At 49.0% G+C, this 60,948-nt stretch overlaps 10 protein-coding genes across 11 annotated transcripts in view; 5 read left to right on the forward strand and 5 right to left on the reverse strand.

Moving 5' to 3' along the window:
- Positions 1 to 334, forward strand: part of LOC134563307 (keratin-associated protein 21-1-like) — a 1,108-nt gene extending 774 nt beyond the window's left edge. Inside the window, exon 1 of the mRNA XM_063421178.1 lies at positions 1 to 334. This exon is cut by the window's left edge and continues 774 nt beyond it. The gene's annotated coding sequence lies outside the window, so the exon portion shown is untranslated.
- Positions 335 to 16,326: 15,992 nt separating this feature from the next.
- On the reverse strand, positions 16,327 to 18,928 carry LOC134563306 (claw keratin-like). The gene is made up of 2 exons (XM_063421177.1): positions 18,794 to 18,928; positions 16,327 to 17,113 (listed from the first exon to the last, which is right to left on the reverse strand). The coding sequence occupies exon 2, from the start codon at positions 17,092 to 17,094 to the stop codon at positions 16,726 to 16,728; it is 369 nt and encodes a 122-aa protein (XP_063277247.1). The 5' UTR covers positions 17,095 to 17,113; positions 18,794 to 18,928; the 3' UTR covers positions 16,327 to 16,725.
- On the forward strand, positions 18,866 to 19,687 carry LOC134563318 (claw keratin-like). Its single transcript, XM_063421186.1, has one exon. It carries the CDS (start codon positions 18,921 to 18,923, stop codon positions 19,263 to 19,265), a length of 345 nt encoding a protein of 114 aa, XP_063277256.1. The 5' UTR covers positions 18,866 to 18,920; the 3' UTR covers positions 19,266 to 19,687.
- Positions 19,688 to 21,268: 1,581 nt separating this feature from the next.
- Positions 21,269 to 21,745, reverse strand: LOC134563284 (claw keratin-like). The gene is made up of 2 exons (XM_063421155.1): positions 21,418 to 21,745; positions 21,269 to 21,369 (listed from the first exon to the last, which is right to left on the reverse strand). Exons 1-2 carry the CDS (start codon positions 21,743 to 21,745, stop codon positions 21,269 to 21,271), a joined length of 429 nt encoding a protein of 142 aa, XP_063277225.1.
- A 2,347-nt stretch (positions 21,746 to 24,092) lies between these two features.
- LOC134563282 (claw keratin-like) lies at positions 24,093 to 24,578 on the forward strand. Of its 2 annotated transcripts, none has more exons than XM_063421152.1 (2): positions 24,093 to 24,429; positions 24,478 to 24,578. In XM_063421152.1, the coding sequence occupies exons 1-2, from the start codon at positions 24,093 to 24,095 to the stop codon at positions 24,576 to 24,578; spliced, it is 438 nt and encodes a 145-aa protein (XP_063277222.1). The 2 variants fall into 2 exon arrangements, with proteins under 2 accessions (XP_063277222.1, XP_063277223.1); XM_063421153.1 differs by having other exon boundaries at positions 24,093 to 24,420.
- Positions 24,579 to 25,939: 1,361 nt separating this feature from the next.
- LOC134563321 (claw keratin-like) lies at positions 25,940 to 27,875 on the reverse strand. Its single transcript, XM_063421190.1, has one exon. It carries the CDS (start codon positions 26,913 to 26,915, stop codon positions 26,580 to 26,582), a length of 336 nt encoding a protein of 111 aa, XP_063277260.1. The 5' UTR covers positions 26,916 to 27,875; the 3' UTR covers positions 25,940 to 26,579.
- A 1,016-nt stretch (positions 27,876 to 28,891) lies between these two features.
- Positions 28,892 to 29,782, forward strand: LOC134563311 (claw keratin-like). The gene has a single exon (XM_063421181.1). It carries the CDS (start codon positions 29,055 to 29,057, stop codon positions 29,412 to 29,414), a length of 360 nt encoding a protein of 119 aa, XP_063277251.1. The 5' UTR covers positions 28,892 to 29,054; the 3' UTR covers positions 29,415 to 29,782.
- A 13,964-nt stretch (positions 29,783 to 43,746) lies between these two features.
- LOC134563330 (feather beta keratin-like) lies at positions 43,747 to 46,104 on the reverse strand. Its single transcript, XM_063421198.1, has 2 exons — positions 45,361 to 46,104; positions 43,747 to 45,248 (listed from the first exon to the last, which is right to left on the reverse strand). Exons 1-2 carry the CDS (start codon positions 45,614 to 45,616, stop codon positions 45,214 to 45,216), a joined length of 291 nt encoding a protein of 96 aa, XP_063277268.1. The 5' UTR covers positions 45,617 to 46,104; the 3' UTR covers positions 43,747 to 45,213.
- An 11,015-nt stretch (positions 46,105 to 57,119) lies between these two features.
- On the forward strand, positions 57,120 to 58,068 carry LOC134563323 (feather beta keratin-like). The gene is made up of 2 exons (XM_063421192.1): positions 57,120 to 57,334; positions 57,608 to 58,068. The coding sequence occupies exon 2, from the start codon at positions 57,628 to 57,630 to the stop codon at positions 57,931 to 57,933; it is 306 nt and encodes a 101-aa protein (XP_063277262.1). The 5' UTR covers positions 57,120 to 57,334; positions 57,608 to 57,627; the 3' UTR covers positions 57,934 to 58,068.
- Positions 58,069 to 59,745: 1,677 nt separating this feature from the next.
- LOC134563327 (feather keratin 1) lies at positions 59,746 to 60,220 on the reverse strand. The gene has a single exon (XM_063421196.1). It carries the CDS (start codon positions 60,181 to 60,183, stop codon positions 59,878 to 59,880), a length of 306 nt encoding a protein of 101 aa, XP_063277266.1. The 5' UTR covers positions 60,184 to 60,220; the 3' UTR covers positions 59,746 to 59,877.
- Between the last annotated feature and the right edge of the window lie 728 nt (positions 60,221 to 60,948).

Here is a 60,948-nt window from a genome sequence, read left to right on the forward strand (position 1 = left end):
CGTTCCTATTAAAGTTTATTTTTTCCTGCATCAATTCAGCGTTTCTGGGTTTGTTTGTTAAATTTCTCAGATAGTTTCGAATCTTTGGTGTCCAACATCCTGGGGAAGCCTCAACATCCTGTTTGCTCTATTTTGCGCTAAATTTAAATTAAAATTAATGCCAGAAATCAGGTGGAGATCCCACAAATACGAAATCTATCCCAGCAAAAGGATTGGGAGACAAAATCACGAAATTTCCTCCTGGTCAGGTCGTGGAAGGGGCTGCCCAGGGAGAATGAGGACATTTCTATTTTATTTTATTTTATTTTATTTTATTTTATTTTATTTTATTTTATTTTATTTTATTTTATTTTATTTATTTTATTTTACTTTATTTTACTTTATTTTATTTTATTTTACTTTATTTTATTTTATTTTATTTTATTTTATTTTACTTTACTTTATTTTATTTTATTTTATTTTATTTTATTTTATTTTATTTTATTTCATTTTATTTTATTTTACTTTATTTTATTTTTTTGGCACTATTTGCCATTTTTTCCCCCCACTTTTTTCCACCCCACTTTCTGGCTTTTAGTCTTTGGATTTAGTGCATTATTGTAACTGCACCTGTAAAAATGGAATTTATTCAGCTGAAATGAATTTTCTTCTGTGCTGTGTGGAAGATCAAGGGGGTGGTTTGAGTTTTCCAGGCCCACATCCACACAAGCAGAGCCACCACTTCCTCCTTGACACCTCTTCCCGATTTCAATACAGTTTTTTGGGATTTTTTCTTAAGTTTTAACATCTGGACATCAAATGTATCTGTTAAATTGGAGAGTGACAGAACACTGAGACTCTGAGTTCAGTTTCCAAGAATTGGACAATCTTCTGCTCAGCTGAACATTTTTCTATATTCTTTATAGAGGTCTGGGACTAAATGTTTTCTGTTTTGAAGCATCCTTATAAAAATTATTCCAGCCCTGATGTGATGAAGTTTTAGTTCTACCCCAGCCCAAAGCAGCACATTTAACCTTAAATCTGGCAATAGCTTCAAATAAAAAGTGGAAAGGGAGAAGTTTTGGTTTTTCTTGAATTTCTGGGGGGTGGAAGGGAAGAAAAGAGTAAATCCACAGGGAGCAGCTGCTCAGAATGTGGAAGGGAGTGAAGAGCTTTGAATCACGGAATTCCAGGATCACTGAGGTCAGAAAAACCCCCCAAGATCATCAATCCCAAGCTGTGCCTGATCCCCACTTGGAAATTCAGAATGGGATTCCTTGGACACCTCCAGGGATGGGGATCCAACCCTCCCGGAGCCCCTTCCGAGGCCTTTTCCCTTTTCCAGGAGGGATTTTCCTGAATTTCCCACCCTGAGCCTCCCCTGGCCCAGCTCGAGGCTGTTCCCTCCTGTTCCGGCCCCGTTCCCTGGGATCAGATCCCAAATTTCCCTTGGAGGATCCCAAATCCTGCCTGGATCCCCCTTTTCTCCAGGCTGAGCTCCTTTCCCAGCTCCCTCAGGATTCTCCATTCCCTTTTCCAGCCCCATTCCCATCCCTGGACATTCTCCCACCCCTTGCCACGAGGGTCCCAGAGCTGGACGGGGATTCCAGGACAGAAAATCCCTGAATTCTCCCGGAACACCCACACAAACCAAGGCCAGGGGCAAGAAAACAACTGGATCTCCAGACTTTTGGTTGTTTTTTTTTCAAATGCAGAAAGTATTTAATAGAACAAGAAAAAGAGCTGGCACAGACACAGAAAGATGATAGTTTTGGGATGCTGGAGGCTCCGGGAGATGAGTCACGGCTCTCTAGAACATTCCTTTTTGCTGAAGCCCTGCTGTTCGTCCTTCAGGTCCTCGTAAATGCAGATCAAAGGCGAGACAGCTCCCTCACCCAGGGCTGCAGCGCTCATTGGAAATGCAGATGACGCCAAATCTCATTTCACAGAGGTCCTCCAGCCCCACGGCAGCACCTCTGAAGAAGTTTCACATGAACTGCTGAGGGAGCTGAGGGAAGGTTTAAACGCAGAGCATCAGGAGAGCCAAGAAAAGCAGGAAGAAGGAGACAGAGAGAACAACAAAAACAGAAATTCCGAGAGGTTTTTGGAGCTCAGCAAAGCCCCCTTCGACTCGGGGGTGCAAACATCGACTCAGCCGTTCGTCTTCCGTGGTTGTGGGTCCGTCCGTGGGGATTTCAGCAGCAGGAGTAGCAGCAGGAGTAGGAGCGGGGGTAGCAGCAGGAGTAAGAGCAGGGGTAGCAGCAGGAGTAGGAGCAGTACGAGGGGTAGTAGCGGCGCGTGGTGCAGCTCCTGGAGGTGCAGCAGCTGTTGTAGGAGCGGCGGCAGCAGCTCAGCGTGCGGGACACGCAGGGGCTGCAGCTGTAGGTGCAGCTGCGGTAGCAGGGGGAGCAGCACAGGGTGTAGCAGCGCGGGGAGTAGCAGCAGGACATCTTGGGGGGGTTACGAGGGGGTGGACGACAACCTGGAATGAAAAGGGGGTGGGGGGAAAAAAAAAAAGGGGGGGTTGTAGGAGCAGGGTGGCGGTGCTTGCTTTGTGTCGTAGATTCCCAGAATTCCAGAATTCCAGGATTCCAGAACCCCAGAACCCCCAGAATCCCAGGATTCCAGAATCTCAGAATCCCAGAATTCCAGAACCCTAGAATCACAGGATCCCAGAACCCCAAACTCCCAGAATTCCAGAATCCCAGAACCCCAGAATCCCAGGATCCCAGAACCCCAGAATTCCAGGATCCCAGAATCCCAAAACCACAGAATTGCAGAATCCCAGGATCCCAGGATTCCAGAATGTCACAACCCCAGAATCCCAGAACTCCAGAGCCCCAGGATTCCAGAACCCCAGGATCCCAGGATCCAGAATTTCAGAACCCCAGGATTCCAGAACTCCAGGATCCCAGGATCCAGGATTTCAGAACCCCAGGATCCCAGGATCCAGGATTTCAGAACCCCAGGATCCCAGGATCCCTGAGGTTGGAAACGACCTCCAAGACCAAATCCCACCCAATCCCCACCTTGTCACCCAGCCCAGAGCACTGCGTGCCACATCCTTGGGATGGGGACTCCAAACCTCCCTTCCAAATCCCAAAAACCCTTTCCAAGACAAAAAAAAACCCTTTCCAAGACAAAAAACAAAACAAAACAAAACCCAAAAAACCCCCACAAAAAACCCCAAACCTTTCCAAGACAAAAAAAAACCCCAAAAAACCAAAAAAACAAACAAAAAAACCCAACAAAAAACAACAACAACAACAACAACAAAACCCCCCCCCCAAAAAAAACCCAAAAAAAAACCCCAAAAAACCCCACACCAAACCAAACCAAAAACAAAAACAAAAAAACCTTTCCAAGAAAAAAAACCCTTCCCAACGAGGGGATCTGTGGGTGTTCGGTGTCCAGGCTCCCAGCACGGCACTGGGGTGCCCCAAAGTCTGACTGGGATCCCTCGCAGAGCTCTCGGGAGCTCTCAGAAATTCTCAGAACAACTCCAGGAGCTCACTAATCTCCAGCCTCCCTGTCTGCCTTTAACCTCGCCACAAAACCCATTCCTCCTCCTGGCTAACACCGGCTTTGTTAGTGCCGGTTCTAGCAAGGACGCTCTGCTGGACAGCCGAGGTTTAAACCCTGCAGCTCCGAGCTGGGACTCCAGAGGGACAAAAAAAAAATCCTCCACAATTCCTGGGACTTTTCCGTATTCCTCGTTGCAACATCCCGCCACAAAAATCCATTTTCTCCTTGCACAACCGGGCCTGAAAACTCCAGGTGTCACCACAGGGAAAAATAAAAAAACCCAGGAGTTCTGACTCGGCTTCCCATCTTTCCTGGGAAGCATCCAGAGGAAAAACAGCCGCCAGCAAAGGATTTTCCCCGAGTTCCAGATTCAGGGATTCAAGGATTTTCCATCAGAACGGGATCTGGACTCACCGAGGTCAGTGGGAAGAGCGAAGCAGGAGCAGCCGTGTGAGGAGCACCGGGGCTGGGAGCATTTTTATATTCCCGTTGTGGAAGTGGGAGCAGCTCCCCCCTCACCACGAGGTTCCCTTAGTCACGGAACGAATTTGGGAAATACATCAGCAGCACAATTGCTGTAATTGTTCTCCTCCGCATTTAGGACGGGTTTGGAATTCCTGGGGTTGTGATTACAGCCCGCGAGGTTCTTTCATCTCCAGAATTTTTAGGACAAGAGGGGATTTCTTGGAAAGCACCCGGAGGCTACCAAGAACAGCTCCAGCCACAATTCCAGGCCAGTTGAGAATCCAGGGATTGGTTCTGAGCCTCGTGGGCCCCCAGGGGAGGAGGACATTGCGCATTTTGGGGTGACGCAAAAACACCCGAGGAGAGGAGCAGGATCACCCCGAGCGCTCCGGGATTTCCGTCACAATTAATGACAGATTCCATCGATTCTTTCAGGCTCCTCTCCCACCTATAATTTGTCCCGGGAGAGGGACACGGGATCAATTAAAGCAGCATCTGAGAAATGTGGTTAATTCTGATGGTGCAGGGGAGGTGTTTATTTTTTCTTTTTTTAATTTTTTCCGGATGAAATGGTTGGAAAAACTCGCTCGAGTCGATGTCTTGTGATATCACTCATGGTTTTGATATTTATGGGGGTTTTATATGGGATTTGTGGGCACGGGCTCATCCCAGACCCCCTCCTGGAGCATCCATGGGGTGAGGGAGGGAATTCTCCCCCTCTGCTTGCTCTGGTGATTCCCACCGGGAATGCTGAGCCCGGTTCTGGTGCCCCAAACAGAAAAAGGACCTGGAATTGTTGGGGTGAGTCCAGAGTAGGCCATGAATTTCATAAAGGAACTGGATCCCATCCCCTGTGGAGCCAGGCTGGGAATGTTTTGACTCCCAGGATCTGCAGGGGCTCCAGAAAAGCTGGAGAGGGAATTTTGGGGATTTTCCTCAGGAACTGCAGGGACAGAGCACAGGGAGTGGGGTCAGGGGGGCAGAGCGGGAATTTTTGTGGGATTTTGGGCAGGAGTTGATCCCTGTGAGGGTGGGGATGGCCTGGCTCAGGTTTTTCCAGGGATTTTCCATCCCTGGGAGTGTCCAAGGCCGGGCTGGGACAGTGGGAGGGGTCCCTGCCCACGGCCGGGGTGGGATCTGGAGATCTTTAAGGTCCTTCCAACCCACCCCATTCCACGGTTCCACATCCACAACAACGAACCAAGGATCTTCTCTTTTTGTCTTAAAAAAATCCAAAAAAACCCTTTTGGGGTCCTCCTCAGCTCTGGTGATGAAATCCAGGTCTCCTAAATTCATAGGAGTTACAATTAAATTATATATAATTATATATATAATTTATATATATAATTTATATATATATATATAATTGTATAATTGTAATATATATAAAATACAAAATACAAAATACAAAATACAAAATGTAAAATATAAAATATAAAATATAAAATATAAAATATAAAATATAAAATGTATAATATATTATATTCAGTATTTAATAATCAATATTTAAATATATATAATTATATGTACAGTAATATATATCATTATATATATAAAATATATATATAAAATAATTATTTTCCTGTGAAGCCCGTGCCTGGGGTGGGCTGGGGAGCACCAAGGGCCGGACATTCCCCTCGGGCAGGATTTTCCCGAGCCAGGGCAGCAGGAATCGCCCCCCGGGCTGCTGTGGTGGCGTTTCCCACCCCGACTTCACTGTCCCCCCGCTCCGGGGAACATCAGGAATTTATTTATTTTAATTTTTTCTTATTTATTTTTATTTATTTTAAATTAAGAACAAAACCTCCCTTGGCAGCGGGGCTCGGCTGCGATACGTGAGAAACCTTTTTAAACCTTTTTAAACCTTTTTAAACCTTTTAAAACATTTTTAAACCTTTTTAAACCTTTTTAAACCTTTTTAAACCTTTTTGAACAATCCAGACATTGCCAAAGGAGCTCGTAATTACCGCCTGATACCGCAAATTCTGGCGAGGCTCAGCACTTCCCCAGCGCCTGTCATTATCCTCATTTAATATGCAAATGAGGCTGCGGGGGAAGGTCATTCATGCACCGAGGTATTTGCTGAATTCTGAAAAAGCCTCTCGGTTTGTGCTGGGGAGGCTGAAAATTTGCATTAGTAAGGTTTGACGCAAAATAATTTTGTGATTTGAACTCCTATCAATTCCCCTTGTCCCTTCTAAAATCTGGATTTCTGCTCTAAAACCTCTAAAAAGGTTTTTAAACCTTTTAAACCTCTAAAAAGGTTTTTAGGACAAAATAATTGTGGAGTTTTTTTGTGTCGCCAGGTAGAGCTGAAAACAGATAATTGATCCCTAATGGAGAGGAAACTAATTATTTAAATTGAAGTTGTGACACGGGCAAATAAATTTAATTTTTTTTGCTGTTTACCTTGGTCAGATCATTTCTGAGTGGCCAAAACACCTCCTGAAAGGCCAGAAATTGTCCTGGGAAGGTCAGAAAATGCAGGAAAACTTCCAAAGCTCCTTTAATAATCAAAATTAATGCAAAATTTGGGTGTCCCAGACCCTGAAAATCCAAAACTGAGCTAAAGAAACGAGAATTTGCTTCTGTGCCTGAAAACGCAGGGAGGGACTCAAGAGAGGGTTTGGTCATTAGGTGAAAATCTAATTTATAGAAGGTCTTGTTAATTGGAGAAAGATGAAAATCCTCGGGAATAATAAATTGAGGCGTTTAATGAAAGGTTGTGAGTCACGGGGTGGGTTAAAACCTGCTCACCCCAGGAAACTTCTGGGCTTTTTATTTTTCTTTTCTTTTCTTTTCTTTCTATTCTATATAAAATTAAATCTGAACATTGTGAAAAAAATCCGTTCTGAAGATACAAATCAATTCCGATTTCTTTCAGACTCTGAAATAAGAAAGTTTCTTATCTAGGCCATCAACCCTTAACCGCCTTTAAATTTGAAACCAAATTAATTCCCAAGAGAATCCAAAATTTCAGGTGGGATTTTGGTCCCTCCTGAGCTGAATCAGTGCGTCCTCAGCCCTCAAATTCTGCTAAAAACTGAAGATATGAGACCCTAGAGCCTCTTTTTATGTGGGTTTTTTTTTTTGTGTGTGTGTGTCAAGGAAAAAATTATATATAAATAATAAATAATAAATAATAAATAATAAATAATAAATAATAAATAATAAATAATAAATAATAAATAATAAATAATATATAATAAATAATAAATAATAAATAATAAATAATATATAATATATAATATATAATATATAATATATATTATATAATATATAATATATAATATGTAATGTATAATGTATAATATATAATGTATAATATATAATGTATAATATATAATGTATAATATATAATATTGTATGCTATATGTTATATATTATATATTATATGTTTTATGTTTTATGTTTTATAATATTATATATAAAGTGTATAATCATATATTTAATAATTATTAAATATAATATATTTAATAATTGTTAAATATAATATTAAAAATAACATTAAAAACACGAGCGAAGGCAGCGGAGTGATGCAAGATCTTTTAATGAGAGCAAGAGGAAGTTCCAGCTTGGAGTAGCGCAGACATACACCGAGGAGTAGCTACACCTCGCAGCAGAGGTTCGGGGAGCAGAGCCGCTGTTGGGGAGGAGCCGCAGCCACGCCGGGCTCCCGCCCCTCCTACTCCGCACTTACACCTCGGAGCACACAACACCCCCATCCCCAAACACTGAGAAAGAACAGCAAAAAACACCAAAAAAAGGCGAATGAATCAGAATAACAGCGGGCATGGAAGAGATCCCGAACCCTCAGGATCCGCCACGGAGTAAAATCCACCCGGGAGGCTCCAGCGCGGATTTTGGGGCTTTTCCCCCCGCGCTGGCTCAGCACTGGTAGCAGGGGTAGCAGCTGCCGTAGGAGCATCTCTGGAAGTAGCGGGCCGGGAAGGGCGAGCAGTAGCGGGGGCTGAAGGAGGGGCAGCAGTCGCGGTAGCCCCAGAGGCGCCCGGAGTAGCCCTGGTAGCCGCAGGGGCTGCCGCAGTCCCAGGCGCGGGAGGCGAAGGCGCTGCCCAAGGCGCAGGGGGAGCCGCAGGGATCCTCGCACTGCCGCTGGTAGCAGAAAGTCATCGTGGGGCTGCCGGGGACGCGGGGCTGCGGGAGCGAGAGGAAAAGGCGTGAGGGGCGTGCGGACAGCGAGGAAAGCGCGAGGAAAGTGCGAGAAAAGCCCGAGAAAAGCGCGAGGAAAGAGTGAGGAAAGCGCGAGTAAAGGGCAAGGAAAGCATGAGGAAAGCGTGAGGAAAGCGCGAGGAAAGTGCGAGTAAAGGGTGAAGAAAGCACGAGGAAAGCGCAAGAAAAGCGCGAGTAAAGGGCAAGGAAAGCGCGAGGAAAATGCAAGGAAAGCGCGAGGAAAGGGCGAGGAAAGCGCGAGGAAAGGGCAAGGAAAGCGCAAGAAAAGCGCGAGGAAAGCGCGAGGAAAGCCTGAGTAAAGTGCGAGTAAAGGGCAAGGAAAACCTGAGAAAAGCGCGAGTAAAGCGCGAGTAAAGGGCAAGGAAAGCGCGAGAAAAGCGCGAGGAAAGCCTGAGGAAAGCCTGAGTAAAGCGCGAGTTAAGGGCAAGGAAAACCCGAGAAAAGCGCGAGTAAAGCGCGAGTAAAGGGCGAGGAAACCGCAAGGAAAACACGAGTAAAGGGCGAGTAAAGGGCAAGGAAAGCGTGAGGAAAGCATGAGGAAAGCGCGAGGAAAGCATGAGGAAAGCGCGAGGAAAGTGCGAGTAAAGGGCAAGGAAAGGGTGAGGAAAGCGCGAGGAAAGCGCGAGGAAAGCGAGAGTAAAGCGCGAGTAAAGCCCGAGGAAAGCGCGAGTAAAGGCTGCGGGCCAGGGAGGGAGGGCGAACGCACAGCCCGGGGCCCTCCCGCAGCCCTCCAGCCCCGCTTTGGGGCTGATTCCTCCCCCTGATGCTCCTTCCTGAGCTTCCCCGCACGGTCCCGCTGGAAAACGGGGCTGGGAACCTCGAGCCTGAGTCCAAGCAGGGCCGGGAAATGCTCAGAGCTGCGCGGGGGGAAAAAACCAAAAAAAAACCCCAAAAAACCCCAAAATTCCCCAAAAACCCCCAAAATACCCCCCAAAAAATACCCCAAAAATACCCCCAAAAAACCTGGAGGGAAAAGGGGATCCGTGCAGGGCCGGGGCTGTTTCAAAGGCTCAAATATTAAAAGCCCAGCGAGGAAAGATTGTTTAGAGCGGGGATAACTCCTAAGGCACCGCCTCAACTCCCTTTGGCTGCGGCGTTTGTGGATTAGCGGGAAAAGAAAAAGAGAAAGGAAAATAAAATGGAAAATAAAAGGGAAATGAGAATGAGAATGAGAATGAGAATGAGAATGAGAATGAGAATGAGAATGAGAATGAGAATGAGAATGAGAATAAGAATAAGAATAAGAATAAGAATAAGAATAAGAATAAGAATAAGAATAAGAATAAGGACAAGAACAAGAATTACAAAATTTTAAAAAATAAAAATAAAAATAAAAATAAAAATAAAAATTAAAAAATTAAAAAATTAAAAAATAAAAACAAAAATAAAAATAAAAATAAAAATAAAAATAAAAATAAAAATAAAAATAAAAATAAAAATAAAAATTGAATTTCCCCGGTCTGCCCCGCTTACCGTGGTCTGCAGTGAGAAGGAGGAGCAGGGATTGTTCTCTCCGCAGGATTTGCGGGGTTTTTATGCAGCTCCCGGGCCCGGCCCAGCCCCAATTTCCAGCCCCTTGTCCTGCCCTCATCGATGTCGCGGTGTCCCCAAGCTCCCGGTGAGGTGTCCGGCCCCGCCCGGTCCCTTTGATCCCGGAACCTCCCGGGGCAATCAAACCGCGCTATCGCCGCGCTGAGTCCGCGCTTTGGAGCGCGGCATCAGCAAAGTCCGGCGGAATTCCAGACCCGGCAGCTCCGGGAGAGCTTCCTTGTGCTTTTTTTATTTTATTTTATTTTATTTTATTTTATTTTATTTTATTTTATTTTATTTTATTTTATTTTATTTTATTTTATTTTATTTTATTTTATTTTATTTTATTTTATTTTATTCTATTCTATTCTATTTCATTTCATTTCATTTCATTTCATATTTTATTTTATTTTTTTATTATTTTATTTCATTTCATTTCATTTCATTTCATTTTATTTCATTTCATTTCATTTCATTTCATTTCATTTCATTTCATTTCATATTTTATTCATTTTATTTTATTTTATTTTCCCTTGGAACACTCACGGAAGGGACGCTCGACCTCTGTTTTTTGTGAATTTCGTAACCCCAAAGGACGCTGCCCATCCCTCCCAACATTTCCTGGGGCTTTATTGAATTATTATTTACTGAATTATTGATTCAGCCCCAAAATTGGCCTGCAAAGCATCGAAAAGGAATGGGATTTATTTTTAGAGGGGGGACAAATAAAACCCTCCCGGAGCCGCAATTCCGAGTGAATGACACAGGAAACAGGAGGGGATTACATAAGAGCGGGGTGAAGCAACCCGGAGTTAATATTGAAATAATAAATCTCTTTGTGCCCGAAAATATTTAATAATATTTATAATAATAATAATAATAATATTTAATGAAGGCTTTGATACTCCAAAGGCAGAGAAAGGCCCAGAATTGCTGCCTGTCATTATCCACCCTGGGATGGAGTAAACAGCAAACCAGGGCTGGGAGGTGAAGGTCAGGGGGAAGCCCCATTATTCACCTTCATTAGCGCGAATTAAACACCTCAAGAACATGAGGAAGAATTTGCATTAAACCGTGGTTAGGGTTTGGGGGATTTCTGGGGAAAATTGAAATTATTACAGAGGTAAATCTTTAATTTTGGGGGTTTTTTTGGTGGGCTTTTGTCGTTTTTTAAAAATTCTTTTTATTTTATTTTATTTTATTTTATTTTATTTTATTTTATTTTATTTTATTTTATTTTATTTTATTTTATTTTATTTTATTTTATTTTATTTTATTTTATTTTATTTTATTTTTAATCTTTCTCCTTCTCAGGAACCCCCGAGCCAATCGTTTTCTGATCTTTTTGGAAACAAACACCTCTTTTTTTTTAGGAGCCAGCGAAATTTGCCTGGCTCGGGCTGGCTCTGCAGGAAATTGAGTTTGTGAGCGAATTTCATAGAACACGCCTGGAGATTTCAAAATAAACCCAGAGGTTTCAAATATCGTTATTTCTGCTTGAAATAATTTGGATTTTGGGGGGGTTTTACCTGCTCTAAGGTTCGTTTAAGTCATCGATGTCTGGTTTTATTCAAATGTATTTCCAGTCTTGCATGGAAAAGGATCCACATTTCTTTCTACAGCTGAGGAATTTGGGTCGAATTATTTAATAATATTTTTTAAATATAAACAAAAATAATATAAATATTCTGGCCTAAAAACGCGATTTCCAAATAAACCCAAACATAAAATTATTTCAATATTTTCAATAAATTCTTGAAAAATAATTGAAATTCTTCCTCCCTCAGACAGACCCAGCGTCATCGCAGCTTCCACAAATTGCCCCATTCACCCCGAATTTGGGATTGCGCGCATCCCTTAACCCCGCTCCCCATCCCTTCCTTTTCCTGCTCCAGCTCCAATTTCGCCACCCGAATTCCGCAGATCGTAATTGAACCGTGGGACATGAAAGGGGAGAGAGGAGCGAACTCATCTTTTTGGCAGCCGGGAGCTGAGTAAGGAGCCCGGGACGAGGAAAAACAACCGCATCAGCTGCGGGGATGACGCGCGGGGATGTGATGAGAAGGAGTTTAATTAATTCACCCGGGCAGATAAATGTATAAAAGGGAGCGGAACCCCAGCTCTGCACTCAGCTTCAGCCTCGGATCCTGCTCAGCGTGGTAAGCCGGGCTTAAGGCGGGCTTTGCTGCCGGGCTTTGCCGCAGCGGGGTGGAAATTAAATTTCCGAATTTAATTTTATTTATTCCGTTCAGGCAATTCCATTCCGGGTTGTGTTCTAGAAGCGATTTGCGGGTTTTGTTAAAAATGGGGAATTAAGAGGCTGCTAAATGCAGGAGTTTGGTTTATCTAGAAATGGTTTATTGAGGATATTATGGGTTATTTCGGGGGTTATTTATTATTAATCGGGGAGATTTAGGTGGGACCTTTCCCCAGAGGCTCTAAAGTTGGGTTCATCCTTCTCTCCTCTCCCTGGTTTCCATCCTCTCACGGGCTTTTCCCAAAAGCACCAAATTCCTGAAGGATCTGCGGGCCGGACCCGATCCCCCCTCCCAAAATAAAATTTCTATTTCTATTTCTATTTCTATTTCTATTTCTATTTCTATTTCTATTTCTATTTCTATTTCTATTTCTATTTCTATTTCTATTTCTATTTCTATTTCTATTTCTATTTCTATTTCTATTTCTATTTCTATTTCTATTTCTATTTCTATTTCTATTTCTATTTCTATTTCTATTTCTATTTCTATTCCTATTTCTATTTCTATTTCTATTCCTATTTCTATTCCTCTTTATTCTCATTCTCATTCTCATTCTCATTCTCATTTCCCTTTTATTTTCCATTTTATTTTCCATTTTATTTTCCTTTCTCTTTTTCTTTTCCCCACTAATCCACAAACGCCGCAGCCAAAGGGAGTTGAGGCGGTGCCTTAGGAGTTATCCCCGCTCTAAACAATCTTTCCTCGCTGGGCTTTTAATATTTGAGCCTTTGAAACAGCCCCGGCCCTGCACGGATCCCCTTTTCCCTCCAGGTTTTTTGGGGGTATTTTTTGGGGGGTATTTTGGGGGTTTTTGGGGAATTTGGGGGTTTTTTGGGTTTTTTTTTTGTTTTTTCCCCCAGCGCAGCTCTGAGGATTTCCCGGCCCTGCTTGGACTCAGGCTCGCGGTTCCCAGCCCCGTTTTCCAGCGGGGCCGTGCGGGGAAGCTCAGGAAGGAGCATCGGGGGAGGAATCGGCCCCAAAGCGGGGCTGGAGGGCTGCGGGAGGGCCCCGGGCTGTGCGTTCGCCCTCCCTCCCTGGCCCGCAGCCTTTACTCGCCCTTTCCTCGTGCTTTACTCTCGCTTTCCCTGCCCTTTACTAGCGATTTACTTGCGCTTTCGTTGTGCTTTCTTCACCCTTTACTCGCACTTTCCTCGCGCTTTCCTCGTGCTTTACTCGCGCTTTTCTCGCGCTTTTCTCGGGCTTTCCTTGCGCTTTTCTCGGCCTTTCCTCACCCTTTCCTCGCCCTTTACTTGCCCTTTCCTCGCGCTTTTCTCGGGCTTTCCTCGCGCTTTCCTCGGGCTTTCCTCACGCTTTCCTTGCCCTTTACTCGCGTTTTACTCGCGCTTTCCTCTTGCTTTCTTCACCCTTTCCTCGCACTTTCCTCGCACTTTCCTCGTGCTTTCCTCGCGCTTTCCTTGCACTTTACTCGCGCTTTCCTTGCGCTTTTCTCGTGCTTTCCTCACGCTTTCCTTGCCCTTTACTCGCGCTTTCCTTGGGCTTTCCTCACGCTTTCCTTGCACTTTACTCGCGCTTTCCTCGCGCTTTCCTCACGCTTTCCTTGCCCTTTACTCGCGCTTTCCTTGCGCTTTCCTTGCGCTTTTCTCGTGCTTTCCTCACTCTTTCCTTGCCCTTTACTCGCGATTTACTTGCGCTTTCCTCGTGCTTTCTTCACTCTTTCCTCACGCTTTCCTCGCGCTTTTCTTGCGCTTTCCTCGCGCTTTCCTTGCACTTTCCTCGCACTTTCCTCGCACTTTACTCGCGCTTTCCTCGCGCTTTCCTCGCTGTCCGCACGCCCCTCACGCCTTTTCCTCTCGCTCCCGCAGCCCCGCGTCCCCGCCAGCCCCACGATGACTTTCTGCTACCAGCGGCAGTGCGAGGATCCCTGCGGCTCCCCCTGCGCCTTGGGCAGCGCCTTCGCCTCCCGCGCCTGGGACTGCGGCAGCCCCTGCGGCTACCAGGGCTACTCCGGGCGCCTCTGGGGCTACCGCGACTGCTGCCCCTCCTTCAGCCCCCGCTACTGCTCGCCCTTCCCGGCCCGCTACTTCCAGAGATGCTCCTACGGCAGCTGCTACCCCTGCTACCAGTGCTGAGCCAGCGCGGGGGGAAAAGCCCCAAAATCCGCGCTGGAGCCTCCCGGGTGGATTTTACTCCGTGGCGGATCCTGAGGGTTCGGGATCTCTTCCATGCCCGCTGTTATTCTGATTAATTCGCCTTTTTTTGGTGTTTTTTGCTGTTCTTTCTCAGTGTTTGGGGATGGGGGTGTTGTGTGCTCCGAGGTGTAAGTGCGGAGTAGGAGGGGCGGGAGCCCGGCGTGGCTGCGGCTCCTCCCCACCAGCGGCTCTGCTCCCCGAACCTCTGCTGCGAGGTGTAGCTACTCCTGGGTGTATGTCTGCGCTACTCCAAGCTGGAACTTCCTCTTGCTCTCATTAAAAGATCTTGCATCACTCCGCTGCCTTCGCTCGTGTTTTTAATGTTATTTTTAATATTATATCAAAACTGCTGCTGCCCCTGCTGAGCCTGCGGGGAATTGATGACGGAATTCCCGACGGGAATTCCCGACTCGGGGTTCCTGTGAAGCTTCCCCCAAAACGCTCTGGTTTCCTTTATTTTATTTTATTTTATTTTATTTTATTTTATTTTATTTTATTTTATTTTATTTTATTTTATTTTATTTTATTTTATTTTATTTTATTTTATTTTATTTTATTTTATTTTATTTTATTTTATTTTATTTTATTTTTCCCCATCTTCCCAGACTCGAGCAGAAAATGTCACTTTCCCGAGCAGAAAAATTTCACTTTCCAGGGCAGAAAATTTCACTTTCCCGAGCAGAAAATGTAATTTTCCCTTCACTCCGGGCTCCGTTGGAAGGGTGAAATTCCCAGGGTGCAAAAATACGAGCCCAAAATTCATCGAAAACCTTTCCCAGTAAAACTGGGAGTTGCATTTCCAGCAAATCTCAGGCTGGAGCTTTCCCAAGACTTTTGATCAATTTTGGATGAATTTATCCATTCAGAAGCACAGCTCAAGCTTCAATCTGGTCTCTAAATTTAGCTGCAACTGGTCATAATTTCAATATTTTCTCTAATCAGTAAAATCTGGGAAGTCCTAGACAAATTCCCAAATAAAAACCGGAAAGATGCACAAGTAAAACCACGTGAAAATAAAATAAATTCTGTTGTCTCAGCCCCACAGGCTGATTTAATTACCAGCAGTCCAGTTAAATAAAGAGTTAAAATTCACGGAATTTTAATTTAATTTAATATTTCGTTCACTCCGAGGAGTCTAAAAATAAAACCAGAGATAAATCCAGATTTGGGGGATGAGGAGACGAGGCAGTTCTGAATGAAAACATTGAAAGGCTCAAATAAATAAAATAAATTCTGACTAAAGCAAAGACCGGACTGCCTCGACTCCTGCCTTTGAAGTGACTCTTTTTTTCAATAATGAAGCAGCTGAAAAGAGAATTAAACTTTAAATAGATTAATAACAGCCTATAAATGCATAAAACAGTTATGGGCGTCTGAGAGGTGCTTTGAACTGCTAAAATTATCCACTGTGGGAAAAAAAAGTGAAGGCATTGTGACTTTTTGCTGAAGGAATAAAGGAATTAATTTATGTTTTTCTCTTCATTTCTGTCCTTTGGAATAGGGATAATGAATAATTTCCATCCTTTGTGTGGTACAATTAGAACGGGCCCTGCTCATTCGTGGGGCGCTCAATAAATGTTGATTTTTGAGCTTCGTCTGGGGAAGAATTTGTGCCCGGGAAAAGTGGTTAGGAGTGGAAGGGGCTGCCCAGAGGAGGTTTGGAGTTCCCCACCCCTGGAATTGTCCAGGGAACAGCTGGAGAGGGCACTCAGAGGTCTGAAAATTGAATTATGATCTCGGAGGTCTTTCCCACTTGAACATGTCCCAGCCCAACACGGGAAATCAGAGCAGCAAATCAATAAAACCAACCAAAATCCAGGTTATTGTCCCATCCCTAGAATTGTCCAGGGAAAAGCTGGACAGGGCACTCAGAGCTCTGAAAATTGAATTATGATCTCGGAGGTCTTTCCCACCTGAACATATCCCAGCCCACGGGGAAATTTCCCACGGGAAATCAGAGCAGCCAACCCACAAAACCCAACCAAAATCCAAGTTATTGTCCCATCCCTGGAGGTCCCCAAGGCCAGGCTGGACAGGGTTTGGAGCACTCTGGGACAGTGGAAATGTCCCTGATAATGGCAGAGGGGGACAGGATGAGGTTTGAGGTCCCTTCCAACCCAAACCACCCCGTGACTGACCCCACGATGGGACATTTCACACCATCCCTCCCTCAGAGCCCGATTTCCAGCCAGGATGAAGAAACCCATGACAACAGAAATCCTTTATGCAATGCAGATCCTTTATTTAAGGATGGGAAAGGCCACAGGCAGCGGCAGCGAGACACAAACCAGCACAGCAGCACCGCGCTGCGAACGCGGAGACCCCGAGGCAGCACCGGGGCTGCAGCGCGGAGCTCCCCCCGCGCCAGGGCGGCCTGGGGGGCTCGGGGGTGGGCACAGCCTCGGCCGAGCCGGCAGCGAGGAGAGGGGGCAGCTCTGGGGGCAGCGCCGGGAGCCCCCGAGGCTCTGCAGGGTCACCCTGGCAGGCGACAGCGACCCCGCAGATCCCGGGGCTGCCGGGCCAGCCCCGAGCAGCGGCGGCAGCTCCGGCCCGGCCCGGGTGGACAGCGGGGGCCGGGGGTGCGTCCCGCGGGCACGGGCAGCACCGAGCTGCGGGGGATCGGGGCCTTAGCAGGGCCCGCAGAAACCCCCGAGGGAGCGGGAACCGCGGCCGCAGCTGCCCCCAGAGCCCCCAAAGCCACCAAAGCCTCCAAAGCCCCCATAACCCCCGGAGCCGCCGGAGCCCCCAGAACCCCCGCGGCCCCCAAAGGAGCCCCCGGAGCCGGCTCCGACGTAGGGAGCTCCGGCCGAGCCCACGGCGCTGTGCTGCGGGAAGGAGCTGAGGATGGGCCCGGGGAAGGTGACCACCGAGGCCGGAGGCTGGATGACCACCGTGGAGTCGGGGCACTGGCGCACGCAGGGCTGGTTGCAGGTGTCAGCCAGAGGGGCCGGGGTGGCCACGCCGCAGCTGGGCACGCACAGGCTGGAGCAGGACATCCTTGACGGGCAGGGAGAGCTGCAAGGCAAGGCACAGCCACGGTTCATGTCGGGAACTCATCCCCAGTCCCTCCCGGCTCTGTCCCGCCTGCACCCCGCGGGCCGGGACGCGCTCTGGATCACCCCAGGCACTCCCAGCAAATCCCTGAAATGGTTCCTTGCATCCCCCGCTGCCCTCACCGTGTCCGGCTCCGGCCTGCCCGTGGCAATGAAGGAAAACTCCCACCCCCGCATGCCCAGGCTCCCCGAGGAGCTGAGGCCGGGGCTGGAACCCCGAGCACCCCAACTCTGCCCTGCCAGAGCTGTCGGGGCGCGGGGACAAAGATTCCCCGGGAAATCCAGAGCCGGAGAGGCCCCGGGAGAGGCGCAGGGGAGGAAGGAGGGACGGAGGGAGGACTCGCACTCACCGGAGCGATCAATGAGCAGAGAAGAGCGGAGGGAGCTGGATGCAGCCCTGTGGAGCCCTCGCACCTTTTATACATCCCCAAGAGCCCGGGGCACGGGCCGGGACGTGGGGGCAACCCGCCAGTAATTAGCAATTCCAGCTGACAAGTTCAATGACACAGCTAATGATGGGGGACACTTCTTGGTCATTCCTTCCCTTTTTGGAGATATTGGTGAGGAAAGGTGCCCGGCACCCATGGGAGGCGAGGGGAGGGCGGGCCGTGGGCCATCATTACATGACAGCCACGCTGCTGCTGCAGCCCAATAAACCCTGAGCCGGCCCTAATCCCTCACGCTCCTCACACACAACGCCGAGCATCCTTTGGCACCGGCCTGTGCCCAGCCCCGCCGCGCTCAGCCCCGGCCCGGCCGTGCCCGTGAGGCGGCAGTGCCCGCCCGGGGCTGTCCTGGCTCTGGGGGGCTCGGCCAGCACCCCCTGGGCCACCCTCGGGGCCAGCCGGGCACTCCCGGGGGGCTCGGGCAGGACCAGCTCCCACAGACGGGGCTGCAGGAGCCGCTGCTGCCCCTGTGTTCCTCCCGTACTGTCCCCTCTGTCACCGCTGTCCCACCGCCCGTGCTGTCCCCTCTGTCACCGCTGTCCCACCGCTCTCCCCCTTCCCTGCCGCTCCGGGCCTTGCCCACCGCTGCCACCTGCGCTCTCTGCCCTCGGCGTGGCCATCGAGGGACACTGGCACATGGAAATCCCAATTTTCCATCAGCGGGGGCAACTCAGAGACGTGTCTGGGCACCCCAGAACTTTGGGATGAACAACTTGTGCTGGCACTGCGAGTCGGTGGCACTCGGGAGACACCCCGAGAGCGGCTGCTCCTTGTGCCCAAGCTGTTTGCCAGCCCGTAAAAGGCAGCTAATGACAGGGGTGACGGCTGGGGCAGCGCTCAAGATGCCTGCGATTGTTCTGGGTAAGCAAAGCGAGGGATTAGGGCCAGATCAGGCTTTATTGGGGCTCTGAGTGCGGCTGCAGCACCGTGTCTGTCACGTAATGATGGCCACGGCCGGCCCTGTCAGCGCCTCTCTCGTGTCCACTCATCCCCAGCCCGCTGTCCACAATGGGGGGATGACAGAATTTTCCTGCGTCCCTTCGCTTCACGAGGCTTGGCAGCGCGGGGAGTTCCTCATTACTGGGGGGTCTGTCCGCACCCCCTGGACAATGCCCCGGGCTCTCGGGGCTGTATAAAAGAGCCGAGCTCCTCCACAGAGCTCCATCCACACTCCTGCACTTGACTCCTCTCCTCACCAGGGTAAGCGCAGCTCTCCGAGGCCTCTCGGGGATCCCTCCGTGCCTCTCTGCACACAACTCCCGGCTCACAGCTCTGCGTCTTCTTCCCCGCGGTGTTTTGCAGAAGCCTTGAACAGTCCGAACGATGTCCTGCTGTGTCCCCAGCTGCGGCGTGGCCACCCCGGCCCCTCTGGCTGACACCTGCAACGAGCCCTGCGTGCGCCAGTGCCCCGACTCCACGGTGGTCATCCAGCCTCCGGCCTCGGTGGTCACCTTCCCCGGGCCCATCCTCAGCTCCTTCCCGCAGCAGAGCGCCGTGGGCTCGGCCGGAGCTCCCTACGTCGGCGGCGGCTTCGGGGGCTCCGCCGGGAGCCGTGGGGGCTCCGGGGGCTTTGGGGGCTCCGGCGGCTCCGGGGGCTTTGGGGGCATGGGTGGTTATGGAGGTTTTGGGGGCAGCTGCGGCGGCTCCCGAAGCTGCGGGCCCTGCTAAGGCCCGGCCCGAGCGCGGCCCCGGCCCCGGCGGAGCTCCAGGAGCGGCCCCGGCGCATCCCCGCCCGCCGCGGCCCGGGCCCCGCAGGGAGCCCTCGGCGGGGGCCCCGCGCTGCTGCCCCGCGCCCGCTGCCCTCGCACGCCAATAAAAGCTGCCTCGCCTTGCAATGTTCTCCCGCCTCTCGTTCTCTCTTTGCTCCGCGCCCGCCGCCCCGGGCCCGGCGCCGCTCCCGCCGCGCCTCCGGGCGGTCCCGCCCGCTGCGGGCGCGGCACAAGCGCCGCCACTGCCGGGGCTCCTCCTGCCCGCGCTGGGCCAGCGCAGCTCGCCCCGAGCCAGGCCCTGCTCCGCTCCTCGGCCCGGCCTCTGCCCCTGTCCCTGCCCGCCTCTGCCCGCCCCGGGTCCAGCTCTGCAGCCCCGGCACCGCCCCGGGCTCGCTGCCGCCTCCCTTCCCGCTCCGGGCATTCCCCGGGCACTGCCGCAGCCCCGGGGCCCGGAGGATTGGGGGGAGCCGCTGCAGCCCCCCCCGGCCCCGGCCCCGCTGCCGCCTCTCGGCGCTCCCGGCCCCGCAGGGAGAGCGAGAGCAGCCCCAGCCCGCGCCGCTGCTGCGCCTCCATCCCCGCACACCTTCCTGCCCCCGGACACCGCCGCCCGCTCCCGCTTCTCCTGGGGGTCCCGCGGGTCCCCGGAGCGCTGCTGGCCCCGCCTGCTCCCGCTGCGCCTGCACAGGCCCTTCCTGGGGTCCCCAGTGTCACCCACCCCTCGCCGGGGACACGGCTCTGCCCGGGAGCAGCAGCGGGACAACTCCCCACAGCCCTGCTGGCCCTCGGCTGCCCCTGCTCACACCCAATTACAACCGCAAAATTAAATTATTATTTAATTTATTCTGAACACTGCATGCACGCAATTACATCCCCAAAATTAAAATATTGTTTAATTTATTCTGAATACTGCATGCATAGGAAATAGCGCGATCACATGGATAGAGTAAGAAATTATATTCTCTAAAACTGGTCTAGGTGAACTTACAAAATAAACCAGGGAAATCCCAAACCCAGGAAGGCTTTGGTGTTATTTTTTTCTGGGAAGGAATTTCCACACATATCAATAAGGAAAGGAAGGGACCTCGGCGGGGAGGGAACTCCAAGCTCCTGTCCCGAGAGCTTTGTGCTCCGTGGGGCTGAACCCTGCGGTCACTCCCTGGCGTGGAGAGGACACGGGACAGGATCTGCTCGGGTCTATCCCTCCCTTCCCAGCTGCCGCCGCCTCAGCCTGGACAGACCGACAGACAGACAGACAGAGAGCCTGGGACATGCAGAGCTCATCCCCGCATTTCAGGGACCTTCCAAGGGCACCAAGCCCGGCCCGAGAGGCGCTGTCAGCTTTGCTGCTTTGGCTGAGAGTTCCTGCCGCAGCCTCGGGGCGCTTCCCCACCGGCAGCGCGGGCTTTGGGAAGGGCCGCGTTTGCTGCAGCCCGGAGAACACGGGGACCTGGGGGGGCTGTGACCCCCGGGGGCTGCCACAGCCTCGGCTGGAACATCCCGAGCCGAGGGTGCCCAGGCCCCGCTCGGGGGCACTGCCCGGGGGGCTTCCAACAGCCCCGCACACCCCCGGGAGATTGGGGGCAGCGGCAGGAAGGGAGGATGAAGCAAAACCAGGAGTCGAGATTGCGATGCAAGACAGCTTTTATTGCAGGGGCAGGGCAGGAGGGGCTCGGCACAGCAGCAGCGGGGCAGTGGCCAAGGGCTGGCCGTGTCCCGGCCCCGGGCCGAGCCGGGACAGCGGGAGCGGCAGCCCCGGCCCGGGCTCGGCGCTCGGGGCACGCCGAGCCCCGCGGGGCTGCTCAGGCGGGGCAGGGACGAGGCACAGGAGCTTCCCAAGCTGGCACCGGGCTCCCGAGGAGCGCAGCCCGGCGGGGCCCAAGGGGGTTTCTTGCACGGAGCGTCGGGTCGGGGGATGCCGGGCTTTCTCCTGGAGCTCTCCTCGCTCGGAGGCCGCGCTCGGCCTTAGCAGGGCCCGCAGTTGCCATTGACGTAGCGGTGGCCGCTGCTCCAGCCGCCCCAGCCGCAGCCCCCAAGGCCCCCATAGCCCCCATAGCCCCCATAACCTCCACAACCCCAACCCCCGTAGCCCCCACGGCTTCCGTAACCCCAACCCCCGTAGCCCCCACGACCTCCATATCCCCAACCTCCGTAACCTCCATAACCTCCATAAACTCCAGAGCCCCAGCCCCCGTAGCCCCCACGGCTGCCAAAGGCGCCCCCGGAGCCGGCTCCGACGTAGGGAGCTCCGGCCGAGCCCACGGCGCTCTGCTGCGGGAAGGAGCTGAGGATGGGCCCGGGGAAGGTGACCACCGAGGCCGGAGGCTGGATGACCACCGTGGAGTCGGGGCACTGGCGCACGCAGGGCTCGTTGCAGGTGTCAGCCAGAGGGGCCGGGGTGGCCACGCCGCAGCTGGGCACGCACAGGCTGGAGCAGGACATCCTTGCACGGGTAGGGAGAGCTGCAAGGCAAGGCACAGCCACGGTTCATGCCGGGAACTCATCCCCAATCCCTCCTGGCTCTGTCCTGCGTGGAGCCCGTGTGCCAGGACGTGCTCTGGATCCTCTCAGGCATTCTGAGCTCGGCCCCATTCCCTTGAAATGCCTGCCCAGGTCCCTGCTGCCCTCAGCATCCCTGGGTCTTGCCTGACTATTCGAATTAACAAAACTTTGACATCCAAAGCACACGGACAATCCTCAAGCTTCCAAAGCCCTCGAAATCGGAAGCAGTAGGACAATCCTCAAGCTTCCAAAGCGCTCAGTCCCTCAGTACAACACCAACCACCCGAACTCTGCCCTAGGAGAGCAAGAGGAACCCACAGAGCCAAAGGTTCCTCGAGAAAGCCCCGGACAAAGATTCCTTCCAAAGCAGGAGAGAGGAGAGGAGGCTTGGACTTACCAAGTTGATAAGGCGAGTCAAGCGGTGGAAGGTGGATAGAGCTCTGCGAAACCTTTGGGCCTTTTATACATCTCTGAAAGGGCCTGGGGCATTAGGAAAGGGGAGCGGTGGCAAAAAAACAGGTAATTAGGAATTCAAGCTGACAAGCTTCATCAGAGAGATAATGATGCAACACAATTATACACCCCAACATCAGGGAGATATTGGTGAGGAAACGTGCCCTGCACACATGGGAGGCGAGGCGGGGGCCGGCCGTGGGCCATCATTACATGACAGCCACGCTGCTGCTGCAGAGCAGCTCCCGGCCCCAATAAACCCTGAGCCGGCCCTAATCCCTCACGCTGCTCACACACGACGCCGAGCATCCTTTGGCACCCGCCTGTGCCCAGCCCCGCCGCGCTCAGCCCCGGCCCGGCCGTGCCCGTGAGCCGGCAGTGCCCGCCCGGGGCTGTCCTGGCTCTGGGGGGCTCGGCCAGCACCCCCTGGGCCACCCTCGGGGCCAGCTGGGCACTCCCGGGGGGCTCGGGAAGGACCCAGCTCCCACAGACGGGGCTGCGGGAGCCGCGGGGAGCCGGTCCCGCTGCTGCCCTTCTGCTCCTCCCGTGCTGTCCCCTCTGTCACCGCTGTCCCACCGCTCTACCCCTTCCCTGCCGCTCCGGGCCTTGCTCGGCACTGGCATCTGCCCCCTCTGCCCTCGGCGTGGCCATCGAGGGACACTGGGACATGGAAATCACAGAATCACAAAACCACAGAATCACCGAATCCCAGAATCCCAGAATCCCAAAATCTCAGAATCCCAGAACCATAGAATCACAGAATCACAGAATCACAGAATCACAGAATCACAGAATCACAGAATCACAGAATCCCAAAATCTCAGAATCCCAGAACCACAGAATCACAGAATCCCAGAATCTCAGAGTCCCAGAATCTCAGAATCACAGAACGACTGGGTTGGAAGAGACCTTCAAGATCATCGAGTCCAACCCAACCCTGACACCTCAACCAAACCATGGCCCCGAGTGCCACATCCAGTCTTTGCTTAAACACATCCAGGGATGGCGACTCCACCACCTCCCTGGGCAGATCACTCCAGGACTTTATTATTCTCTCTGTGAAAATCTTTTTTCTGATATCCAACTTATATTTCCCTTGACACCGCTTGGGACTGTGTTCTCTCATTCTGTTGTAGCCTGGATCCCAAAGACCTCCAGAACCTGAGCGGGGACAACTCACAGAGGTTTTAGGGCACCCCAAACCCTTGGGATGAACATTTTTTGCTGGCACTGCGAGTCGGTGGCACTCGGGAGACACCCCGAGAGCGGCTGCTCCTTGTGCCCAAGCTGTTTGCCAGCCCGTAAAAGGGAGCTAATGACAGGGGTGACGGCTGGGGCAGCGCTCAAGATGCCTGCGATTGTTCTGGGTAAGCAAAGCGAGGGATTAGGGCCAGATCAGGCTTTATTGGGGCTCTGAGTGCGGCTGCGGCACCGTGTCTGTCATGTAATGATGGGCCACGAGTGTCCCTCCCATCACTTCCTTCACATCCAGGACACGTTTTCACACCTGTGTCCCCAATGAGGGGATGCCATGGAATTATCTTGCGACATTATCTCTGTGATGAAGCTTGTCAGCGTGAATTGCTAATTATTTAGGATTTTGTTTTTTCGCCACCACCCCCTTTCCTGCAGCCCCGAGGCTCTCCGGGCTGTATAAAAGAGCCGAGCTCCTCCACAGAACTCCATCCACACATCTCCACTCGACTCCTCTCATCACCAGGGTAAGAACAGCTCTTCAAAACCTCTCGGGGATCTCTCTCTTTCCATGCAATCCCTTCCTCACGGCTTGACTTCTTCCCGGGGCTGTTTTCCAGCACTCTCTGACTCTGCAAGGATGTCCTGCTCCAGCCTGTGCGTGCCCAGCTGCGGCGTGGCCACCCCGGCCCCTCTGGCTGACACCTGCAACGAGCCCTGCGTGCGCCAGTGCCCCGACTCCACGGTGGTCATCCAGCCTCCGGCCTCGGTGGTCACCTTCCCCGGGCCCATCCTCAGCTCCTTCCCGCAGCAGAGCGCCGTGGGCTCGGCCGGAGCTCCCTACGTCGGCGCCGGCTCCGGGGGCGCCTTTGGCAGCCGTGGGGGCTACGGGGGCTGGGGCTCTGGAAGTTATGGAGGTTATGGAGGTTATGGAGGTTACGGAGGTTGGGGCTATGGAGGATATGGAGGTTATGGGGGTTGGGGCTACGGAAGCCGTGGGGGCTACGGGGGTTGGGGTTGTGGAGGTTATGGGGGCTATGGGGGCTATGGGGGCCTTGGGGGCTGCGGCTGGGGCGGCTGGAGCAGCGGCCACCGCTACCTCAATGGCAACTGCGGGCCCTGCTAAGGCCGAGCGCGGCCTCCGAGCGAGGAGAGCTCCAGGAGAAAGCCCGGCATCCCCCGACCCGACGCTCCGTGCAAGAAACCCCCTTGGGCCCCGCCGGGCTGCGCTCCTCGGGAGCCCGGTGCCAGCTTGGGAAGCTCCTGTGCCTCGTCCCTGCCCCGCCTGAGCAGCCCCGCGGGGCTCGGCGTGCCCCGAGCGCCGAGCCCGGGCCGGGGCTGCCGCTCCCGCTGTCCCGGCTCGGCCCGGGGCCGGGACACGGCCAGCCCTTGGCCACGGCGCCGCTGCTGCTGTGCCGAGCCCCTCCTGCCCTGCCCCTGCAATAAAAGCTGTCTTGCATCGCAATCTCGACTCCTGGTTTTGCTTCATCCTCCCTTCCTGCCGCTGCCCCCAATCTCCCGGGGGTGTGCGGGGCTGTTGGAAGCCCCCCGGGCAGTGCCCCCGGGCGGGGCCTGGGCACGCTCGGCTCAGGATGTTCCAGCCGAGGCTGTGGCAGCCCCCGGGGGTCACAGCCCCCCCGGCTCCCCGTGTTCTCCGGGCTGCAGCAAACGCGGCCCTTCCCAAAGCCCGCGCTGCCGGTGGGGAAGCGCCCCGAGGATCCTGCAGGAACTCTCAGCCAAAGCAGCAAAGCTGACAGCGCCTCTCGGGCCGGGCTTGGTGCCCTTGGAAGGTCCCTGAAATGCGGGGATGAGCTCTGCATGTCCCAGGCTCTCTGTCTGTCAGTCTGTCTGTCCAGGCTGAGGCGGCGGCAGCAGGGAAGGGAGGGATAGACCCGAGCAGATCCTGTCCCGTGTCCTCTCCACGCCAGGGAGTGACCGCAGGGTTCAGCCCCACGGAGCACAAAGCTCTCGGGACAGGAGCTTGGAGTTCCCGCCCCGCCGAGGTCCCTTCCTTTCCTTATTGATATGTGTGGAAATTCCTTCCCAGATAAAAAAACACCAAAACCTTCCTGGGTTTGGGGATTTCCCTGGTTTATTTTGTAAGTTCACCTAAATCAGTTTTATACAATATAATTTCCTACTCTATCCATGTGATCGCAGTAGTTCCAATGCATGCAGTATTCAGAATAAATTAAATAATATTTAAATATTGGGGATGTAATTGCGTGCATGCCGTATTCAGAATACATTAAATAATAATTTAATTTTGCGGTTGCAATTGGGTGTGAGCAGGGGCAGCCGAGGGCCAGCAGGGCTGTGGGGAGTTGTCCCGCTGCTGCTCCCGGGCAGAGCCGTGTCCCCGGCGAGGGGTGGGTGACACTGGGGACCCCAGGAAGGGCCTGTGCAGGCGCAGCGAGAGCAGGCGGGGCCAGCAGCGCTCCGGGGACCCGCGGGGACCCCCAGGAGAAGCGGGAGCGGGCGGCGGTGTCCGGGGGCAGGAAGGTGTGCGGGGATGGAGGCGCAGCAGCGGCCGCGGGCTGGGGCTGCTCTCGCTCTCCCTGCGGGGCCGGGAGGGCCGAGAGGCGGCAGCGGGGCCGGGTCCGGGGGGGCTGCAGCGGCTCCCCCCAATCCTCCGGGCCCCGGGGCTGCGGCAGCGCCCGGGGAATGCCCGGAGCGGGAAGGGAGGCGGCAGCGGGCCCGGGGCGGTGCCGGGGCTGCAGAGCGGGAGCCCGGGGCGGGCAGAGGCGGGCAGGGACAGGGGCAGAGGCCGGGCCGAGGAGCGGAGCAGGGCCCGGCTCGGGGGGAGCTGCGCTGGCCCAGCGCGGGCAGGAAGAGCCCCGGCAGTGGCGGCGCTTGTGCCGCGCCCGCAGCGAGCGGGGCCGCCCGGAGGCGCGGCGGGAGCGGCGCCGGGCCCGGGGCGGCGGGCGCGGAGCAAAGAGAGAACGAGAGGCGGGTGAACATTGCAAGGCGAGGCAGCTTTTATTGGCGTGCGAGGGCAGCGGGCGCGGGGCAGCAGCGCGGGGCCCCCGGCGAGGGCTCCCCGCGGGGCCCGGGCCGCAGCGGGCGGGGATGCGCCGGGGCCGCTCCTGGAGCTCCGCCGGGGCCGGGGCCGCGCTCGGGCCGGGCCTTAGCAGGGCCCGCAGCTTCGGGAGCCGCCGCAGCTGCCCCCAAAACCTCCGAAGCCCCCCATGCCCCCAAAGCCCCCGGAGCCCCCAGAACCCCCGGAGCCCCCACGGCTCCCGGCGGAGCCCCCGAAGCCTCCCCCGACGTAGGGAGCTCCCGCCGAGCCCACGGCGCTCTGCTGCGGGAAGGAGCTGAGGATGGGCCCGGGGAAGGTGACCACCGAGGCCGGAGGCTGGATGACCACCGTGGAGTCGGGGCACTGGCGCACGCAGGGCTCGTTGCAGGTGTCAGCCAGAGGGGCCGGGGTGGCCACGCCGCAGCTGGGGACACAGCAGGACATCGTTCGGACTGTTCAAGGCTTCTGCAAAACACGGCGGGGAAGAAGAGGCAGAGCTGTGAGCCGGGAGTTGTGTGCAGAGAGGAACGGAGGGATCCCCGAGAGGCCTCAGAGAGCTGCGCTTACCCTGGTGAGGAGAGGAGTCAAGTGCAGGAGTGTGGATGGAGCTCTGTGGAGGAGCTCGGCTCTTTTATACAGCCCCGAGAGCCCGGGGCATTGTCCAGGGGCTGCGGACAGACCCCCCAGTAATGAGGAACTCCCCGCGCTGCCAAGCCTCGTGAAGCGAAGGGACGCAGGAAAATTCTGTCATCCCCCCATTGTGGACAGCGGGCTGGGGATGAGTGGACACGAGAGAGGCGCTGACAGGGCCGGCCGTGGCCATCATTACGTGACAGACACGGTGCTGCAGCCGCACTCAGAGCCCCAATAAAGCCTGATCTGGCCCTAATCCCTCGCTTTGCTTACCCAGAACAATCGCAGGCATGGTGAGCGCTGCCCCAGCCGTCACCCCTGTCATTAGCTGCCTTTTACGGGCTGGCAAACAGCTTGGGCACAAGGAGCAGCCGCTCTCGGGGTGTCTCCCGAGTGCCACCGACTCGCAATGCCAGCAAAAGTTGTTCATCCCAAGGTTTTGGGGTGCCCAGACACGTCTGTGAGTTGTCCCTGCTCAGGTTGTGGAGGCCTTTGGGATCCAGGCTACAACAGAACGAGTGGACACAGTCTCGAGTGGTGTCAAGGGAAATATAAGTTGGATATCAGAAAAAAGATTTTCACAGAGAGAATAATAAAGTCCTGGAGTGATCTGCCCAGGGAGGTGGTGGAGTCGCCATCCCTGGATGTGTTTAAACAAAGACTGGATGTGGCACTCGGTGCCATGGTTTAGTTGAGGTGTCAGGGCTGGGTTGGACTCGATGATCGTGAAGGTCTCTTCCAACCCAGTCGTTCTGTGATTCTGTGATTCTGTGATTCTGTGATTCTGGGATTCTGGGATTCTGTGATTTCCATGTCTCAGTTTCCCTTGAGGGCCACGCCGAGGGCAGAGGGGGCAGATGGCAGCGGTGGGCAAGGCCCGGAGCCGCAGGGAAGGGGGAGAGCGGTGGGACAGCGGTGACAGAGGGGACAGCACGGGCGGTGGGACAGCGGTGACAGAGGGGACAGCACGGGAGGAGCAGAAGGGCAGCAGCGGCTCCTGCAGCCCCGTCTGTGGGAGCTGGGTCCTGCCCGAGCCCTCCGGGAGTGCCCGACTGGCCCCGAGGGTGGCCCAGGGGGTGCTGGCCGAGCCCCCCAGAGCCAGGACAGCCCCGGGCGGGCACTGCCGGCTCACGGGCTCGGCCGGGCCGGGGCTGAGCGCGGCGGGGCTGGGCACAGGCGGGTGCCAAAGGATGCTCGGCGTTGTGTGTGAGCAGCGTGAGGGATTAGGGCCGGCTCAGGGTTTATTGGGCTGCAGCAGCAGCGTGGCTGTCATGTAATGATGGCCCACGGCCCGCCCTCCCCTCGCCTCCCATGGGTGCCGGGCACCTTTCCTCACCAATATCTCCAAAAAGCGAAGGAATGACCAAGAAGTGTCCCCCATCATTAGCTGTGTCATTGAACTTGTCAGCTGGAATTGCTAATTACTGGCGGTTGCCCCCACGCCCCGGCCCGTGCCCCGGGCTCTTGGGGATGTATAAAAGGTGCGAGGGCTCCACAGGGCTGCATCCAGCTCCCTCCGCTCCTCTCTGCTCATTGATCGCTCCGGTGAGTCCGAGTCCTCCCTCCGTCCCTCCTTCCTCCCCTGCGCCTCTCCCGGGGCCTCTCCGGCTCTGGATTTCCCGGGGAATCTTTGTCCCCGCGCCCCGGCAGCTCTGGCAGGGCAGAGTTGGGGTGCTCGGGGTTCCAGCCCCGGCCTCAGCTCCTCGGGGAGCCTGGGCATGCGGGGGTGGGAGTTTTCCTTCCTTGCCACGGGCAGGCGAGCCGGGCACGGTGAGGGCAGCGGGGGATGCAAGGAACCATTTCAGGGATTTGCTGGGAGTGCCTGGGGTGATCCAGAGCGCGTCCCGGCCCGCGGGGTGCAGGCGGGACAGAGCCAGGAGGGATTGGGGATGAGTTCCCGGCGTGAACCGTGGCTGTGCCTTGCCTTGCAGCTCTCCCTGCCCGTCAAGGATGTCCTGCTCCAGCCTATGCGTGCCCAGCTGCGGCGTGGCCACCCCGGCCCCTCTGGCTGACACCTGCAACGAGCCCTGTGTGCGCCAGTGCCCCGACTCCACGGTGGTCATCCAGCCTCCGGCCTCGGTGGTCACCTTCCCCGGGCCCATCCTCAGCTCCTTCCCGCAGCAGAGCGCCGTGGGCTCGGCCGGAGCTCCCTACGTCTCCTCCGGCTCCGGGGGCTCCTTTGGGGGCCGCGGGGGCTCCGGCGGCTCCGGGGGTTATGGGGGCTTTGGTGGCTTTGGTGGCTTTGGGGGCTCTGGGGGCAGCTGCGGCCGCGGTTCCCGCTCCCTCGGGGGTTTCTGCGGGCCCTGCTAAGGCCCCGATCCCCCGCAGCTCGGTGCTGCCCGTGCCCGCGGGCCGCACCCCCGGCCCCCGCTGTCCGCCCGGGCCGGGCCGGAGCTGCCGCCGCTGCTCGGGGCTGGCCCGGCAGCCCCGGGAGCTGCGGGGTCGCTGTCGCCTGCCAGGGTGACCCTGCAGAGCCTCGGGGGCTCCCGGCGCTGCCCCCAGAGCTGCCCCCTCTCCTCGCTGCCGGCTCGGCCGAGGCTGTGCCCACCCCCGAGCCCCCCAGGCCGCCCTGGCGCGGGGGGAGCTCCGCGCTGCAGCCCCGGTGCTGCCTCGGGGTCTCCGCGTTCGCAGCGCGGTGCTGCTGTACTGGTTTGTGTCTCGCTGCCGCTGCCTGTGGCCTTTCCCATCCTTAAATAAAGGATCTGCATTGCATAAAGGATTTCTGTTGTCATGGGGTTTCTTCATCCTGGCTGGAAATCGGGCTCTGAGTGAGGGATGGTGTGAAATGTCCCATCGTGGGGTCAGTCACGGGATGGTTTGGGTTGGAAGGGACCTCAAACCTCATCCTGTCCCCCCCTGCCATTATCAGGGACATTTCCACTGTCCCAGAGTGCTCCAAACCCTGTCCAGCCTGGCCTTGGGCACTGCCAGGGATGGGGCAGCCATGGAATATCCCCTGCCAGGGCCTCTCCACACTCACAGGGAAGAATTTATCCCCAAAATCCCACCTAAACCCCCTCCCTGTCAGTCTGAACCCGCTCTCCCTCATCCTGTCCCTGCATCCCTTGGGAATTGTCTCTCCCCGTGTTCCTCGTGGCCCCTTCAGCTCCTGCAAGGCCACTCTGAGCTCACCCCGGAGCTTCTCCAGGCTGAACAATCCCAGCTCTCCCAGCCTTTCCTCCCAGCAGAGCTGCTCCATCCCTGGGACGATCCTGGAGCCTCCTCCGGGCTCTCTGCAGGAGCTCCAGGCGCTCCCTGAGCTGGGAATTCCAGAGCTGGGCCCAGGTGGGGTCTCACAGGTAGAATCCCCCCTCCCCTGCTGCCCACGGCGCTTTTTATGCAGCTCAGGAGAAAGGGAGGGCTTGGATTTGAAGGGAGTTTGTGCCCTGATCCAGGGATGAGGCACAGCTTGCTCTGACTGTCAGATTTATGTAAAATATATATTCATATTATTATTATTATATTGATTATATTATATATTTTCAATACTATATTCAAGGAAATGGAAGCCCCCTAGGCTGGGACATGTGGGAACCACTCAGTTCCTTTCTATGCTTGGAAAATCTTTTTTTTTTTCTCCTTCCCCTGCAGCAAATACAAGGAAATTTGTTGGGGCAACAAGCAAAAACAGAAACCTAAACCGAAATCCTTTATCCCTCGCAGAAGAAATTAGTTCAGGACTCCCCCAAATCCTTCCCCCAGGGCTGCTTCAGCTGCTCCTGCCCAGTCTGGATCCATCCCAGGGATCTCCCCGATCCCAGAGCTGCTCTTGGGCCAGGTTTGCCTTCGTGAGGTTGGAATCCTTTCGCTCCAACCCCTCTGGCAGCTCCGGATTTTTCCCAAAAAAGGTTTTTGAGCTTTCAGGTGGATTCCTGTACCCGCACATCCTCGCCTGGCTTTGGGCTGGGGAAAAAAGGGACGGAAATTTGCTGTGCCCTGAGTAAAACAAGGGCTGAGCTCCACCTGAGCCCTTCCAGGACTGCCGGGGGTTGGGTCCTGGGGAGCATCAAATGTTCAGCACACGTGTGATGTGTAAAAATAAAAATATTCCTGGGGTTTTGGGATGTTTGAACTCCGAGAAAAAGCCTGGAATACTGATAAATGAGGATGAACAACGGTGTAGGTTCAATAAAAAATAGAATATGAGGGAAGTTATCATAGAATTCGGGAATTTGTTATCATAGAATGAGGGAAGTTATTATCATAGAATTAGAGAATTTATTATCATAGAATGAGGGAATTTATTATCATAGAATGAGGGAATTTATTATCATAGAATTATGAAATATTCTTAGCTGGAAGGGACCCACAAGAATCATCTAAATCCAAACTCTGGCCCTGCAGAGACTTCCAAAAATCCCAAAATGTCCCTGAGGGAGTTTTCCAAACTCTCCTGGAGCTGTGGCAGCCTCGGTGCCCTGGGGAGCCTCAGCAGTGCCAGCACCCTCTGAGGAAAGAATTTCCCTGATATCCCACCCAAACCTCCCTCTTTTTAATTTTTAATTTTTTAAAATGTGATTAAGGAAAACAGAAAAGGTATTTTGGTACAGAAAATTTATTTGGAAAGAGAAGCTTTCCTACGGTCGTGGAACAAAACTGTACAGGACAAAAAGAGCATCAGTTCCAGGGGTTCAGCGAGGCTCCAGGAGATGCCGCCTGTGAAAATTGGGAATTTCCCTTTCTGGCAGGTTTGTCCTGTGCAATTCTGAGCGTTTTTAAATCTCCTGTCTAAGCTCAGTGCCAGAAAAAAAAATTTAAAAAAAAAATCTGGTTTTTTACAGTAAAAAATTTGGATTAGCCAAAGCACAGCGGAAGGAAAGAACTGCGCTGGAAAGGTGCGGGAGAACAGCTCCAAATTGAGGGAGAAAAAGGAATAATTGCAAAATGAGCCGGCTTCAACCGAGGCTGAGCTTGTGCAGCTCTCAGAACAGCTCCAAACTGAGGGAAAAAAAGGACTAATTGTAAAATGAGCCTGTTTCAGCAGGGCTGAGCTTCTGCAGCTCTCAGAACAGCTCTAAACTAAGGGAAAAAAGAAGAATAATTGTAAAATGAGCCTGCCCATCCCGGGGCTGAGCTTGTGCAGCTCTCAGAACAGCTCCAAACTGAGGGAAAAAAAAAAGAATAATTGCAAAATGAGCCTGCCCATCCCGGGACTGAGCTTCTGCAGCGCTCAGAACAGCTCTAAACTAAGGAAAAAAAAAAGAATAATTGCAAAATGAGCCTGTTTCACCAGGGCTGAGCTTCTGCAGCTCTCAGAACAGCTCTAAATCAAGGGGAAAAAAAGGAATAATTGCAAAATAAGGCTGTCCATCCCGGGGCTGAGCTTCTGCAGCTCTCAGAACAGCTCTAAACTAAGGAAAAAAAAAAAGAATAATTGCAAAATGAGCCTGTTTCACGAGGGCTGAGCTTCTGCAGCTCTCAGAACAGCTCCAAACTGAGGGAAAAAAAAAGAATAATTGCAAAATGAGCCTGCTTTAACCTGGGCTGAGCCCCCAGGAGGAGCCGGAGCAGGCCCAAAACTCCAACCGGGATCGAAGCTGGAATTTCCCCTCGTTCCCCCCTCCCCTCTCAGGGGTCTCAGTGCGTCCAGCGCTTCCCGGAGCGGTAGGAACTGCAGGGATGAGTCCATTGCGAGGAGTAGGTGTAGGAATATTTGGGGGCGCAGGGCCGGGCCAGCAGCGGCGCGGGCGCTTTGTCCCCATCCGGCCTGGAGGTGACATCGGCTGGCAGCGGGGCTGGAGGCTCGTCCGGGATCACCTCCGAGGAGCCCACCACGGTTTGCTGCGGGTACGTGGTGAGGATGGGCCCCGGGAAGGTGACGACCACGGGAGGGGGGTAGATGATGACCCGAGAGTCGCCGCAGGCCACCACGCAGGGCTCGTTGGTGCTGCTGGCCACAGGTTGGGGACATTTGGGCTCGCAGGGGGTGGCGCAGGTCAGTTGGGTGGAGGTCATGGCTGGGGGAGAGGCTGTGAGGTGTTGGAGGGGTTAATAAAAGGAACAAAACGAAATAAAGCGTGACTAAAAATGAACAAACCCCCTGAAAAAAAACCCAAAAAAATTGCCCAAATCCTCCCCAAAACCCCACAGAAAAACCCCCAAAATCCCACAAAAAAACCCTCAAACCCCCACAAAAAACCCCAAAAAATAATAATAAAAAACCCCACACAAACAAACAAAAAAAACCCCACCCACAAAAAAAAAACCCCAAAAAACCAAAAAAAACCACCCCCAAAACAAAAAACCCCAAACAAACAAAAACCCAACATCCAAAACCCCCCAAACCAAAAAACAAACAAACAAAACCCCACAAATCCCCACAAAAAAACCTCACAAAACTCAACAAAAAACCCCACAAAGCTCCAAATCCTAAACCAGCAACTCCTCCCAGCTCTCGATTATTCACCTACAGACAGAAACTGGGATCAAGACTAAACCTGAGCCCTGATCGAGACTAAACCTGGGGATAATTTAGATAAAAACAAGAATTCCTCTCTTGGCCATGGACATTTCATTTTAAGATCTTTTTTGGGGTTAATTTAGATAAAAATAAGAATTCCTCTCTTGGCTATGGACATTTCATTTTAAGATCTTTTTTGGGGATAATTTAGATAAAAATAAGAATTCCTCTCTTGGCTATGGGCATTTCATTTTAGGATCTTTTTTGGGACAATTTAGATAAAAACAAGAATTCCTCTCTTGGCTATGGACATTTCATTTTAAGATCTTTTTGGGATAATTTAGATAAAAACAAGAATCGCTCTCTTATCTATGGACATTTCATTTTAGGATCTTTTTTGGGGGGGATAATTTAGATAAAGACAAGGATTGACCTCTCCATTATCGACATTTGGCTTTAAGCGATCCTCTGGGATAATTTGCATCCATTTTTATCTCCCCCCTCTCACTTCCCCGCCCGGATTTGTTTGGAATTCCTGCCTCAAACTTTCACATTTTTCTCCTCCTCTTTTCCCTCAGTGCCGCCTCCAAACCCTGGCCCTGCCCAAACCCTCCCGGCCCTTTGGAGGAATTCCCGGAATTCCCGAGGCGAGCTGGAACTCGTTCCTGCAGCGCCTCTGTTCCTCCAGCAAGGGGAAAAAATCCCAAAAAATCTGAATTTCCACGTATTTCAGTGCGGAATAATCGGCTTAGCACCCTGCTTAAGTTTTGGATTATTTTCCTTGCGGATTCTTGTTGTTTACAGGCGGGAAAATATTCTTCTAAAACACGGGGAAAAAACCCAAAAACCGAAAAACAAAACAAAACAAAAAAAACATCCCCCCGCCAAAAAAACCCCAAAAAACCCAACAAAAAACCCAAAAACCCCCCAAAAACCAAAAGACAAAAAACCAAAAACCAACCAAACAAAAACCCCCCAAAAAACTCCAAACAAACAAAAAAAAACCCAACACCAAAAAAACCCAAACCCAAAATGCTGAGAATAAGTGGGAATGTTAAATGCTCGTTTAATAAGAGAAACGTATAATTAAAATATTTATATTATTTATATATATGGAAATATTTTTATAGTGATATAGTCAACGCAAATAAGAAAATTACATTTTCACCTAAGGGGAAATTTAATCAAGAATGTTTATTTCTTCAGGTTAAATCCTCACATAAAAGCCCGGTGTAGCATCAGAATATTTTTTTAAGCTTGGAAATCAAATTTTTCCTTCTGATAATTAAAAAAAAATTAAAAAAGAAAAAAAAAGAGAAAAAAAAATCCATGCAGGGTATTTTCCTCCAAATTCCCTCAAGTCAGAACGCAGCACTGACCTAGAGAAATGCTGAATTTAATCTCTGTAAAAGCGTTTTAGAATTTTAGATCGGTTTTAAGCGCTAGAAATGAAAGTTATTGGCACAGTTACTTTAATTATCCGTAATTATTGCAGCTCTAATTAAATTCAGGATGGGCTGATCCAGAGCTGCTTCCAAGCAGGATTTTCCATGAATTTTCCCACCCCAACCTCCTCCCTGATCAAGTTAAATCCGCTCCACAAACTTCCCCAAATATATATATATATAATTTTTTTTTAAATAAAGAGACTGAAATCCTTAATTCTCCCATAAATTCTCAAAAACCCTGGAAAAGAGGGTGATGATGTTTTGATTTTTTTGCATCTTTTGCCTGGCCTGGAAAGCCCCAGCAGCAAAAGAGCTCCTAAATCTTAAACTCGGAATATTCAGGCAGGGTTTAGGGGCGGTTTTAAGGAGAAATCCAAGCCAAAAAACCACCAAAAAAACACCAAAAAACCAAACAAAAAAAGGGAAAAAAGGGGAAAAAAAGGGGAAAAAAAAGAAAAAAATAGAGAAGGAAACTCGAGGTTTTTTAGAGAAATCAAAATTTACTCAGAGAGGCGGAGAGAGGAGTCAGGAGAGGCAGTGAGGAGAAAAGCCCGGAAGCAAAAGCGCTCCTAAATCCTAAACTCGGAATATTCAGGCAGGGTTTAGCAGCGATTTTAAGGAGAAATCCAAGCCAAAAAAACCACCAAAAAACCAAAAAAACCCCAAAAAACAAAACAAAAAAAGGGAAAAAAGGGGAAAAAAAGGGGAAAAAAGGGGGAAAAAAGGGGGAAAAAAGGGGAAAAAAGGGGGAAAAAAAGGGGAAAAAAAGGGGAAAAAAAGGGGAAAAAAAGGGAAAAAAAGGGGAAAAAAAAGGGGAAAAAAAGGGGGAAAAAAAATAAAAAAGAAGAAGGAAACTCGAGGTTTTTTAGTGATCAAAACTTACTCAGAGAGGCGGAGAGAGGAGTCAGGAGAGGCAGTGAGAAGAAAAGCCCGGAAAGCCCCAGCAGCAAAAACGCTCCTAAATCCTAAACTCGGAATATTCAGGCAGGGTTCAGCGGCGATTTTAAGGAGAAATCCAAGCTTAAAAAAAACACCAAAAAACCAAAAAAACCCTGCAAAAAACAAAACAAAAAAGGGGAAAAAAAAGGGAAAAAAAAAGGGGAAAAAAAGGGGAAAAAAAAGGGGAAAAAGGAAAAAAAAGAAATAAAAAAGGGAAGAAAAAAAAAGGAAAAAAAAGAAAAAAAAAAGAGAAAAAAAAGAAAAAAGAAGAAGGAAACTCGAGGTTTTTTAGTGATCAAAACTTACTCAGAGAGGCGGAGAGAGGAGTCAGGAGAGGCAGTGAGAAGAAAAGCCCGGAAGCAAAAGCGCTCCTAAATCCTAAACTCGGAATATTCAGGCAGGGTTCAGCAGCGATTTTAAGGAGAAATCCAAGCCAAAAAAAACCACCAAAAAACCAAAAAAACCCTGCAAAAAACAAAACAAAAAAAGGGGGAAAAAAGGGGGAAAAGGGGAAAAAAAAGAAATAAAAAAGGGAAGAAAAAAAAAGGAAAAAAAAGAAAAAAAAAGAGAAAAAAAAGAAAAAAGAAGAAGGAAACTCGAGGTTTTTTAGTGATCAAAACTTACTCAGAGAGGCGGAGAGAGGAGTCAGGAGAGGCAGTGAGAAGAAAAGCCCGGAAAGCCCCAGCAGCAAAAACGCTCCTAAATCCTAAACTCGGAATATTCAGGCAGGGTTTAGCAGCGATTTTAAGGAGAAATCCAAGCCAAAAAAACCACCAAAAAACCAAAAAAACCCTGCAAAAAACAAAACAAAAAAAGGGAAAAAAAGGGGGAAAAAAAGGGAAAAAAAGGAAAAAAAAGAAATAAAAAAAGGGAAGAAAAAAAAGGAAAAAAAAAGAAAAAAAATATAAAAAAAATAAAAAAGAAGAAGGAAACTCGAGGTTTTTTAGTGATCAAAACTTACTCAGAGAGGCGGAGAGAGGAGTCAGGAGAGGCAGTGAGGAGAGCCCGGCGTGAGAGGAGTTTTTATATCCTCCCCTGGCTGCCCGCGGGCAGTTGAATAATTACATTTGTGCAAAGCGTTTTAATTACTCCGAGCGCTCCCGGAGCCCGGGAATTGTTTTGCTCTCGAAATTATGATTTAATTTATGATTATCTCAAAGCCGCGTTGGGCAATAAACCCCCCAAAAATGCAGATGCGAACCCGCCAGGTCTTTTCATCTCGGGGTTTTCCTGCTTTTTTCTCCTGCTGGTTTCATTAAGAGGTGAAAAATTAATTAATGAGGGTGTGGTTGTTTCTTTTTTTTTAGCTTATCGTGGTTAAAAATCGGAGTGCGCAGGGAATGTTGCAGTGCCAAGGTGATTTTTGTTATGGAAGCAAAACCTGACTGGGAATTGCGTCCGCGCCTCGTTTAAACTCTGGGAATTCAGGGATTTTTTCCCAAAATATTGATGGGATTTCCAGATGTGCTCCCAAATCAGGGAAAGGAGCTGGAAAAAATCCAAAGAGTGAAACTCGGGGTTATTTTCTGAATAAAAACGAAGCCGATCATGAATTATTCCAATTGTGGAGCTGAAAATGAGGAGTTGCATGAAACACTTTCCATAATTTATTCTTTGGGAGGTCACAGGGTGTCATTACCGTCATTAACTCCAAATGATTTCCCTGCATGACAAAGGTTCGAAATCCTCTTTGAAATCTCATTTTTTGATGTCTCAGGAATGTTCCTGATAAGCTCCAAAGCCCCGCGGGATCTCTGGAGGTGCCTCAGAAAAATCAGAATAAAATAAATTATTCTGAAAAATCAGAATAATTCCGGGGATGTCACAAATCCTGGGATGGGTTTAACCCTTTCAGTGAGGGCAAAGGTTCCCGGGAATTTTGGGGCCAGGGATGGAAAGAAAGTCTCTTAATTCTGAAAAAAAAATTATATATACACAAAAAATATATATAAATAATATGTTATATATTATTACATTATATATTATTTTATATATTATATAAAATATAATATTATAATTTCTTAAATATATAAAAATAATAATGTATTATTTATAATTACATATATAATATATATAATTTTTATATATCTCAAATATATATATATATATATATATATATTTTTTTTTTCAGAATTAAGAGTCTGAATCCCTCCTTCTCCCATAAAAACCTTGCAAAAGCCCTAATTTTTTTTGGATTTTTGCCCCTTTTACCCGGCACAGAAAGCGCGAGCACGAGAGCGCTCCCGAACCCCTAAAACCACAAATTTTAGGCAGAAATTTTAAGGAGAAATCCTCCAAAATGAGGAAAAGTTTCCAAGGCCGGGCTGGACCGAGCCGGGAGCGCGGCAGGGGCGGAACCGGGCGAGTTTTTAAAGCTCCTTCCACCCCATGAGCAACAAAAGGAACAAAAAGCGAGAGAACCCCACAACAAAAAACCCCAAATCCGCCCATGAAACCCGAAATCCTTCTCGAAAGTTCCAGCCCAGCTCAGAGCGCCTTTAATGAGAATTAATTTGGTTTTTTTTTTTGGTGGCCGGACCGGTTCTGCGGGGCTGAGTCAGGAAAAATTGGGAATAAAGAGGCGGATTTGGGGTGGGAGCTTTTGCTGTCCTCACTTCAAAGGGTTTCTCCCCGCTGACATCAGCGGCGTCGGGTAATTAACGCAATTAACGTAATTAACGCGGCGCTGCCGCGCCGTTCTGCACCGTCGGGGGTTCTCGTTGGGCACGGGGGAAAGTTGGATAATGTCAAAATAATGCCCCAAAATAATGCCCCAAAATAATGCCCCAATTATTTATTATTAAATAAATAAAATAAAAATAAATTTAAAAATTAAGAAATAAATAAACAAATAAAAAATAAAATAAAATAAAATAAAATAAAATAAAATAAAATAAAGTAAAATAAAATAAAATAAAATAAAATAAAATAAAATAAAATAAAATAAAATAAAATAATAAAATAAAATAAAAGTTGGTTGTCAGCTGGTCTGGAGGAGCACAAAATGGAAAGGGAATGAAGGGAGGAGGCAGAAGAAAAACTCCTCCCTCAACAAGTATTGAGCAGAGCTGTGCTGAGGTGTAGGAAATATATAAATATATAAAATAAATATAAACATTATAAATATAAAAATAAAATAAAATAAAATAAAAATAAAATATAAATATAAATATAAATATAAATTATAAAATAAAAATATAAAAATAAAAATTTAAATAAAAATTTAAATAAAAATAAAATTAAATTATAAATATAAATATAATGTTATATATTATAAATAATATTATAAAATATTATAAAATATATTATAAATAATAATATAATATATAAAAAAAATTATAAATATAAAATAATTATAAATATAAATATAAACAGTAATATAAACAGTAATATTAAATGTCTACACACACATAAATAAAATTACTGTATAAGTGTGTATAAATATATGTAAATCACACATGCTATGCACAAATATTGTGCATAAATACCAGGCACAAATATTACAGATTTATAAACCAATCTATAATTACAAGAAAATTAAAATACCTGCTCGGCCAGGGCAGCAAAGCAAATTCAATTATATAAATGATACAGAATCTGCTCAGAGCACGCCGGCAATCCCTGTTATTTTTAATTAATCCTGGTTTTTTTAAATTAATCCTGTTTTTTTTGGTGTTTGGGTGGATTTTGGGTGGATCCGGGGCCTCAGGTCGGAGCTCCTCGGGTGAATTCGCGTCTCCCTCTGCTTGTCCCGGCCGGCACTGCACACCCGGCCTCAGTTTCCCTGCAGAGCCCGGATTACACCAGAGATCTTTGGAATTATTCCCATTTAATTTTGGAATTATTCCCCCTTGATTTTGGAATTATTCCCATTCATTTTTGGAATTATTCCCATTTAATTTTGGAATTATTCCCATTCAATTTTGGAATTATTCCGCCTCGGCTTTGGAATTATTCCCGTTCAATTTTGGAATTATTCCCGTTCAATTTTGGAATTATTCCCATTTAATTTTGGAATTATTCCCGTTCAATTTTGGAATTATTCCCCCTTGATTTTGGAATTATTCCGGCTCGGTTTTGGAGTTATTCCCACTCGATTTTGGAATTATTCCCATTCGGTTTTGGAATTATTCCCCCTGGGCTTCGGAAATTTTTCCACTGGGTTTTGGAATTATTCTCATTCATTTTTGGAATTATTCCCCCTCAATTTTGGAATTATTCCCACTCAATTTTGGAATTATTCCCACCTGATTTTGGAATTTTTCCCACCCGGCCCCCAGCGGGATGGATCCACCCGGGGAATCCCTCCTGCCCCCAGGGGAAATCCCACATATATAAATATAAATATAAATATAAATATAAATATAAATATAAATATAAATATAAATAGAAATATAAATAGAAATAGAAATAGAAATATAAATATAAATAGAAATAGAAATAGAAATAGAAATAGAAATAGAAATAGAAATATAAATAGAAATAGAAATAGAAATAGAAATAGAAATAGAAATAGAAATAGAAATATAGAAATATAGAAATAGAAATTGAAATTGAAATTGAAATAGAAAATTTATTTATAAATTTAAAAATTTAATTTAATTTAATTTAATTTAATTTAATTTAATTTAATTTAATTTAATTTAATTTAATTTTATTTTATTTTATTTTATTTTATTTTATTTTATTTTATTTTATTTTATTTTATTTTATTTTATTTTATTTTATTTTTATTTTTTCCGGGGGGGTTTGGAGCAGGGAAAGGCCACAGGAACGCAAATAAAGGATGCGGCAGCTGCTCGGGGTGGCCCCGGTGCTCCCGGGGTGGCCCCAGGGTGACAAATTCCGGCCACCAGCCCGGCCCGGGGGCGGAATTTCGCTGGAATTCAAACGCTCAGGGCTGGAGAATTAACGAGGAGTCATTAATTCATTAATGAAGATTTTGTGCTCATTGTGTGATGTGTGATTGGAATTTGATAAGGTGAGGTTTGATTCATGCAGGTTTCTGATAAGAAGGGGTTTGATTTATTCCGAGGTTTTTTTCTTTAATTTTTAATTTTTTAAATTTTTTTTTTATTCCGATGTTTAGTGTAGAAAAAGTAAAAGAAAAAGAAAAAGGAAAAGAAAAAGAAAAAGAAAAAGAAAAAGAAAAAGAAAAAGAAAAAGAAAAAGAAAAAGAAAAAGAAAAAGAAAAAGAAAAAGAAAAAGAAAAAGAAAAAGGAAAAGGAAAAGGAAAAGGAAAAGGAAAAGAAAAAGAAAAAGAAAAAGGAAAAGGAAAAGGAAAAGGAAAAGAAAAAGGGAAAGGAAAAGGAAAAGGAAAAGGAAAAGGAAAAGGAAAAGGAAAAGGAAAAGGAAAAGGAAAAGAAAAAGGAAAAGGAAAAGGAAAAGAAAAAGAAAAAGAAAAAGAAAAAGAAAAAAAACCCCAAAAAACAAAAACAAAAAAAAACACACAAAAAACCCCACAAAAAAAACCCACAAAAAAACACACCCCAAAAAACAAGAAAAAACAAAAAAGGAAAAACACCAAAAAACCCTCCCCAAAACCCCAAAACTCCCACACAAACACCACAAAAACCCACAAAAAACCCAAAAAACCCCAAAAACCAAACAACAAAAAACAAAACAAACAAAACCCCCCAAAACAACAACAACAAAAAAAACCCCAAAACAAAACAAAAACCACAAAAAGCCACAAAACCAAACCAAAACTAAAAACAGGGTAAAGATGAGGGTTTGGGATTTGTTTCTTCCAAATGCTCCCGCCAGGAAGTTCCTTGAGAAGAATTTGCAAAAATTTGTTATGAAGGGAATAAAAGAAGCGGCAAATTTGGGAAAGGAGGGAAGAATTGGGATGAAATGTGGGAAAAATCGGGATGAAATGAGGGAAAAATGGGGATGACATGAGGGAAAAATTGGGATGAAATGAGAGAAAAATCGGGATAAAATGAGGGAAGAATTGGGATGAAATGAGAGAAAAATCGGGATGAAATGAGAGAAAAATCGGGATAAAATGAGGGAAGAATTGGGATGAAATGTGGGAAAAATCGGGATAAAATGAGGGAAAAATTGGGATAAAATGAGAGAAAAATCGGGATGAAATGAGAGAAAAATCGGGATAAAATGAGGGAAGAATTGGGATGAAATGTGGGAAAAATCGGGATAAAATGAGGGAAAAATTGGGATAAAATGAGGGAAAAATTGGGATGAAATGAGAGAAAAATCGGGATAAAATGAGGGAAAATTTGGGATGAAATGAGGGAAAATTTGGGATGAAATGAGGGAAAATTTGGGATGAAATGAGGGAAAATTTGGGATGAAATGAGGGAAAATTTGGGATGAAATGAGGGAAAAATCGGGATGAAATGAGGGAAGAATTGGGATGAAATGTGGGAAAATTTGGGATGAAATGAGGCAAAAATGGGGATGAAATGAGGGAAGAACTGGGATGAAATGAGGGAAAATTTGGGATGAAATGAGGGAAAATTTGGGATGAAATGAGGGAAAAATCGGGATGAAATGAGGGAAGAATTGGGATGTCACAGGGCGAACTCCACCTCAGGCACTTCACCCGTGGAAATCCGATCTAAACACCCGGGAATATCCTGAAATTCCTTCCTTGAGGACACCTGGAGATCCCCCAGGAAATAATTTCACCCCTTCCAACGCCTCGGAATTTTTAACAATTCCTTCACCCAGCACCGGGAGCTGCTCCACCGAAAATCCCAAACCTCTCCCGGCGAGAAAAAAAGAAAATAAAGCAAAATAAAAATGAAAAAATGCTGCTAAAGTGCATTTCTAAAGTGCAGCTGTTGCCCAACATCTGGATGTCCAAATCCGAGCGCTCGGTGTCGCAACGCTTGTGTACAAAGATAATTAATTAAAGATAATTAATGGTTGCGGAGCGTTCCCGGCCCTCAGTCATTACGGGGAGGATCTGTGCAAAAAGCAGATTTGCAGATTTCCTTTGTGGATTACAAGAAATTCAGTGGATTGGTGTGGACAGAAAACCCCCGGGGGTGGGCGAGGGAGGATCGTGATTCCCTGGAAATTCCAGTGGGGGAACGTGAGCTCATTAATTCTCAGCTTAATCACTCATTAGTTACCAAATATTGGGCAATATCTGCATAATACATGATATTTATATTTATTTATTTCACATTTTAAGCTGCACGTCCCCACGTCGCAGATTTTCCTTGTCCATAATGTATAATATTTATATTTTTTTCCCACTTTGCAGATTGTCCTTGCCCATAATATAAAATATTTATATTTATTTCTTTCCCACCTTGCAGATTGTCCTTGCCCATATTATAAAATATGTCCATAATGTATAATATTTATATTTATTTCTTTCCCACCTTGCAGATTGTCCTTGTCCATAATATAAAATATTTATATTTATTTCTTTCCCACCTTGCAGATTGTCCCTGTCCATAATATAAAATATTTATATTTATTTCTTTCCCACCTTGCAGATTGTCCTTGCCCATAATATAAAATATTTATATTTATGTTTTTCCCACCTTGCAGATTGTTCCTGCAAATATTATAAAATATTTATATTTATTTTTTTCCCACCTTGCAGATTGTCCTTGTCCATAATATAAAATATTTATATTTATTTCTTTCCCACCTTGCAGATTGTCCCTGTCCATAATATAAAATATTTATATTTATTTCTTTCCCACCTTGCAGATTGTCCTTGCCCATAATATAAAATATTTATATTTATGTTTTTCCCACCTTGCAGATTGTCCTTGCCCATATTATAAAATATGTCCATAATGTATAATATTTATATTTATTTCTTTCCCACCTTGCAGATTGTCCTTGTCCATAATATAAAATATTTATATTTATTTTTTTCCCACCTTGCAGATTGTCCCTGCCCATAATATAAAATATTTATATTTATTTTTTTCCCACATTGCAGTTTCTCCTCGCCCAGCTTGTCCCAGCCTGGTGCCCTGGGGAGGGTGACAGTGCCCAGGTCCTGCCTGCACACGCTTGGCCCAGGATTTTTGTCCTATTTTTGGGGAACAGCCTCATGAGTCGGATGGAAAATTCATTCCAGCGCTTCAATTAATTAAACAACAAAAAAAAAATCTGCATTTTTGTGCTGGGCCCAGCACCTGGGGGCAGCAGCATTTCACCCCAAAATCCAGGTGGGATGAACTTTGGGAAAAGGCAAAATTTTATCAATTTTGAGTGGATTCAGACTGAACCAGAGGAAATTTGGGTTGGATTTGGGGAGGAATTGTTCCCTGTGGGGCCCTGGCCTGGGTGATCCCACGGATTCCCCATCCCTGGAGCATCCAAGGGACAGCGGGAACGGCCCTGCCCATGCAGGGGGTGGCACTGGGTGATTTTCGGGGTCCCTTCCACTCCAAACCATCCTAAAAAAGCAAAACCCAAAAGTGCATCTGCATGACAGCATTTAATGGGAACGAGAAGCTCAAATTACAAGCGCAAAACTCACCGGAAAAGGAGAAAATCAAAGAATTCCAGGAGGGTCCACAACAAATCCCCACTCCCACGATTTTCATAGATTTTAGCAAAAAGAGATTTGCTCTTACAGTTGCTGTAAATATTTTGATTTTGGTTTTCTTTTTTTCCCCTTGGCTTGCATTAAATGAGAGAAAGACAGGAAAAGAAGCTGGGAGAGCGTTACATGTTTGGGCTAAGCAGGAATAAAGCACAGCAAGGATCTACAAATCCCGAATTTTCAGAAATGCCAAGTAGAGCTGATTTATTTGTTTCTTTTAAAATGCTGGTTCAATAAAATTTACCAATGAAGGGGAATTTGGATAAAATTTCATTTTTGGAACCCAAGGTTTTCAGTCATATCGTTTGGGTGGATTTTGTAGTTTTTTATTTTGAGAGAAATCGATAATAAAACGTCGGCGTTGGCATAAAAACGAATTTATTGACACACAGCTTTTCATAAACCAAAAAAAAAAAAAAAAAAAAGAGAGAGAGAGAATTTTTAAAAATCTGGTTTCTTGGAAAATTCTGGGCTTTGGTTCATCCTAATTTACAATGAGGTCAATAGAGAAATTTCAGTTCTCTCGTAGTTTGGAAATCCTAGTCCTCGGGCAGGTCTAGTGCCAGGGATCCCTGGATTTATGGACTCCATGGCAACCTCGGGAGGGTGAGGATGGCCTGGCTCAGGTTATTCCATGAATTTTCCACCCCTGGAAGCGTCCAGGGCCGGGATGGACGGGATCAACCTGGGGCAGTGGGAGCTCGGCACTTCTAGAATCCATTATCCATAAACTTTAGTCGGGCTCTGTCTGACTGCTCGGGCTGTGCCTTTTCCAGTCTATCCACAGATATCCAGGCAAGGTTTAGGTTGGCCTGCAAGTTCCACAACAAAACAGCCGCGATAAGTGAGGAGGAAAAGCGTCGGAACCCGCCGCGCCCCAAAAAGAGAACCCAGCGCCAACACCCGAGCCCAGCCCGCACCTACCCCCGAACCCGGGGTACCCCCGGGAGCCCAGCAGGTTCTGGATGTCCAGCAGGGCCGTGGAGCCCACCACGGTCTGCTGGGGGAAGGTGGTCAGCGTGGGCCCGGGGTAGATGACCGAGTACGGGGGCATGTCGGGCTCCACGATGTCCACCACGGTGTCGGGGTATTTGATGACGCAGGTCTCGTTGCGGGTCACGGCGAAGGGCTCGGGGCAAGCCAGGCCCGGGGGCAGGCAGAACTCGTGGAAGGGAGACATGAGCAGGCCTGGGAATGAGAGGAAAAATTAGGGGAAAAAAATGTATAACAAGGTTGTGAGGATTCGCGGCAAATTGGGAATGGCGGCCTGGAACTGGGAATTCCCAACTCCTATCAAGTGGGAGTTGAATTTGGCAGGGCAGGCCTGGAAATGAGCAGGAAAAGAGGGAAAAATTAGGGGAAAAAAATGTATAACAAGGTTGTGAGGATTCGCGGCAAATTGGGAATGGCGGCCTGGAATTGGGAATTCCCAACTCTTATCTGGTGGGAGTTGAATTTGGCAGGGCAGGCCTGGAAATGAGCAGGAAAAGAGGGAAAAATTAGGGGAAAAAAAGGTATAACAAGGTTGTGAGGATTCGCGGCAAATTGGGAATGACGGCCTGGAACTGGGAATTCCCAACTCCCATCAGGTGGGAGTTGAATTTGGCAGGGCAGGCCTGGAAATGAGCAGGAAAAGAGGGAAAAATGAGAAAAAAAAATATTATCTGTGTTAAACAGCGACATTTTGGTAACGCAGTTTGTGAGGATTCGCGGCAAATCGGGAATGACGGCCTGGAATTGGGAATTCCCAACTCTTATCTGGTGGGAGTTGAATTTGGCAGGGCAGGCCTGGAAATGAGCAGGAAAAGAGGGAAAAATTAGGGGAAAAAAAGTATAACAAGGTTGTGAGGATTCGCGGCAAATTGGGAATGACGGTTTGGAATTGGGAATTCCCAACTCTTATCTGGTGGGAGTTGAATTTGGCAGGGCAGGCCTGGAAATGAGCAGGAAAAGAGGGAAAAATTAGGGGAAAACTCTGTAAAATCTGTGTTAAACCGCCAGGTTTTGGTAATGCAGTTTGTGGGGATTCGCGGCAAATTGGGAATGGCGGCCTGGAACTGGGAATTCCCAACTCCTATCGGGTGGGAGTTGAATTTGGCAGGGCAGGCCTGGAAATGAGCAGGAAAAGAGGGAAAAATTAGGGGAAAAAAAGGTATAACAAGGTTGTGAGGATTCGCGGCAAATTGGGAATGACGGCCTGGAATTGGGAATTCCCAACTCTTATCTGGTGGGAGTTGAATTTGGCAGGGCAGGCCTGGAAATGAGCAGGAAAAGAGGGGAAAATTAGGGGAATACCCTGTAAAATCTGTGTTAAACCGCCAGGTTTTGGTAATGCAGTTTGTGGGGATTCGCGGCAAATTGGGAATGGCAGCCTGGAATTGGGAATTCCCAACTCCCATCGGGTGGGAGTTGAATTTGGCAGGGCAGGCCTGGAAATGAGCAGGAAAAGAGGGAAAAATTAGGGGAAAAAACGTATAACAAGGTTGTGAGGATTCGCGGCAAATTGGGAATGACGGCCTGGAATTGGGAATTCCCAACTCCCATCAGGTGGGAGTTGAATTTGGCAGGGCAGGCCTGGAAATGAGCAGGAAAAGAGGGAAAAAATAGGGGAAAATCCTGTAAAATCTGTGTTAAACCACCAGGTTTTGGTAATGCAATTTGTGGGGATTCGCGGCAAATTGGGAATGGCGGCCTGGAATTGGGAATTCCCAACTCCCATCGGGTGGGAGTTGAATTTGGCAGGGCAGGCCTGGAAATGAGCAGGAAAAGAGGGAAAAATGAGAAAAAAAAATATTATCTGTGTTAAACAGCGACATTTTGGTAACGCAGTTTGTGAGGATTCGCGGCAAATTGGGAATGACGGTTTGGAATTGGGAATTCCCAACTCTTATTGGGTGGGAGTTGAATTTGGCAGGGCAGGCCTGGAAATGAGCAGGAAAAGAGGGGAAAATGAGATAAAATCCCATCCTCGGTGTGGTGGGGAATATCCGTGTTAAACAGCCGCGTTTTGGTAACGCGGTTATGGAGATTTACGGCAAATTGGGAATTACAAAGAGCTCAGGTGGGAGCTGAATTTGTCCAGTTCAATTTTCCAACCAGGAGTTCTTTTCCTTCCTGACTGGACTTCCTGGTTTCCAACACAATGACATTTTTCACTCCATCACTATTTTTAACCCCAAAAAAGCTTTTATCTTATTGCTTCTCTTCCCAGAATTTTCACTGTGTCCGTCCCACTCCTCCTGCCAGTGGAAACCCTGCCAAAAACCACAGCTCCCAACCCAATCCCAGATTTTCAGCTCGGGTTTTAATCCTCATTTAAATCCCAAACGTGGAGGCTGGAGCTCGCTGCCTCCTCCCACCCAATTCCAAGTGGAGCAGTGAGATCCAGGCTGGAGATCCACCCATCTTTTATTAGGGACCAGCTGGATATTTGAAATCCCGGAGCACTTTAAACCCAGCCTGGTATCGAGGCCAGATTTTTTTCCCCTGGCCACTGTTTAATTACAGATTGAAGGCCGTGCTTGCCCTGGATTGTGCCCACACGGATTGGGCAAGGAAAACACGGATGGAGAAGGGATAATTTTCCTCATTTTATCCCTGTGAAGCTGCTGGGGGAGAAATTAAGGGTTGGAAAAGGGGGGGCTTGAAGTGATTTCCTAAATGAATCCCCACTTCACCCCAGGATTCTGTGGGGGAGACAAAATCCAGAGGGGATTTCTCACATTTCCACCTGAACTTCCCATTTTAACCAATTTTAACCCAGTCCTCAGAGAATTCTGATTTTTTTTTTCATATTGATTCAAATCCAATCTCCTTAGAACTGAAGGTGAGGAAAAGGCGACCACAGAGTATTTTTTTTTTCCAGCTGAAAAGCTGGATCTGGAAGGGCTGATTTTGGCTTTGGAGAAAAAAAGATTGGTCTGAGGGTTGGGATCGTTGAGTGATTCCACACCGTTTGTAAAAACTCATCCCAGAACTCCTGAACGGAGGTGGAAAAGGAGCACTTGGATGTTCCTTCTACCTTTGGAATTCAAAACTATGAATATATTTTAGCCCAAGCCAACAGTAAAGCGGATTTTGAGTAAGGGAAATCTGTGTTCTGCTCTCTGTAGGATTGGGAAAATATTTAGGGTGAGTTCTCCACATTAAAAAAACACCGGAGCCTCTTGGAAAGACAGCTGAGGGTGAGAACATCGTGGAAATTAAATTTGAAATGATCGTTTCTTTAATGACACCGAGTCTTTAGAACATGAAAAGAGCACTCGGGAATTGTTCAGACTTTTCAGGATTCCGAGGGAGTTTTCTGTGCCCTCCCTGGTTTCCACTGAGCTCTCCCCTCTGAAGTGCAAAACTTCAATTAACTCCAAACTAAAGGACAATAGAAAGGCTCCTTCTGGAAAAACACCCCCTTGTCCTTTCGCCAGCTCACCCTGTCATTTGATATTCAGATAGCAACAACAATAATAATAATATTAATTGATTTAAAATTCAATAATTGATTCAAAATTGACTTACCCGGATCACCCAAGGAGGAGAGTAAAAGAAAAGTGATTAGCGAGGCTTCTACGTAGCAAATGCTTTTATACACGTCCCCAGAGCGCCTGGAGGATGTGACACCCTCTTTGCATGAAGTCTTAATTAGTTGCAAAACAAACTTTGCTGCCTGCATAACTTCTGCGAGTAATGAAACTGTTTTGCTGCCTGTTTGTGTTTGTTCCCTCCCGGAGCTTCTCAGAGCGTGCTACGCCCTCCGGGCAGGATTCACTTTGCCCTTTCAAGGGCCCAAATGAAAAAAAAATGGGCTCGATCTGCTGCTAATTAACCACATTTCAGTTATTTCGGGGCCTGATCAAGGGTTCTTTTATTTGCATTGGGTTTTTCCCTCGCAGGTTCTGTGAAAGGAGCTGCAGCGGCATCATTTCCTATCAGGGAACAGTGAAATTTTATAATTTCAGTGAATTTTTTTTTAATTTTATAATTTTTAATTTTATAATTTCCCAGTGTGGAGGTAATTTTTTTTTTTATTCCAGGAACACTCCCAGGGACATCAACCCTGCACAGCCAGATATCCACGGATGAGGAGCAAAAAACAAATTCACAGCTCCATAATTCTCAATAAATCCCAAGAATTCTCAACAAACCTTTAATTTCACGGGGTCGAGGAACATCTCTGTGGATGGAAATCCTGGGATGAGGTGGAAGAGGAGCTGGGAAACTCTGGAAACTCTGCAGGGTTTGACCCCAGAGCAATTAAAGCCACCCAAATCCCACCCACGACTTCTGGCTCCTGACTCAAGGTGAAGTCACCGATCCTCACATGGGCTTGGTTTGGTTTGTTTGGGCTTTTTTTTTGTTTTTCCCTCCCTCTTCCTCCCAAATTTTTGGGTTGGAAAGGATGAAATTGTGGGAAAGGGAAGGTTGGAACCATCCGGTTTTTCTGGAACAGAACTAAGGGAGGAGCGGGAAAAGAGACAAGAAATTGTTCTGTCCTGACGAAAACTTAATTTAACACAAATTAGAGATCTAAGTTTAATATAAAACTATTAAAATATAAGTTTAATATAAAACCATTGGAGAAAATGGGGGTGGGTAGTTTATCAACATTTTTGAGTGAGCCAGACACGGACTTAAAATGTTTTTTATTAAGAATTTATAGAGGAAATCAGTGATAGAAAAATCATAATAAAGAGAGAAATCAGGATTCCCACAGAAAGATTTCTGGGAGAGCCACCCGTTGTGCAGGCAGGAGCGTTTTTGGGATAACAGTCCCCAGACATTTTATTTATTTACTACATTAAAGACGCCTTTAATTTAAATCCTATTGGAATACCGGGGTGGGCCTCACTTAAATATTTGGGGACACCATTAAAGGCACAATTCCACCTCTGTTTCCACCCTGACGATGCCCAAATCTGCATAAATCGTTTGGGATCACCCCGAATTCTTTTGTTCCCGGCTGCCCACAAACGCTTTTGCCTTAGGACCCCTCTGAGGCTGCAGATAATTTATGCTGGGAGGGAAAACGGAGAGTAAATAATAATTAGGAACAAAGGGAGGCAGCTCAGCTTCCTGGCTCCTCGCTTGGAATATGAAGCCTGGGAAAGAGGAATGAGAATTGGGGATATCCCATCCCTGGAAGTGTCCAAGGCAGGTGGGAATGGCCCAAGATTTAACTTTAATTAACCTGCCTGAGGTTATATGAAAGCCGTTCCGCAGCTGAAATGTCATTTATGAAGATGTAAAGGGACACGGATGCATATTCTTATTTTTTTATTTTTATTTTTTATATTTTATATATTAATTTTTTAACATTTGTTTTTATATTTCTGTTTTTCTACATATTTATATATCACATACATAATATTTATATATTTATATATTTATATATTTATATATTTATATATGTATATATTTATTATAAAAATATAATATATATTTATATTTTTATAAAAATATATATATTTCTATATATATTTCTATATATATATTTCTATATTTTTATTTCTGTATTTCTACATTTTTCGGGTGGTTTTTGTATTTTCATATTTTTATATTTTATTTTCATTCAGAATCCACATATTAAAATTTGCCTCTTGCCATTTAACCGCTTAACACTGTTTTTAATGACCATAATTAATTGTATCTATATAAAATCCACACAATGTCATGCCAAGCAAAGATAAACCTTAAACCTGAAGGTTTATGCATCAGAAATTGGATTTGATGACCTCAGAGCTCTTTTTGGGTGAGCCTGGGATTGTGTGAACACTCCCCAGACACCTCTCAGTGCTCACTGTTAATTCCATTCCCTTTTTCCAGCTGGTGGAAAAAGAACTTTTCCTGCAGAACATTTTGGGATTCCCGGGGATTTCTGCTCTCTCTGCATTTTTGTGCCCTCTACAAAAAAAAAAACCAAAAACCCTCCCTCGCCCTTCCCTCACAGCCGGATTTTCCATCGCCTTTGGCAGATTTTAATTCCAGTTATTATCTGGGTTTAGCAGGGAAGCTCAGGAGGCAAATGAACCGTCCGAGGTCACCCCGCGAGCGCCCGGAGGAGCCCGGGGTGAAGCGCCCTCGATGTCGATCCCGTTCCCGTTCCCACAAATTTCAATTCCTGCGGCTCCTCCGGGCCTTGGCCGCGGCTCCGCGGGATCCGTGGGGCGAAGGAGAAATCCCCACATCCCAAAATCCGTGGGGAATGAAGGAGTGGGAGTTCCAAGCTCTGGCAGGGATTAAGGGAGGAGCTGGCAGCACTTTTGGAAGATTTTTTGGCAGCGTTTTGGACGTGTCCTGAAATGGCTTCTCCAGTTCAGCCCTGCCAATCTCCGCCAGTAAACACAGCCCTGGGTTTTAATAAATTATTCCATTTTCAAAGTGCTGTTTATAGCCACGTTCTCCCAGTGCATTATTTTATGGAGTTGGGGAATGGTTTGGTTGGGAAGGAGCTGAAAAATTCATTTAATTCCAACCCCTGGGAGAGCTCTCATGAGCCCAGACCTCATCCAGCCAGGCCTTGGACACTTCCAGGGGTGGAAAATCCATGGAAAACCTCCCCACCCTCACACAGAACAAAATATTTCCTAATTTCTCCCTCAGAATGAACAACAAACTTTGATTTCTTTCAATTTTCCCCTCGCCACCGATCAAATTAAAAAAAAAAAAAGCCAAAAGCTGCTTGAGGCCTTCAAGGCCCAATCCCTAATTAAAACCTTTGTTTATGTCTTTCGAAACCTAAAGCTGCCACTTAAGAAATCTGCAATTAGTGGGGCCTGCAAATTGCTCACGATGGGGTAATGATCCCCAGTCAGAAAATAATTCCTTTTTAATGAAAATCCTGCCTCAAAAATCATCCCTTAGGAAATGCTCGGCTCCCAAGGAATCGTCGTGTCCGTGTGGGTTTATCTGCTTTTTAACAGTTAAAAAGGGGGGAATCCAAGCAAATAAATAATAATAAAAACAAAAGGGTGAAGCTGGGGGAAATTTTCTTCAATAATTGAAATATTAACGAAGCTTTTTGCGTGTGTGTGAGGTCCTAATTAATTCCAGGTTCATTTTTCAGGACTGAGTTCTGCATTCTCTCCTTGTGGGTCACGCTGGCCTCATTTGTATTTTCTGACCTTCCCACTCTGCTCAAGTTCCTTCCTCAGGGATGTTTTCTATCCCAGAATTCCAGAATAATTGTCTTTATTTTTGGACTGTGAGTCTCTGAATTACACTAAAAAAATTAAATTTTTCTCAAATCCTTCTCCCGACAAGCCCCAAATTTTTATTAAATCTTAATCAAAGGTGTTCATTTGTAACTCCTGCATCAATATGAAATATTCAGCTCTGAGCCCCTTCCCCTAAATCCAAAATAAATCATGAATGATGTCCACATTTTGATTAAACAATAATTCCCTGCTTGTGGAATTCCTGAGAAATCATTGTTGTCCAATGTCTGGGTTTGTTCCACAACAAATTCCAGCATTTGCCTGTTCTGGGAAATCTGGCAGAAGTAAAAAAACAGTTTTCAAATCAAAATCAAACCAAAGAAAATACACATAATTAATAATATTATATTTATAATAACAAATGTAATGGTTACTTATTATTGAGTGTATTACTAATACAATAATATTTATGACAAATATAATTAATATTTAAATTTTATTTATAACCTATTAATATTTATAATTATAAAGATACAATAGAATTTAACCTTATTTACATTTATATATATATATATTTTTATATTTCTAGATTTACTAGATTTCTTTTTAATTATATATTTTATATATATATTTAAAATATCTATTTATGACCGGAGGATGTCCATCACCAACCTTGCCACGTCCTTCAGGGTGACTTTGTGACTCTTTTTGTGATCCTGCAATCCTGCTGCATCCCTAAACGCTGTTAATGAATGTTTGACATGAATAAATCATTAATTCCAGTTTGCAAAGGGCGTTGAAATCCTTTAATCTGAAACTTCCCGGGGCTGTACTTCGGAATTTTGCAGAGTCACCCATTTTTGTGGGAATAATTCCAGAGAGGAGCCCGAAAAAATGGGATGAATTGTTAAAAAAAGGGGGAAATAGGAACAGAAATGGGAAATGGAATGATTTTCAGGGAAAGGGGATGAAGCACGAGCATTTTTCCTACTGAAATCTCCCAATATTCCAATCTTTTCCTACTGAAATCTCCCAATATTCCGATTTTTTCGGGGTGTCCCAGCAGCGGGAAGGTGGAGGGGAGGGAGGGAGGGAATTTTCCCTGCTCCAAACCTTTCCCAAGCAGGAACAGCGAGGCTCTGCTGCGAAATGGCTCCTCTGGAACAGATTTTCTGCAGCAAAAGAGCCCAAAAATCACTGAGCAGAGATCCCCCAGGTCCTTCTCGGTGTTTTTGGGAGCCCCCGGCCCTGGGGAAGGACCTGGAGCTCCCGAGAGGATGCGAGGGATGCTGAGGGAATTGTTAAAAAAATTTCCAATTTTATTTCTTACCCTTTCCAAGAGGCCGTTTCTGACCCACCCTCATCGTGAAAGGCTCCTTTGAGCATCACCCTCGATTTAAGGCTCAGCTGCCCCGACCCTGACCAAAACCTCATCCCCGCGCTCATTTTTGGGGCTGTTTTACCAAAATCTGCAACTTTCAGCCCACGGCACGGGGCAGGGAAAGTGCCCGGTGTCCCCCGAGCTCTGCCCTCGCCTACAGCCAGATTTCCTGCCCGCCTTTGTTTACCTGCTCCTTTAATAGAGCAGTAAATTTCTATTTTTTTATTATTTTTTTTCCTCTTTAAATCCCTCTAAATGACGAGGTGTGACGGGGAGAGCCCCGAGGCAGCGGCTCCGATCACGAAATGTCCCGTCCCAAGTGCTCATTAACGCTTTGCACATCCCCCGTGTCATTATCCCAGCGTGGATTGAGCAATTAAAGCCTTCAAAGATAAACAGATCACAGCTCAGCTGTCATTCCAGTAATCAGCTCCTAATCAGGTCAGGATTCCTGGCCTCATGAGGCTTTTTGTTATTTTATTATTTCCTACGCCGCATCCACGTTAAATCCCGATAATGGGATAAAATTAAATCCCAATAATGGAATAAATTAAATCCCAGCAGTGGGATGAATGAAATCCCAGTAACGGAATAAATTAAATCCCGGCAATGGAATGAATTAAATCCCAGTAAGGGAATAAATTTGATGGAATAAATTCCATTATAACCAAGGGAATAGCCTGGATGCAGGGAGAGGGAAATAAACTTTCCCTGGGTTTCACAATTCCATTCCCTGGGTTTGTGTTATCGTGGTGATTTTCCAGGTGAGTCTCCCAGGAAATCATGGAATGATTTGGGATGGAAGGGGTCTTAAAATTCACCTCGTGCCCCCCTGCCATGGGCAGGGACGTTCCCACCACCCCAGGGTGCTCCAGCCTGCCCTTGGACACTTCCAGGGATGGGGCAGCCATGGAATATCCCCTGCCAGGGAAGAATTTATCCCCAAAATCCCACCTAAACCCCCTCCCTGTCAGTCTGAACCCGCTCCCCCTCGTCCTGTCCCTCCATCCCTTGGGAATTGTCTCTCCCCGTGTTCCTCGTGGCCCCTTCAGCTCCTGCAAGGCCACTCTGAGCTCACCCCGGAGCTTCTCCAGGCTGAACAATCCCAGCTCTCCCAGCCTTTCCTCCCAGCAGAGCTGCTCCATCCCTGGGACGATCCTGGAGCCTCCTCCGGGCTCTCTGCAGCAGCTCCAGGCGCTCCCTGAGCTGGGAATTCCAGAGCTGGGCCCAGGTGAGGTCTCACCTGAGCAGGTCCCCCCCATCCCCACCTCGTGTTGTTCCCGGTGCTGCTGCACTGAATTGTCACAGGAATCCCAGGCAGCCTTGGATCTGTTCCAGAGGCTCTGTGGGAGGTTGTTACGAGGTACAAAACGACTTTTTAATGAAAAAAAAATTAATAACCCTGGGTTCTGACGCTGTCAAATGCTGTCTGCCCAGGGAGTAACCAAATTTCGGGCGGTGTCATTGCCCAAGTGACAAAACCATTCCAATTTCGTGTTGTAGCTGCAATATTTCCATGGCTGATTCGCTTTGTGTGTCTCAAGCATTTAATGAATATTTGGGATTGGCTTTGAAGTCCTTCCCTTTCAAGAAGCCAAAGCTTCAATTGTCCTGCAGAGCCCCGGGGAGCTGCAGACAGACACCTCCAGGGCTTTGGAATTTGGGATGAAGCTAAATGAGAGACGGAGGTTCTGATACTGCTGGGAGGGAGCTTCCAGTGAACTGTCCTTTTTTAAAAATTATTTTTTAAAAAAAGTACTTCTTAAAAAAATTCCCATCAGTTGTGGGATCACGGAATGGTTTGGGGTGGAAGGGATCTTAAAGATCACCTCATTCCAACCCCTTCCATGGGCAGGGCCACGTCCTGCAGGATCAGGTTGCTCAATCCAGCCTGGCCTGGAATGGATCACATCCTGGAACTGATGGTTTCTTCAGCCTCCATCATCACAGGATGCATTCCCAACTAATTCGGTTCTTCTCTGAACTGAAATCTTAAAATAATTCTAAAAATAAAACGCCCTGTGTGGAGATTGAATTATTGCTTGAATCATTTTATCCCCTCATGGTCACTTTAATTCTTGTTTTGCTGCAGTCACGATGGGCTAAGCTGTGCTTTAATGAACAAAATAAAACATTACTCAGTGAAGTTTTGGGGCAGAAAAATGGAAGCTGGAGGCTTCCTCCCCTTGGTTAGCCAAAATTGCCCTCTGAAATTACGCGAGCTGAGCAGAAATAATTGTTGGCTGCACCACCTGAATGAAGCATTTGGGGTTCTGGCCATAAATAAACTGAAATTACCCCTCTGTCACCAATTGCCTCCATTCCTTTCCTACAGCAGGGTTGTCAGGACGTTACCTGTGGTCATCCTGGCCTCCAAATTGTGGTGCCAGGACATAAAACTTGGGCACATTCCAGCCCTAATTAGGCCAGGGATGCAACTTGCCCAGCAGCCCGTACCCAGCACCAGCTGCTGAATGTTTTATTTCCACTGAGGAACAGAGTTCAGCTCCCTGTTGGAAAAAAAAAAAAGGAAGGAAAAACCACTCCTGGAGACTTTACAGAAGTTGCTCTGAGGGTCAAGGGGGAATTATTCCCAAAAAGGGCTTCAAGTGTGAAGCTGACTTGGGAAAAAAAAACCCCACGTTTTTAAAACATTCAAATTTTGGTTATTAAATGCACTTGGAGATTCCACACAAGTTGAAGGTATTGACAAAATAAACTATAAACCATGGTTTCTGGAATAAAATGCTGAATGTTGACTGAAAACCTAAAAAAATTGGTGCCACACAGGGTTTGTGACCTAATTAGGCTCTAATTTAAATCAGAGTTTCATTCTCAACGAGAGATTCAAACCAGACATGTGGCACAATCCGAAAACACAGGCAAAAACAGCTGCAATTACATTTATGCAAAACATGCAAATGTTCTGTGAAGCTGGAGCTACCTGGGATGAGTCTGGCATCGTTCTAATTTGGAAATGGCCACGAGACAGACGAGGCAGTGACGAAACCGCCAGACACAGGAGGAAAAACACGTTGCTTTCCAAAGGGGATGGCCATAAAGGCCTGAATTACCTGAATCAACAATGCCGGCCATGAGAAGTGTTTGATCTCTAATTAAGTGACATAAAACGAGGTTCCAGAGCGGAACGGCGATGCCACCAGCAAGGAAACGGGGAGGAGAGCGTTGCAGCAGCAAATCAAAGGCTGGCGAGGGAGGAAGGGATTGTTTTCCACGCAGGATGAGCTTGGGAAATGCATCCCATGAGTGAAGGCTGGCCCTGGGGCTGGCCAGGACGGTATAAAACCCCCTGTGAGGGCAGGAGACCTCATCCAGCTCTCCTGCCTTCTCCTCCTCGGTGACACAGGTGAGCTGCAAGGACCTTTGCCTCGCTCTTGTCCTTCTCCTTCTTCTCTTTGTCTTTGCCTTGTTGCCGTTCAGCTTCTGCTGAGAATTCCCCTCCCAGCTCCTGCTCCCAATCTCTGCCCGCTGGGAGGAGGTGGGAGAAGCTCTTGGGGACCCCGTGGGCTTGGGAGGTTCCTGATCCTTCCTTCCCCCCTGCTCCCTGTCCCTTCTCCTGGGGCTCTGCTCTTCCTCCTGCCCAGGCCGTGCCTCACGTTGTGCCTGTGCCTTTCCCCAGGTGTTCCTGCAGCCACAGCCATGTCCTGCTACGACCTGTGCCGGCCCTGCGGCCCCACCCCGCTGGCCAACAGCTGCAACGAGCCCTGCGTGCGGCAGTGCCAGGACTCCCGTGTCATCATCGAGCCGTCCCCCGTGGTGGTCACCCTGCCCGGGCCCATCCTCAGCTCCTTCCCGCAGAACACCGCCGTGGGCTCCTCCACCTCGGCCGCCGTGGGCAGCATCCTGAGCGAGTCCGGGGTCCCCATCAACTCGGGGGGCTTTGGGCTCTCGGGGATCCCCGGCCTTGGTGGCCGCTACTGCGGCCGCAGGTGCCTGCCCTGCTAGAGCCGGGCCGGACGTGCGGCCGCTGCCTCCGCCAGGACGGCCCGAGCCAGGGGCCGGCCTGAGGCTGGAGCTGCTGGCCGGCGTTTCCAGAGCCCTCGGGCCCCTCCAGCCCTCTGGCCAAGAGGGAGAGAGGGAGGGAAACGTGGCCAGCTCAGCCTTCTGCTTGTCCTGCTCTCTCCTGCGCCTGCCCAGGCCCTGCTGAGCCCGGCTCTGCTGGCCCAGGGGCTCAGCCCGGGCTCCTGCTGCTCCCGCTGTGCCCGGGGCAGGCACGGCCGCTGTGGCCACCACTGGCCAGGGCTGCCTGCCCAGGCCCTGCTGCTGGCCCGGGGCCCTGCCCAGCCCCTGCTTTGTGTCTGTTCTTCACACTCAATAAAGTTCACTCTGCATTGGAACTGGAGTCTCCTGGAGTTCCTGCCCCGCTGGCGTGGGCAGCCCGGCTGCTCTGTGGGGCTCTGATGTCCTGGGTGGGCTTTGGGTGGGTAAAGGGCAGGGATGGACCTTTCCCACACCTGGGCAAGGTGAGAACCTCCAAGGGCCACAGTCCCGGGAAGTGCCACGGGGCAGGGCAGGGAGTGTGGCCTTGTGTGAGTGTGCACAGGGTGAGGAGGAGGTGGCCCGGGGGACATCTGAGCCAGGACAGAGGTTGGACAGGACAGAGGCTGGACAGGACAGGGGCTGGACAGGACAGAGTTTGGACAGGACAGGGGCTGGACAGGACAGGGGCTGGACAGGACAGAGGTTGGACAGGACAGAGTTTGGACAGGACAGAGTTTGGACAGGACAGAGGCTGGGCAGGACAGAGTTTGGACAGGACAGAGGTTGGCCAGCTTCCACCTGATGAATCAAGGCTCTGACCCGATGGTTTCTGTGCCGGTTTCACCCACCTGCCCAAGGCCACGGTTGTGTTTTCCCACCTCCAACTGCACCTTTTCCTCCCTTGCTCCAAGCCCTGGATGCAGAGGGAGTCCCAGGGGAGTTAAAGGGACCTGTGCCCAACAGTGACAGTGACAGTGTCTAGGACTGTACCCATGCCTAGAAGAGGGCGGTGGAAGCATCTCCTCCCTCATCAAAATTGTCCTGTGGCCAGAATCATTAATTGCTGTGGAGCCATTCCGTGTGTCCTGAAGGAGCAGCGGTCTAGGGCAGACCCACAGAAATCTGCTGTGCACGCTCCCCACTTGAACTTGGAGCTTTTTTCCAACCTTGAGGATTCTGGGATTCCCCCAGGAAAAGCTGCTTGTCCTCAGCCTGATTCCACTGTGCCAAAATCTGGCACGGGGCTCGCATTTCTCTTTGCACACCTGCCCTGGGTGCCACGTGTCACCTCAGGAGGTTGGGCTGGCCCTGTGCTCCGGGGTTTGGATGCTGTGCTTGGACGCAGGCAAAGAAAACAACCACTTGTAGCTGGAAATGCACCACAAAGCCTTTAGGGAGGTGCGTGTAAATCTGTGCAGAAATCTCAGTGGTTCATGTTTTGTCTCATCAACTGGAACCCAATGTCAGATGTCCCCTGGGCCACCTCCTGGTCACCCTGAGCACAATCACACAAAGCCACACTCCCTCCAATCCCACCCAAATCCCACCCAGGGCATCACATCCCCCATGGAGCAGCTTCTGCTGGGGACCCCAAAACAGGAGGAACTCCAGGAGACTCCAGTTCCAATGCAGAGTGAACTTTATTGAGTGTGAAGAACAGACACAAAGCAGGGGCTGCGCAGGGCCCCGGGCCCGGCTGGGCCAGCAGCAGGGCCTGGGCAGGCACAGGAGAGAGCAGGACAAGCAGAAGGCTGAGCTGGCCACGTTTCCCTCCCTCTCTCCCTCTTGGCCAGGAGGGCTGGAGGGGGCCCGAGGGCTCTGGAAACGCCGGCCAGCAGCTCCAGCCTCAGGCCGGCCCCTGGCTCGGGCCGTCCTGGCGGAGGCAGCGGCCGCACGTCCGGCCCGGCTCTAGCAGGGCAGGCACCTGCGGCCGCAGTAGCGGCCACCAAGGCCGGGGATCCCCGAGAGCCCAAAGCCCCCCGAGTTGATGGGCACTCCCTCCTCGCTCAGGATGCTGCCCACAGCGGCCGAGGTGGAGGAGCCCACGGCGGTGTTCTGCGGGAAGGAGCTGAGGATGGGCCCGGGCAGGGTGACCACCACGGGCGAGGGCTGGATGACCACGCGGGAGTCCTGGCACTGCCGCACGCAGGGCTCGTTGCAGCTGTTGGCCAGCGGGGTGGGGCCGCAGGGCCGGCACAGGTCGTAGCAGGACATGGCTGTGGCTGCAGGAACACCTGGGGAAAGGGCAGGGAAGGTGAGGCACCGATGGAGACGCTGAGGAAACACAGCCCGGGGAGAAGGGACAGACCCGACACGGAGAGAGGGGAGAATTCAACAGCCCCCATCCCAAAGGGTTCCCTGCCAAGAAATCCCAACACCTCCCACCCGTCCCCAGTAAAAAACAGCCACAAAAACCTGGTGAGAGCAGGCTGGAGGAGAAGGACTCTGAGAGAAGCCAAGATTCCACTGAGGTGCGAGGAAAAAGAGAAGAGAAAGAGAAGAGTGAGGCAAAGGGCCTTGCAGCTCACCTGTGTCACCTGTGAGGAGGAGGAGGCAGGAGAGCTGGATGAGGGCTCCTGCTCCTGCTCTGCCTTTTATACCGTCCCTCACAGCCCCGGGCCCAGACGCGCCTTTGCACAGGGAACGTGTTTACCAACAAGCTCATATTTTATGCAAAGCACCCCCAATTAAGGAAACTGGAGGTTGTTTATGTTCCCTGCAACGCTGCCTTCTCATTTCCCTGTGCAGGACATGCCCACTCAGCCAAACTGGCTCCTTTCAAGTCCCAGCCTTAGAGGCCAGAAGGTTTGCAGGGTGTTTTTCGGCCAGAAAAGGGCTGATGTTTCAGCCTGCCGGGTGGAGTGGTGCCGTGTTTCCAGGTGATGTCAGCACCTTCCCCTCCTGAGGCAGCTCTCAGCCTTTGGAGTGATAAATGCAGTTTTTTTATTATAAACCCAGGATTAAAGGGCTGGTTTTGGT

The sequence above is a fragment of the Prinia subflava genome, chromosome 35 (assembly GCF_021018805.1).
Source record: "Prinia subflava isolate CZ2003 ecotype Zambia chromosome 35, Cam_Psub_1.2, whole genome shotgun sequence".
NCBI lineage: Eukaryota > Metazoa > Chordata > Aves > Passeriformes > Cisticolidae > Prinia > Prinia subflava.

Bases quoted from the DNA above. Each gene is read 5' to 3' on its own strand.
- LOC134563330 (XM_063421198.1), bottom strand. From the start codon at position 45,616: ATGTCTCCCTTCCACGAGTTCTGCCTGCCCCCGGGCCTGGCTTGCCCC. The intron at 45,249-45,360 runs GTAGGTGCGGGC...TGGAACTTGCAG, and splicing joins GGGGTACCCCGGGTTCGGGG to GCCAACCTAAACCTTGCCTG.
- LOC134563323 (XM_063421192.1), top strand. From the start codon at position 57,628: ATGTCCTGCTACGACCTGTGCCGGCCCTGCGGCCCCACCCCGCTGGCC.
- LOC134563327 (XM_063421196.1), bottom strand. From the start codon at position 60,183: ATGTCCTGCTACGACCTGTGCCGGCCCTGCGGCCCCACCCCGCTGGCC.
- LOC134563284 (XM_063421155.1), bottom strand. From the start codon at position 21,745: ATGTCCTGCTCCAGCCTGTGCGTGCCCAGCTGCGGCGTGGCCACCCCG. The intron at 21,370-21,417 runs GTTGGGGTTACG...GGGGTTGTGGAG, and splicing joins AGGTCGTGGGGGCTACGGGG to GTTATGGGGGCTATGGGGGC.
- LOC134563318 (XM_063421186.1), top strand. From the start codon at position 18,921: ATGTCCTGCTGTGTCCCCAGCTGCGGCGTGGCCACCCCGGCCCCTCTG.
- LOC134563282 (XM_063421152.1), top strand. From the start codon at position 24,093: ATGTCCTGCTCCAGCCTGTGCGTGCCCAGCTGCGGCGTGGCCACCCCG. The intron at 24,430-24,477 runs GTTGGGGCTACG...GGGGTTGTGGAG, and splicing joins AGGATATGGAGGTTATGGGG to GTTATGGGGGCTATGGGGGC.
- LOC134563311 (XM_063421181.1), top strand. From the start codon at position 29,055: ATGTCCTGCTCCAGCCTATGCGTGCCCAGCTGCGGCGTGGCCACCCCG.
- LOC134563306 (XM_063421177.1), bottom strand. From the start codon at position 17,094: ATGTCCTGCTCCAGCCTGTGCGTGCCCAGCTGCGGCGTGGCCACCCCG.
- LOC134563321 (XM_063421190.1), bottom strand. From the start codon at position 26,915: ATGTCCTGCTGTGTCCCCAGCTGCGGCGTGGCCACCCCGGCCCCTCTG.